Raw genomic sequence first — 72,089 nt, 5'->3', positions numbered from 1 at the left:
GACAGGTCCTGAGAGCAGCTGAAAGGAAGTATAGAAAGTCACGCCTCACTGCTGACATCGACACATATCACAACCTCTTGTTAACATTCTCCAAAACCATCACTAATGCCAAAGCTTCTTTCTTCCACCATAGGATCGAGGCCTCTGCCAAGAATCTTCGCAAACTGCATGCTACCATGTCCTCCCTCCTCACTCCCCCCCCACCCCCCCCTCCCTCATCTTTCTCTGCCGAAGACTTTGCGATCTTCTTTGAGGAAAAAGTGGAGAACATCCGCAGCTCCTTCTCCCAACCCCCACCCATTCCAAATGCTGAATCGAGAACCTCATCCTTCACTCTGTCATCTTTCTCTCCCATTACAGAAGCAGAGACCCTGACACTGGTAACGTCAAACCGTCCGACTACTTGCCAGCTGGACCAGCTACCCTCCCCACTCCTCCAGACCATAGCACCAGACATCCTCCCATTCCTAACTGCAACCATCAACTCCTCACTCAACTCGGGGGTGGTCCCCACCTCCCTAAAACAAGCCAGAGTCACGCCGCTCATAAAAAAACCAACCCTGAACCCTACCGTCATAGGCAACTACCGTCCTGTCTCTCTTCTCTCCTTCCTTTCTAAAACACTTGAACGTGCTGTATCCAACCAACTTACTACTTATCTCTTACAGAATGACCTCCTAGACCCTAATCAGTCAGGCTTCAGGACTGGTCACTCCACAGAGACAGCCCTCATTGCGGTCACAGAGGCACTTCACTTAGCAAAAGCGAAAGGCCTCTCCTCTGTCCTGATTCTCCTAGATCTATCTGCAGCCTTCGACACAGTCAACCACCAGATCCTCCTTGCGGCCCTCGCAGGAATGGGAGTGGCTGGCTCTGCGCTGACATGGCTGTCATCATACCTCAATGACCGCTCCTACCAAGTGTCATGGAGAGGGACCCTGTCGGCCACCCGCCCCCTGCGGACGGGTGTCCCCCAGGGCTCGGTTTTAGGACCCCTTCTCTTCTCCCTCTACACTAAATCACTGGGTAACATTATCACGTCTCATGGCTTCTCCTACCATTGTTATGCCGACGATACTCAACTCTTCCTCTCCTTCCCTCCCTCAGATATCCACGTCTCTGTGCGGATCTCGGCCTGTCTGTCCGACATCTCAGCCTGGATGACGTCCAACCACCTCAAACTGAACCTAAGCAAAACAGAATTGCTCCACCTGCCGGCCAAATCCTCCCCCCTAACCGACCTTTCAATCACAGTCGAGAATGCAGCTGTGACTGCGTCCCCGACCGCCAAGAACCTTGGTGTTGTCCTCGACGACCAGTTGAACTTCTCTGCTCACATCGCAGCGACGACCAGAACCTGCCGATTCCTCCTGAGCAACGTCAGAAGGATACGCCCCTTCCTGACAAAAGAAGCCACCCAACTCCTCGTCCAATCAACAGTCATCTCCCGCCTCGACTACTGCAATGCACTGCTCGCTGGCCTCCCGGCCACTGCCACTAAGCCTCTTCAACTCATTCAGAACGCAGCGGCCCGCCTGATCTCAAACCTACCGAAGTCGGCCCATGTCACCCCACTTCTTAGGGACCTGCACTGGCTCCCCATTGCTGCACGAATCCGCTTCAAGGCCCTCGACCTAGCATACCGTGCGGCAAAGGGAACCGCTCCCGCCTACCTCCGGTCAATGGTCTCTAACTACACACCCTCAAGACCCCTACGCTCTGCATCTTCTGGCCGCCTCAGACCTACTCCTATCCAAGCTCCGGGAGGGTCATCAAAGAGAAGTCGCCTATTCTCAGTCCTTGCCCCACAATGGTGGAATGAACTACCCACCCCAGTTAGGACAGCCGAATCACGTCCAATCTTTCGCCGTCGACTAAAGACGCACTTCTTCAACCATTATCTGAATTAAAAAAAAAAAAAAAAAAAAATCTAACCCTAACTAACCGTACTGTCATGCACTTGTCCTAATAAACTAACCTACACTGTAGCACTCAACACTTTGATGAACATTGTTGCTCAGCTGATAGAGTTGTGCCCTTCCTGATGGCTTGTCGTACAGAACTTGTAAGTCGCTTTGGATAAAAGCGTCAGCTAAATGACTAAATGTAAATGTAAATGTAAATACAGGTCCTGCAGTTGCCACTCTGATAATGGTTCTTGATATAGAGCAGGGCCAGTCACCTCAAGAGCTCAATCTTTGAGCTTGCATGATTACTATAGAACCCTCAGGCTAGGGTTAGATTAGGCCTAGAATATATCTGTCGTGTGGTCCAGGGTTGAGCATCTGGGGAAACAGAAAAACAATCAATACATTTTGGAACATTGTTACTACAATAGATAACGTCATATTAACAGATTGCAGAATGGGTACAGTACAGTACAGCTCAATACACCAGAGAAAGACTTTCATCGTGTTTACATCAGGGTCCCCCATTTTCAATTCATCATAACATATTACATACATGACATACAGATAGACAGTAAACAACAGCACAGGGACCATCCAATATCAAACTATTGTTAAGGGGATGCAGACCAGAGAAAGACGTTTGTCTTGTTTACATCAGGGCCCCCCATTTGTAATTCATAGTGACAACAGCATCTAAAACAATATATTTATATGTATATTTATATATTGGAAGAGTATATTTATGAGACAGTATATTTTGTACATATGTAACGGTTGTGACAACGTCACCTCAAACTTCTAACGTCACAGGCAACAACACAGACCGCTATACCATAGTGTAACACACAGCAAGAATGTGAAACAAGTTACTATTATTAGTATTGGGTTAGAGTTGTTTGATTTACACTAACGTAATGTTAGATTGCTATCTGAGAAAGTTAAAATGCTAACGTAACGTTAGTCTATGTGAGCTGGCTACAACATTTTCCAATGTGTAATCGGAAGTCAAAACGGACTGCATATAAACTGCTGATGACTCATAACTTCCTATCACGTTTGAATAATGCTGTAAAGTTAAGTAAAAATGCATTTCAATAGTAATGTATATGAATTGAGAGCTTACCGATGCAGAGCTAAATCCACTGTTGACAACAGACGAGTCGCAACATTTACTTCCTAGTTCCGGAGCTTGAGGAATGTCATTGGGAGAAATCAAGTCACCTGACGTTGTAACGCGGTTTGATTGGTTCCGCAGCAACGCCCCTTTTCACAAACGTAGGTAGTTTTTTGCTTATCAATACATTCATTTTCATAAAGATATGACCCAAAAACCATTGCCAACAAACGGAAATGTGTTATTATAGTATATTATGTAGTTCATATTACAATAACATATACTCTCTAAAACCAGATCAATCATTTCACTAACAGAAGCCTCTAGCAACCTTCGGCCCACCGTCTACTGCCTGTGACTCTCAGAGCCCCTGCTGCCCTGCACCTGACGTGACGTCAGCATTAAAGGGGAGATGAAGCAGTGAACAATGTGATCCTAGTTTGTTTGTTGTGTACCTTGTGTAAGACAGGGTCCTATAATAAAATGTGAAATCCTGCTTATTTGTCTGAAAAATCAAATATAATTTCCCTGTTTTCGCCATGGGCGGCGCCATTTTGTTGCTGACGTCACGGTGTTGGTTTGGTGTATACACTGCTGGTTAGCTGCCTATAGTGAATGGGTCAGTCAGTAAATAAAATGTTGCCTACAAAACAACGGGACGGCGGTGGTTCTTTTTGTATTGCTCCTGGCTGTTCAAACTCATTTTACCGTGTGAAAGAGAGGAAAGTTGGTTAATTTCCACAAACTACCAGTGAAAAAAACAGTGTTGTTGGCACGTTGGCTCAGGCTGGCTGCACTCAGGCGGCGCGACCAGCCTGTTGGACAGGGAAGGAGGATCTGCAGCGAACACTTCATTGCCTCGGATTATGTTGTTGGGGGTGGGAGGTTTGTCCAGAAGACCACTAATCAGCTGAAGCCAGACGCGGTTCCCTCGGTCTTCGACAGACAGACCGGCCCAGGCAGTTCAGCGTCGCGGAGCATTCAGCCTGCTGGCTACCTAGCTCCACTTCAACCAGCGTCGCGGAGCATTCAGCCTGCTGGCTACCTAGCTCCACTTCAACCAGCGTCGCGGAGCATTCAGCCTGCTGGCTACCTAGCTCCACTTCAACCAGCCGAGCGTCGGGAGCTCCAGCAGCTTGTCGATGTGCTAATAGCCTGGAGCTAGCTACCGTTAGCTTGCCGAGGCTCCAGCACACCGACAAGCTGCTGGAGCCAGCTACCGTTAGCTTGCCGAGGCTCCAGCACACCGACAAGCTGCTGGAGCCAGCTACCGTTAGCTTGCCGAGGCTATTAGGACACCGACAAGCTTCTGGAGCCAGCTACCGTTAGCTTGCCGAGGCTATTAGCACACCGACAAGCTGCTGGAGCCAGCTACCGTTAGCTTGCCGAGGCTATTAGCACACTGACAAGCTGCTGGAGCCAGCTACCGTTAGCTTGCCGAGGCTATTAGCACACCGACAAGCTGCTGGAGCCAGCTACCGTTAGCTTGCCGAGGCTATTAGCACACCGACAAGCTGCTGGAGCCAGCTACCGTTAGCTTGCCGAGGCTATTAGCACACCGACAAGCTGCTGGAGCTCCCGACGCTCGGCTGGTTGAAGTGGAGCTAGGTAGCCAGCAGGCTGAATGCTCCGCGACGCTGGTTGAAGTGGAGCTAGGTAGCCAGCAGGCTGAATGCTCCGCGACGCTGGTTGAAGTGGAGCTAGGTAGCCAGCAGGCTGAATGCTCCGCGACGCTGAACTGCCTGGGCCGGTCTGTCTGTCGAAGACTGAGGGAACCGCGTCCGGCTTCAGCTGATTAGTTGTCTTCTGGACAAACATCCCACCCCAACAACATAATCCGAGGCAATGAAGTGTTCGCTGCAGATCCTCCTTCCCTGTCCAACAGGCTGGTCGCGCCGCCTGAGTGCAGCCAGCCTGAGCCAACATGCCAACAACACTGTTTTTTTCACTGGTAGTTTGTGGAAATTAACCAACTTTCCTCTCTTTCACACGGTAAAATTAGTTTGAACAGCCAGGAGCAATACAAAAAGAACCACCGCGGTCCGGTTGTTTTGTAGGTAACATTTTATTTACTGACTGACCCATTCACTATAGGCAGCTAACCAGCAGTGTATACACCAAACCAACACTGTGACGTCAGCAACAAAATGGCGCCGCCCATGTTCATAAATGCTACATAAATGGACATTACAAATCGTTTTTTCTTAGAAACGCCTTATTTTTATAACGTGATTTTTTCTGTGGTTTATCTAAATACGAATTTGATGCTATGACTATGTGTTTATCGCTATGCTTCATCTCCACTTTAAGATGACATGCACGCTATGAAACATGCAATTAAAATATGTATGTGCGTGGAGCTTGTGGTTTGGTCAACAAAATGTTTGATAAAAATGCTAAAACTGGGTCAATTTCGATAAATTTGTTTCCCCTCTTCATGAAAGTCAGCGTTGGCCTAGTCACATTGTTTATTGAACAAAAATACAACCTGCAAGTTGGCCTTTAAAGGGAGCACGGAACACCGGGCCCAGGTATTTCCCGTTATTAGCGCTTGTTATTACGTTCCAGCATGCGGCTGTTGTATGTTTGTCCTTTTGTGTGTCCCCCCCCTTTCTCTCTCTCACTCTCTCACTCCACCTGCTACTCTGATCCAGGCTCATGTGATCTCTTAGTCAGAGATCTAAGAGACAGCTTCCATCAGGCTTTTGACCAGACTCCTTGAGCATCAGCTGATGACAAAGATCTAAGCCAGCCGGTCTATGCCATTCACCGGGCCGCTCCTTGCATCAGAGCCATGGACTGCGGGCAGGGGGAGGAGGAGAGACCGCTCCGGGATTCTTCACAGATGATAAATGAGGCAAGTTTGAACCAAACACATACAGATATTACGGTATCATCTAAAAGATTTTAGGTAATAATGTACTGAACTTTGTTCAGAATGGAGATGTTTTTTGCAAATTGTAGTTTTGTTTTGGTTTAGCTATCTCCCTGCTCTGAGTGAAAATAGCCTATTTCTTCAAGAATGATGATTAGGCAAGTTTTGAATCAAAACACATACAGATATTACAGTATTCCTCTCAGAAATATTAGGTACTGAACTTGGTTCAGAATGAAGATGTTTTTGAATGTGCTGTACATTGCAATGGTAAACTTGGGTTATGTGTGACTTCCCTGAGATTATATTTCATTCTTTGTGAAGAGTCTGCGAGTTTTGTTTTGTTTCTTGCTGTTCTCTACTGAAAGAGTTTTATGGGAATTGTTTGTTTTGAATACGTTTGTATGGGAAATGCTCTTTTTGGTGAGATACTCTCCTGTTTTTTTTTTTTTATTCTATTTTCCAGCTTGGTGGTTAGAGGAATATGGTGCAGCTACTCCGGCCTTGACAACCAAAGACTGGACACTGTACTCTTGAGTCCTTCGACCACCGTCTGGACATTTGCAAAGAGACACTAATGATGGTTGGCTGTTATGGCAACTTCTCTTCTGCATGGGACACAGGGTCAATCCAGAGGACCTTTTGTTTTTAGATAATAAAAATTGTTTTTGCTGAGTTATTATAATTTGTGTTATTTTTGGTTTAAGGATGATAATATTTTTTGTTGTCTTTATGAAGTGATAATGATTGTGATTAATTATCAGACGGGGGTGTTGTCGTGACCAGCTATATAATGTGCTCAGATATGGCAGACACTACTGTCTCTTTAAATCTTCTCCTCAGCCTAGCAAAATTGTTTAACATTCCGGTTGGGAACATCAACAAATGGCACCGCCTAGCCAAGGTTGATTCTCCTAACTGGGCCATTTTCATCATCATATCTGATATTATGTTACGTCTGACAACTGTGTATTTAACATACGTGTGAACAGCGCTCTGGGTCAGTCTATGGCCTGACGCTACTGTATTAACATGTTGTCTCTGACTATAAACTGTCCTTTCATTTGTGGCCACGGATGAAATAAACGTTCCTATTATTAATAATGACTTAGAATCATTAATGTAAACGGCTCATCGTTTGTCCCTTTAATATTTCCCATTACAAGTTCATCCTCGAGGGCTTATAAATGTGCACCGCAAATGTGAAAATATCGACGTAAAATCTATTGGAGTTATCGTGTATGTGATATGAATGTTTAGGCTGATGGTGGCCCTCGAGGAAAGGTCACGGGAGTAGGCTTCTTCCTCAGTGGGTCATGAATCATGAATTGAAAAGATTTTAATGAAAGCTATTTGAGATACACAAATTATAAATTAGAATGTTTGGCCTGATTGTGGTCTTAGAGGAAAGGTCATGGGGTCACCAAAATCAATAGTGTGCACCACAAAATGATCTGCTGCATCGCGGCGGCGGTCAGGGTGAATCTATAATATACCTGTCGTTCAGGACAGTGGTCAGGGTGAATCTATAATATACCTGTCGTTCAGGACAGTGGTCAGGGTGAATCTATAATATACCTGTCGTTCAGGACAGTGGTCAGGGTGAATCTATAATATACCTGTCGTTCAGGACAGCGGTCAGGGTGAATCTATAATATACCGGTCGTTCAGGACAGTGGTCAGGGTGAATCTATAATATACCTGTCGTTCAGGACAGTGGTCAGGGTGAATCTATAATATACCTGTCGTTCAGGACAGTGGTCAGGGTGGATCTATAATATACCTGTCGTTCAGGACAGTGGTCAGGGTGAATCTATAATATACCTGTCGTTCAGGACAGTGGTCAGGGTGAATCTATAATATACCGGTCGTTCAGGACAGTGGTCAGGGTGAATCTATAATATACCTGTCGTTCAGGACAGTGGTCAGGGTGAATCTATAATATACCTGTCGTTCAGGACAGTGGTCAGGGTGGATCTATAATATACCTGTCGTTCAGGACAGTGGTCAGGGTGAATCTATAATATACCTGTCGTTCAGGACAGTGGTCAGGGTGGATCTATAATATACCTGTCGTTCAGGACAGTGGTCAGGGTGAATCTATAATATACCTGTCGTTCAGGACAGTGGTCAGGGTGAATCTATAATATACCTGTCGTTCAGGACAGTGGTCAGGGTGAATCTATAATATACCTGTCGTTCAGGACAGTGGTCAGGGTGAATCTATAATATACCTGTCGTTCAGGACAGTGGTCAGGGTGAATCTATAATATACCTGTCGTTCAGGACAGCGGTCAGGGTGAATCTATAATATACCTGTCGTTCAGGACAGTGGTCAGGGTGAATCTATAATATACCTGTCGTTCAGGACAGTGGTCAGGGTGAATCTATAATATACCTGTCGTTCAGGACAGTGGTCAGGGTGAATCTATAATATACCTGTCGTTCAGGACAGTGGTGTAGAACTCGAGTCCGAGTCCTGGACTGATTTTTCAGGACTCGTGACTCGACGTGGACTTGAGCACTCGTGACTCGACTTGGACTTGGACTCGAGCATTGACTGCATTTGGACTCGAAAGGTGCAGACGAGGAATCTGACTTGTTAATTGATAAATACAGTTATTTATTTATTATTTTGTAATAGGCCCTAATCATTTGGCATAATACATTGATGGCTAGTGCATTTGTTTGGCTATTGGGTCACAAAGTAAATAAGCTCCCTTTGAAATGGTGATATTTATGTTTAATGTAGACCTTTTTTTTATTTGTATGTCAGCAATATGTCACAATATACAAGCAGAAATAAAAATACAATAAATATACAATATACCTTTACGCAAGACACTTTCTGTAGAAATTTACAATTTTATTTTATCTTACCTCATTTTGATATTTTATTTTATTTATCGTACTACTACTACTTATTGTTATTGGACACACACACCCTGCACTGCACCTTATCATGCACATACACTACACGCAAGACACTTTCTGTAACTAATAAACTTTTTATCTTACCTCATTTTATATATATAATTTTATTGTATGTTACTACTACTACCTATTGTTACCATTCTTGTATTCATTGGTGTTTCTGTGCACTGTGGATTGTGGAGTTTGAGCTCGAAACACAAGAATTGCATTACCTGCAATGCCCCTGCAAAATGTACCAGAAAAATGTATTTGACAAATAAAGAAGTTGAACTTGAGAGTAAGTGATAACATTGGAGGCCAACAATGGTCTTGAGCCAGATTCAAAACCACAATGTGACGACATAATATGTAGATGTTGTGATTTAGCCCACTGACTCACCAGGAGTCCCTCCAAGGCGTGTTTTTCAGTTATAAATGGCAATTGTCAGGAGATGTATTTTGAAAAATCTGCCCAATAAAAATACACAGTATTGTCTCCCTATCTTGCAAACGACATGTAATGTACAACAATTGACCTATCTCAAACCTTGCCCACTTTTTGTTATCGTCCAATCACAACTGTGCTTCCCTCAACAAAGTTTGTCAGAAGGAAGCAACAGTTGTCATTGGAGGATCAAGAAAAGAGGGAGGGTTTGTGATCAACTGTTCATAGTAAGGAAGAAACTAGTAACCTAGCTAACATGTTTTCCATCTCCCTCTTAAGCTACTTTGTTTAGATTGAAACTTCAAGTAATAATCTCTTTTTATATAAATAAATGTATATTTTTCCACTCTCTATCGCCAACTGATCTAATACAATAGTTATTGTACGTATACCCAGTTTGTGAATGCTTTTTGCATTTGCTGCTCGTAAACAGACATGTCTGGCAGGGAAAATCATGCGGCACACAGGAAGTGACACGTTTAACCCTTTCACTGACGTGCTACCAAATGGTTAACCCTTTCACTGCGACAATACACAGAAGGTTAACCCTTTCACTGCCGCGCAACAGCAGGTTAACCCTTTCACTGCCACACTACAGAAGGTTAACCCTTTACTATCACACTACCGCCGGTAACCGTGGCAGTGAAATGGTTAACATCATCAGCAGCAACGGTAGTTTATTTGAAATTAATAGAGAAGACTCCAGATGAAAAGTCAATACAGTATAGAAACACAACAGCAATGGCTGCTTATCACTAATAGATTTAGTCAAAATAAACAGAAATGAAGATTACACTTCTTACATTACACACATATATATAACCTGATAAACACTGTGATGTATGTTGAATCATCTTATGTATATATATATATATATATATATATATATATATATATATATAACTGATAAACACTGTGATGTTGAATCACATCAAGAGCAGAGTAGAGTGTTGTGTAATGAGATCATCTAGGAGCTGGAACCTCATGCAAGGATGGCATCATTCCCTTTCTCCTACTCTGTCTCTCCCTCCCTCCCTTTCTCTCCCTCCCTCCCTCCCTCCCTCCCTCCCTCCCTCCCTCCCTCCCTCCCTCTCTCTCTCCCTCCCCCCTCTCTCTCTCTCCCTCCCTCTCTCCCTCCCTCCCTACCTCTCTCTCTCTCTCTCTCTCTCTCTCTCTCTCTCTCTCTCTCTCTCTCTCTCTCTCTCTCTCTCTCTCTACTCTCTCTCTCTCCCTCCCTCTCACCCTCTCTCCCTCCCTCCCTCTCACCTCTCTCCCTCCCTCTCTTGGCCCAAACAGGGACCAAGCCTTCTCTAATTGGAGAAACAGGATTGTCAGAGTGACTGGATGTGTCTGAATCTCCCCTCAGATTCTAAATGTTTCCCAGATGATCAGTAACCTGTGAACCTGCTTTTGTGGAATTATCTCCACAGTGGAGATAATTCCCACAAAAGCAGGTTCACAGGTTATATATTATATATATATATATATATATATATTATATTATATACTATATTACTATATATTACTATTCTAGATCCTTGACCTCCGGGATTTCAGATTTTGACACGACTAATTTGGCGTTGGTTTATATGGTCAGGTTCTCTTTCTGCGATATGAAATGCATTTGTGGCTAAGGGTTCCTTCTAATTTAAGACAGCAGATATTTCTTTTTTTTTGTGCCAAATAATCATATCCACATTCCATTTGAACAACATCTAGGCAGACACTGCCCTCACCTGGTGGGAATACGTGTTGCATGCTGCATACTCTGATCACACTTTTATATCACCACCCAGGCACACATTCTCAATTAGATGCGTGTGCACCACCTACCATATGTATCAATACACTGGAAGGCCAGTTATTGAAAGTGCTCTGAACTCTGAAGGTCGTGAAGTAAGGGACTGTAGTTTTGATGATGGGGTTTGTTTAGAATACAATACAATAGAATACAATAGAAGTACTTTATTAATCCCTAGGGAAATTCAGCACCATATATCTCTCAGAACATTTAGTTAGAATAGGAATAAGAATAAGAATAGAATTTAAAATGTTAAATACACAGTCAGAGATATACATTCTAAAATATCTATATACATTATTTTTTAAATGTTTTTTTTATACTCCCTGCCCTTTTTTGAGGGCACTGGCACTCCATCCACCCCCAACCCCCCCTTTTCGGGGGACAACTTTATTATTTATTATACATTTAAATTATTTACAGTGCAAAATAAAATAAAAAAGGGTAGTAAAATAAGAAAAATTGTGACATTTCATTGCCCTCTCGGAGGGGGGTAACTCAGACTATTGACAAACAAATTACATGACAAGGGAAAGGGGGGGGGGCAGAGAGAGTAAAGTAGGGGGTGAGGGGGGGGGGGGCAGAGAGGGGAGTAAGTAAAGTAGGGGGTGAGGAGGGGGGGGGGGCAGAGAGGGGAGTAAGTAAAGTAGGGGGTGAGGAGGGGGGGGGCAGAGAGGTGAAGTAGGGGGTGAGGAGGGGGGGGGGGGGGCAGAGAGGGGAGTAAGTAAAGTAGGGGGTGAGGAGGGGGGGGGGCAGAGAGGGGAGTAAGTAAAGTAGGGGGTGAGGAGGGGGGGGGGCAGAGAGGGGAGTAAGTAAAGTAGGGGGTGAGGAGGGGGGGGGCAGAGAGGGGAGTAAGTAAAGTAGGGGGTGAGGAGGGGGGGGGCAGAGAGGGGACCTTGTGATGGGCTGTGATGGGCTTGTGATGGGCTGTTTTGATTTCTCTTCCATTTCCAAATCCACTTTCTGTTGCACTGCATGATGATGGGCTGCCTCAATATTGTGCTGCATGACACCTTCAGCACAAGTTTGATACCTTTGGCTGGTATCATTGTTTTAACATGATTTAGTGTGGAGGCCAGTAAAGACTCATCATCAAAAACAGATGATTTCTCTTTTGCCTGATCTCAACTCCCTCACAAAAAAAGAGACAGTTTGCTCTACCAAACCTTACACTGTTAACTGTACACACACACACACACACACACACACACACACACACACACACACACACACACACACACACACACACACACACACACACACACGCACGCATGCACGCACGCACGCACGCACGCACGCACACACACACACACAATAGAGAGGAAATCCCTCCCTCTTGTTTCCTGGAGACATCAAGGATAAACAGATAGGGCGGCTAAGTGGCGCAGTGGGCAAGGTGCTCGCCACTAACGCAGGAGATGCTGGGTTCGAGCCCAGCTCTCGGCGTTGCTTCCGGCTTGGCTTCTGGCTTGGCTGGTCGTTCATACTAATACAATTGGCAGTATTAGGGGGTGGGAAAGCCGGTGGGTGGCGATCGGACATTGTGGACAGCGACTCCTACAGGTCGGTTGGTGCGCCTGTACAGCAGAATCAGGAAGTATCGGGGGCAGCGTGAGCCTCCCATGCGTTACTCCTCGCCACTGAGAGATCGCGCTGTGCAGGTGAAAAGATGCGACGGCTGCCTCCTCGTGTACCGGAGGGGACACGTGATGCAAGCAGTGGCGGCTCTGCCACTAGGGGCGCACGGGCGCCGACCCACCTGCTGTTAAATCAGAGAAGAAGAAAATAAAACTTTTTAGTTATTTGTTTTATAGCCCTATAAATAATATAAACATGTTTAAAATGAATAATATTTACTCATTTTAACTATGTTTGTATTTCCAATGCACAATATAACGTTATTATCTCAAATAAAAAACACTCGTTTTCCTGAGCAGGAAGTGACATCACGTTTTTTTTTATTTTTTTTTATTTTTTCGTATTTCTCGGCCCGGGCTAGACGCGATAGCGCTCTGAGTGCGCGTCACAGTTTGATCGCTGTATCCGTCACAGCCAATCAGTGCATAACGCGTTGTGCGTTGAAATATGACTATTATGTTGGAATCCGGGCGCGATTTGAAGCGGTCTAGCCAGTAGCGTCAAGAATTTCTGTAGCCGCATTTCGCGGAGACGCTCTCTGATTGGCCGACGCCAGTATTTTTTTCCGTAGCAGAATTTCACAGAGACGATCTCTGATTGGCCGAATCCAATTTCTAATGTTCCAATTCTATGTTATTCCTAGGTTGGTCCGTTGGTGGAGATAGTTGTGTTGTTGTGAGAATGATGCAGGCAGCTGTTTGTCTTAGAGCGTGCCGTGACTGCAAGTTCTTTAGACTGTTAAGCTTAGGCACTCTTTCAAAGTTGGTTAAGGTTAGAGTTTGTCTTAGAGCATGGCGATAGAACGCCAGGTAGTTTGCAGTCTGTTCGAGCGGAAATGGACAAAGGAATGTACTTGTGTTGTGCTAACAAGCTAACACTTGGCTAACAAGCTATATGGCGGATGCAGTCTGGAGACAGTGGACAGTGGTCTGGAATACATCAACAGTGGATTATACACGTTTATCAAGCTCTCCTGCCCTGGACGTTTCAACTAAACAGTGAGTCTCTCTCTCTCTCTCTCTCTCTCTCTCTCGCTCTCTCTCTCGCTATACACAGCTGTCTCCGCGAAATGCGGCTACGGAAAAAAGTATTGACTGTGCTTGCTGAGACGATAATTAATAGGCTAGCGATTCAAAACGCGCTGCTGTGTTGTGAACTATAACATTAATTTAGCTGCTGCTGATGCATAATGAATGAATGGTGAGTTGTTTAAAATGACAACATACATGTGTTAATTATTTGATTTGATTAATCCGAGAGACAGAGAGAGATTGCTCCAGAGCATCTCAGAGCATTACATTTTCAACTCGACCTATTAACGTGAACTGCGACCCACAAGGCACCAGCGGCAGCGGCCGCCACTGGATGCAAGGCTTCGTCCACATTGCAGCCGACCAGTGGGAGGCATGGTCTAACAACGTTCGAGACAGGGGAGGGTAGAATTGGATAATACGAAATTGGGATGGGAGAAAAATAGAAAATGGAGAGAAAAAGTAGATAAAAAAAATAAAAAATAAACAGATCACGCGTCAGAGAGCCAGGCAGGCAGGCAGGTTAGAAACTCGGGGACCTGGCTGAATTTAAGACTGCACAAATCATGTTTTTAAAGCACGAAACAATTCACTCCCGGGTAACATCCAACAAATTCTGTGATAGAGAGGGGGGTTACTGTTAAACGGAGTGCGCTGTGGTGGCGATTGAATGGAACTCAATTGACTCGGATCATCTTTAGCCTCGTAGGCATATTTATTTCTCAGGCGGGGCGAGATGCGGTCGTAGTGCCGCTATATATATCAACAACAATCATTGACTAATAATAGACCGGAACAGGAATGGAAAGGAAACGTCAGTGACGTCACGTACTGGATTTACAAATTCGTGTTTCCGCGTTCGAGTTTTGCGCTCTGATTGGCCACTGACCTTGGGTAGGCGGGTTGGGGGAAACTGTACATTGGAGGGGGTTGGGTTTGGACATTTACAGGGGCCAGTTACGAATTGCAGTCTCCCGTAGGTGCTCTTTTAGAGAGGTTTTGAAGGTGGGTAGTGATTCACATTTCTTTACAGCTGTGGGTAGGGCGTTCCACATTGTTGTGGCATAATTGTGAAACGTGTTTAGTCCCTTGTTTACGCAGAATCTGGGTTTAACATGATTTGTGGAGCTCCCTCTGGTGTTGTGGGTGTGGTATTCACTGACCAGGCCCATTGCAAGTTGCTGTACTCTGTCGTCTACTCTAAGCCATCCTGATCCTAGGTAGTCAAAGTGGGCAGGGGTGAGGTGGGTTCTAGGAGTAAGGTCAAGTAGTAGTCTGACCAATTTGTTTTGTGATGTTTGTAATTTAGTTTTTAGCGCCTTTGAGGTCCTTTGGTACCATGAGGTGCAAGCATAGTCGTAGTACCCTTGAATGAGTGCTCCTGCCAGAGTCTTCAGGGTATTCTTGTTTACCAGCGAGGAGATCCGGTAAAAGAATCTAGTTCGTTTGTTGACTTTTTTTTATTACATTAGATGCCATTTTGTCACAGGAAAGATTAGCCTCTAGGATGGAACCTAGGTGTAATTTCATCTTTCCTTGTGACAATATTGTCACCCACTGTAACTGAGAAGCCGTCGGCCTTGCTGAGTTTTTTATTTCAACCGAAGAGAATGGACTCTGTTTTGTACATACTGTTGTGTACATACTGTATTTGAAATGTTTTGTATTTCTTAGTCTTTTATATTGTTTTAATATAATACAGCTTACAATACATGTGTGTATTGTATTTTGTATATATAGTATTTTTTGCGTTTCTCAGTTTTGTATTGTATTTTTAGTAATTTTCTATGTGCTATATTGTGAAGCACTTTGTTACAACTTCGGTTGGTTTTAAATCTGCTATATAAATAAAGTTGACCTTGACCGTGACCTTGTTTTACCCAGGTGTAATGATAGTTTGTTGTCAGCGAGCCAGGTGCAGATTTTGCCTAGTTCCGAGCTGAGGGTTTTTTCAACCTGTAACTTGTTCTTGTCAGAGACCAGCAGGGCTGAGTCGTCCGCGAACAGGAACAAGTTGCAGTCACAAGCTGACGACATGTCATTTGCATAAATTAGGAACAGTAGCGGTCCTAGGTTATCCCATTACCTAAGGACAAAAGAAAAACCTTCGCTGGTTCCAATAGTCGACCCATAAGTCTCCTCCCAGTGTTAAGTAAAATAATAGAAAAAATTGTATACACCCAAATTCAAAACTACTTTTTAAGTAATAGTCTGATAACGAATTACCAACATGCATATAGAGATGGTCACTCTACAAGCACAGCACTTGCCCAAATTACCGATGAATGGTTTAAGAGCATGGATGATAGGAGGCTTGTTGGAGCTGTGATGTTAGACTTTAGCGCAGCTTTCGATGTGATCGATCATAGTCTGCTGCTGAACAAACTCAAATGCTATGGCTTTGGCTCTGTTGCTATGTGTTGGATGGAGACCTACCTGACTAGGAGAAGCCAGAAAGTATTTTTCAATGGGAGCTTTTCTGAAAGTAAGGTGTTGCAGTGTGGGGTCCCACAGGGAAGTTCGCTTGGGCCTTTGCAATACTCAATATTCACAAACGACCTCCCTTATGTATTAAATAAATCTAGGGTAATCATGTATGCTGACGATTCGACAATGTACAGTACAGCATCAACATGTAGTGAGTTAAACAATATACTTGGAATAGAGCTTAAAGCCATAACAGACTGGGTCAACAATAACAAACTGGTACTCAACATTGCAAAAACAAAAGCAATGGTATTCGGATCCAGGCACATATTAAGCAGTGATCCACAATTAAGCCTGACTCTGGTCAGCCAGTGGAACAGGTAAAAGAGGCTAAGTTGCTTGGCATGGTTCTTGACTCAGGTTTAAAGTGGACAAAGCAAATTGACAGTATAATAACAAAAATAGGAAGGAGCATAGCTGTGACAAGAAAATGCACAAAGTATTTAACACCAACCACTTTGAAAGAAGTCATCCAGGCTCTGGTTTTGTCACATCTTGAGTACTGTCCCGTCATATGGTCATCAGCAGCAAAAGCACAAATACAGAAACTACAAATAGCTCAAAATAAGGCTGCAAGGCTAGCCCTCCACTGTTCAAAGCGCACTAACATTTGAGCTATGCATAGACAATTATCATGGCTTACGGTTGAGAAACGTCTGCAATCCCGTCTGGTGTAACGTGTGGGAGGCTCACACTACCCCCGCCATTTCCTGTCTCTGCTGTGCAGGCCTGCGTCCCTCAACTGACCTGTAGGAGTCGCTGTCCACAACGTCCAGATTACCACCCATCGACTTCCACCCGCTGGCTCTGCCAATTGAGCCAGTATGATGGCCGGCCCAAGCCGGAGGCAATGCTGACACCCGGATTCGAGACCGGAGTCTCTTGCATTGGTGACGAGCGCAATCTCCGCTGCGCCACCCAGCTGCATTTGCTGCCCTTTTTGTGCAGAGGAGTTACTCTCGCAATTTTGAATTATTTGGGTACGTGTTCCTGTTTTATGGAGAGGTTTATTATGTGTGTGATGACTGGGGTGATGGCGGCTGCTGAGTCTCTGAGGAATTTGGAGGGGATATTGTCATGGCCAGTGGCCTTGTTAGGTTGGAGGGCGCTCAGTTTTTTTAGTACAACAAAACAACCTAAACAATAACAATATTGAAACACCTTTCTTATATTATTGTCAGAGTAATACTGTGTGTGTGTGTGGTGTGTTTGTGTGTGTTTGTGTGTGTGTGTGTGTGTGTGTGTGTGTGTGTGTGTGTGTGTGTGTGTGTGTGTGTGTGTGTGTGTGTGTGTGTGTGTGTGTGTGTGTGTGTGTGTGTGTGTGTGTGTGTGTGTGTGTGTGTGTGTGTGTGTGTGTGTGTGTGTGTGTCGCATGGCCGCCTAGTTATAGTTGAAAGTGGGGGTGCACCTTTTTTTTAAATTTTTTTTAATTTTCTTTTTTTTAATAATTCTTTTTTTATTAAATTTTTTTTTGGGACAGGCAAGGGGTGGTTTGGAGGGGCAATTTTCTTTTGAATTTAATGAACCTGTACGTGCAATTTCCTGCAATATAGAGCCTTCAATCTTGACCAATAAAGCTGCTCTTTTCACTATAAAACTCAGTTTATATTGCAGTATGATAGCCAATTACTATAATAATAATATATATATATATATATATATATATATATATATATATATATATATATATATATATATATATATATATATATATATATATATATATATATATATATATATATATATATATATACTGTATATATATACTGTATATATACTGTATATTGATTTTTCGCTCATTTATTTTTATTAAATCAATCTCCTTTCAAATAGGCCAAGTTTTTAATAAGAAAGAGAAAAAAGATATATTTCCATTACCTGTAACTCTTGTGTCTCTTTCTCTCCTTCTCTGCCTCCTCCCTGAGTCTGCAATGCACAGTCATGACATCGATCTCCAAAAAAAAAGTAAATTTGTGTGTGTCTGTGTCTGTGTCTGTGTGTGTGTGTGTGTGTGTGTGTGTGTGTGTGTGTGTGTGTGTGTGTGTGTGTGTGTGTGTGTGTGTGTGTGTGTGTGTGTGTGTGTGTGTGTGTGTGTGTGTGTGTGTGTGTGTGTGTGTGTGTGTGAGAGATGAATGAATGAGAGAGAGAGCGAGCATCAAATCTCAGTCTCAGTTGCCTCAGTCTTTTTTTCTGTAGAGAAAGAGAAAATAAATGTATTTAGTCAAAAGGCTCCCAGGTGGAAAGCTTTCACAATCATTATGATATACAAAAAATACATAGATATATATATTGTTAGTGTTACACATTCCCGGCCAGCCATTAGATTAGAAAAAGAAAAAAGAAAACAAGAAAAACAAACCATGGTCAGAGTCTGTGGATCTGCATGGGTGAAAACAGGTAGGGGGGGGGGGGCGATATATTGCATATAACTTACAATAAAATTGTTCAACTGTGCAATACCAATAATACATGCATACATACAATAATATTCCATTTTATAGACAATAAAAGAATAAAAAGGAATAACACATATTAGAAACCCTTTGGTCACTACTCCCAGCTTCTGCTACTTATGATCCACCTCTTTATAACTGATTTAAAAGTGGAGAAGGGGCTTATGGACTTCAACTCCATTGGTAGGCTATTCCATAGTACTGCTGCTGAATATATGAATGAGTTTTGGCCTATTTTTCTATTACATCTCACTGGGACGATGTCTGTTGGACTACCCCTGGTGGCATGTCCGTGTACATCCCTTACCCTGTGAAAATATCCACTAAGATATTGAGGGACAGTATTCCAGAGTATCCTGTGTATCATGTTGAGTTTTAATTGAGAGACCCTCTCCTCAACCCTGAGCCACTTGAGGCTGTTAAAATGTGTCTATGTAAGGTGAGTCCTGGGATGGAGTTTTTTGTATTTTATTTTTTTATTATTTTTTAAACAAACACATAAACAAACATGACAACACACGATTAGATATACAAGCATTGTTAACAGTGCACATCAAATAAAATCACTGTTTAAATAAATGTCTTATACAAGATATTCCCCTAATACCTGCTATCTATTCCCCTACACACATATGCTCTAGCTCGCACCCCCCACCCTGGACCCCCCAATGGATAATCCATCCATTATCATTCGCTCCTAACCAGACACTACCATTATATGCTAGCTTTTATTCTCTCCACCCCTTCTAACCACATTGTCAATTTGGATTCATTGAGACCCAAAATTCTTGCTGTAGATATTTCTAGATAAATCACATCGAGATATGTAAGAATCCAGACCTTTCGGCACATTTTTTCCGGTTGAATCCATGGGATGGAGTTTTAAAATCATTCTAACTAATTTGTTCTGAGCTGTCTGTAGCCTACCTTTCAGTACTACTGTGATGCCAGTGTACCAGGAGGAGCACGCATAGTCATAATGACATCGGATCAGGGGCCCTGCCAGTACTTCTAAAGGCCTCTGCATGCTACAGCAAATTCAAAGCAACTTCGACACAACATCGACAAAGCAACGGTGTTGCAGACACTCTACCTTTATGCTTCTGCAAAATCAACGCGCAGCCTATGTAACATTGTACCCCGTATGTAGCTAGGTTCCCTAGATAGATGACGCTTCCCTTCTCAACCAACCCATTGATAAAAGCAGAAAAATAAGCATAATTTTTACTTCCGGGCGGGGGGTTTCAAAATAAAAGAGCGAGTCTAAAAGCACCGTAAATACGTTTATTTTTTACAATATCTAACGTTACACGAACCTAAACTAATCTAAAGTTAGTTTAGGTTCGTGTTAACTTTGGATAATGTACAAAATAAACGTATTTCCGGTGATTTTAGACGTCGCTCTTTTATTTTGAAAACCCCCGACCGGAAGTGTTATAGTGTCTGTTGCTAGCAGCTTAACTTTCTGTGCTTTTCGAGCTAACGTTACCGTAACATCATTAGTTTCCAATGGAGAGGACCTCGGCTCACATGCAGCTCAAACTACCTATTGGAATAAATTACTTGATTGATGTTTAACTTGTCCCTGTGTGTGTCCAGTCATTTCGACTAGCAAACGTTATATTTAACGTTACCTCAGGACGGATACCATTGTATTTACTTGGTTAGCTGTGTAGCTAATGTGGATAGCATTTTGAATAGACCCAATGCTAGCTGGCTACAGCTTTATTTACTAAATTATGGAGGCTTTTTAATCGTCAAGGTAAGAGAGGATTTGTCATGATCAACTGAAGGCGTATGCTATGGAACAATATGTGCTTGGGTTTTCAGAAAAAGGCGAGCTATGTGACGCTAATTATTTAGCGTCAACGCTGGCTTCAACAATGGAGGATATTATTCTCTGCGGGACTAATATTATTCTATGACAGCCCCGCCCCCATTCGCTAACCAACCAATCACTGCTACGCAATATCAACGCAACGGTTGTTCAGATTAGATTCTGGGGACATGTACGCAACGTCCAAGCAACACAGTCTACAAGACCCTCTAAAACAACCGCGCTGAAATCGCGCCGATGTTGTGTTGCAGTTGCTTTGAAGTTGCTGTAGCATGTAGAGGCCTTAAGGCTGACCTGTTAATACACTAATAAGAAATAATTGTACACGTTTGATTAGAACATCAAAATCAGAATTCTATTTGAAAGCAGTCACTGAAAATCTGAATAATCCAACAAAATTTTGGAAATTGGTTAAATCTGTAGCTGGTACAAGTGATTGCGCCAGCCTTCCAGACCACCTTAAGACAGATGGCAGTGAGATCAAAGATAAAAGTAACATTGTAAGGATTTTTTATGAACATTTTATCTCTGCTGGATCCGTTTTGAATAATTCTGATACTGTGCCCTACACCTCGGTGGGATGCCCAATGGTGCCCCCGGCTGTAAACTCTGTTGTGAATCAAGTTTCTTTATTAGTTGTCATACAGAAGTACAGAATACTTTTATACAAAATGCTTCTTTCTGTTATGCTCCAGAGACTGTGCTAGACAAAAAAGATAAGTATAAAATAAAGTAAGTATAGCAAGCAGTGGCGGCTCGTGAATTTTTCTCCAGGGGGGTCGATCGATACCAAAAATGTACATGTACTGTACCAAGGTAGCACAATGCTACACTGCACACAAACACGCGCGTGCGCACGCATCGCGAAACCACACACTACTGTGTGCGTCAGAGAGCGTCGGTGAAACCAAAAGCATACGGATATTTAAGTAGGTACAGTTACAGTACAACTATCACCATTGCCATCAATCAATATGATCACAGAGTCCATGCAGCTAGGTTTCCAAACACTCACACCCCGATCTCAACTCTCTCTCTCTCTCTCTCTCTCTCTCTCTCTCTCTCTCTCTCTCTCTCTCTCTCTCTCTCTCTCTCTCTCTCTCTCTCGAAAATTAACAACACGCTGTGAGAGAGAGAGAGAGAGAGAGCGAGAGAGAGCGAGAGAGAGAGAGAGAGAGAGAGAGAGAGAGAGAGAGAGAGAGAGAGAGAGAGAGAGACCGAATTAACTCACTGTTTACGTGGTCGAGGAGGGCTTGATAAAGTGTATAATTATGTCCACTGTTGTCCCCAGACTGTTGATGTATATCCACTCTGTCCAGACTGCATCCAGATTAGCTTGTTAGCACAACACAACAGTACTGTGATGAATGAATGAATGAATGAGTCTGTCTTTGCCCATTTCCGCGTCGAACAGCCTGCAAACTACCTGGCGTTCTATCGCCCTGCTCTAAGACAAACTCTAACCTTAACCAACTTTGAAAGAGTGCCTAAGCTTAACCGTCGAAAGAACTTGCCGTCACGCTCTAAGACAAACTCTAACGTTACCTTGTCCTTAACCTACTTCGAACGAAGAGTGGCTTTCCCAGTGTAGAAACTGGCGTCGGCCAATCAGAGAGCGTCTCCGCGAAATGCGGCTACGGAAAAAAACTGACGTCGGCCAATCAGAGAGTGTCTCCGAGAAATGCGGCTACGGAAATTATAGACGCTGCTGCGCTTAGACCGCTTCAAATCGCGCCCGGCTTCCATCATAATACATCATATTTCAACGCACAGCGTGTTACGCACTGATTGGCTGCGACGGATACAGCGATGAAACCAGTGCACGGCGTGCACGCGCACTCAAAGCGCTATTGCGTCTAGCCCGAGAGAAATGCGGCTACGGTAACGGAACGTATTCTCTATCAGACAGAGTCGTCACTTCCTGTTCAGAAAAACGATTATTTATATTTGATATATTAACGTTATATTGTGCATTGGAAACACAAACATACTTAAAATGAGTAAATATTATTCATTTTAAACATGTTTATATTATTTATAGGGCTATAAAAAAAAATAAAAAAAAATATTTCTTGTTCTTCTCTCTTTTAACCAGGGTTAACCAGGGGGGGCGGCGCCCCAGTGCCCCTAGTGGCGAGCCGCCACTGATAGCAAGTATAAAATAGAAGTCACATACGTAGACACAAGTGTTCAGTATGTACATATGTACAATGTTCAATGCAGAGTAGAAGTAACTGAGTTACCATACAATATACTAATATACAATATACTATATAGTGCAAAGCAGAAATGGGATGAGGCACAATTTAGGTACAATTTACAGTAAGGTGTACTGAGGTATGGGTTGTAGTGTAAATTCTTTGCCAATAAATATAAAGTGTGTTTAGGTGTTCTAAAGTGTGTAAAGTGGGTGCTGCAGTGAGTTGTTTGTTTAAAGTGAGTGTGTGCGTGTGGATGTGTGTGCTGTGAGTGCATTTGATGGTTGTTGCATAGTGTTATTGTTCGTTGAGCAACCTGATGGCCTGGGGATAGAAGCTTCTTCTGAGTCTTTCTGTGCTTGCCATGAGACTCCGGTATCGCTTGCCTGACCGCAGCAGTTCAAAGAGGCAGTTGTTTAGGTGGCTGGAGTCTTTAATAATTCTCTTAGCCTTACCCATGCACCGCTTGTTGTAAATGTTCTGGAGAGTGGGAAGCCCCCCTCCAATCGTGCGTTCGGCTGAACGGGCCACTCTCTGTAGTCTGCTACGGTCTTGTGCGGTGCTATTCCCAAACCAGGAGGTGATATTGCCAGTCAGGATGCTCTCTATTGTACATGAGTAGAAGTTCTTAAGGATCTTCTGACTGACTTGGAACTTCCTTAGGCGCCTGAGGAAGTAGAGGCGTTGCCGTGCCTTCTTCACAACACTGTCAATGTGTGTGGTCCATGTCAAGTCCTCGGATATGTGGACTCCGAGGTACTTAAAACTGTTCACCCTCTCAACCGGTGCCCCGTCGATGCTGAGGGGGCTGTAGTCCCTGACCCCCGACCTCCCAAAGTCCACAATCATCTCCTTTGTTTTGCTGACGTTCAGGGAGAGGCTGTTCACTTGACACCATCCCGCTAGGACCTTGACCTCTTCCAGGTAGGCCCTTTCGTCGTTTGCAGAGATCAGGCCCACCACTACTGTGTCGTCAGCAAATTTGATGATTGCGTTGTTGTTCCGCTGTGCCACACAGTCATGTGTGTACAGGGAGTAGAGGAGGGGACTCAGAACACAGCCCTGGGGGGCCCCTATGTTGAGGGTGATGGATGAGGAGGTGCAGTTGCCTGCTCTCACCACCTGGGGTCTGCCCGTCAGGAAGTCCAAGACCCACTGGCAGAGGTCATAGTTCAAGCCCAGGTCCCTGAGCTTGGCTATGAGTTTGGAATCCTTTCCACTTTAAGCCTATCACTGTCACTGAAGTCTGTAAAACCTTGAAAGACATAGACTGTAAAAAGTCAGCAGGTCCGGACAACCTACACCCAGTCCTCCTAAAGACAACTGCTGATTTTATTGCTGAGCCCATTGCCTCAATTTTTTATCTTAGTTTTGTGACTAGTACCATCCCCAAAGTGTGGAAGTCTGCTTTTGTCCTTCCATTATTAAAAAGTGGGGACCCCTCAGATGTTAATAATTATCGCCCCATTTCTAAGCTCCCTGTCCTGGCCAAAGTTTTTGAATCCTTTGTGAACATTCAACTAAAGCAATTCCTATTAGAAAATAACATCCTAAGTGAGGTTCAGTCAGGCTTCAGGTCTGGACATGGTACCATAACGTTAGGTTATGACTATAACCAAGTTCTGTTAACACTAGTGAACGCTCAGCGTTTCATGCATAATCTCGCTTCAGCGTATGCACACTGAATACATTTCAAATGTACCTTTAAATGCCAGCATTCATCTGGCCACACCCCCATCCGCTTACCTACATAAGCAGGGATGGGCCACACACTCATCTCCTTCCCAACAAATTTCATCACAATGAAAAATCAAGGGCCTGCAGCAACGTCTAGACGCTGAGCGTTCACTAGTGTTAACAGAACTTGGTTATAGTCATAACCTAACGTTCTGTCTCACACTAGCTCACGCTCAGCGTTTCATGCATAATAGGAGCTGAGCGGGAGCTAGAAGCTCGACAAATGTACCCTGCTGAGGCCCCCCACAACCATCAGACCAGGGAGGGCCGAGCCCCCCCGACCCACCCTAATGGAGGGCACCCCCCCTATTGGTGGCTTCACGGGAGGGCGACGGACCCGACCGTGCGAAGAGGCACTCAAGCAACGTAACGCACAGGGTGAGCAGAGCGTGGCTTGACCCCACGACTACACACACGCACAACCCGCATGCCACCCGGGAACGAACGGAGGAAACAACCTCGTTACTGTCCCCAGAATCACGGGGTCAAGGGCAAACCCAACCCCGTGGCAAGGCCGTAGCAGCGGAGCGCGAAGGAAGACCCATACCCACCAAAGGGACTGGACCCCCTGAAACGGGGGCCCGGAGAAGTCCATGATGCCAGCATCAAGACCCCACCAGGTGGGCACTTAGTGACCCCGCCCGCCACATCGCCAGCGTATTCGGACAAAGGCCCCTCAGCCGAGCGGGCCCTGTCCCCCCAACAGTACACCGCCTGGTACACTGACCCTGCAGAACAGGCAGTCAGCATGGCCGTAAGCACACAAAAAGGTTAACCAACGGAAGCAGGCAGCGCACCGGGGAAAAACCAGGCAACAGGCTGTTAACCCTAGCCTGGAGACTGCGGACGAGACAGGCGCCAGAGGGGACAGCTGAACACAGCCGCCCCGGCGGAAGGGGCGTATGCTGGCGTTGTTGCATGACCAAGCCTCCATTCAAAAACCCCCACCCAGAGGGGTTGAGGCAGAGAAGGCTGACATGAGTGGCAGACGTCATGAACGTGCAGGGGCACCCTCAAACGGTGAACCCGGGAGTTGACACTGCTCCAACACACCAGGGAATCAACCACCTTGGTGTTACCCAATGCGGTGGTTGTTCCATAACCCCTCAAGAAAAAACTCCAAAACACACCTGCGGGTATACACCGGCTATACCGCAGTACAAGTGTTTCAGTTTTCAAAAACGGGTTAACCCAGGCCTACGGGTCGACGAAACATTACCTCGGACCGGGCCTGGCGATACGGGAAGCACAGGGTCACCAGAGGAGGTCAAAGACCACCCCAACAGGCCCCTCTTCGCCATGCGTGAGAGAGGAGCGAAAAATAATGGAGAACCAGCCCCTAAGCACACTGTACTTGGTATTCCCAGGCGGTCTCCCAACCAAGTACTAACCAGGACCAACCCGTGTAGCGGCCGAGATCCGACGAGATCGAGCGTGTACAGGCTGGCATGGCCGTAAGCCATTACGACAGTGCTGAGTAAAAACGTACCCAACCAGGGTCTCCATAGCGCTTAACCCTGTGACACCCGGACCGACCTGGCATTTTTCCCCCTGAAAAAAGCCCAAGTCCCTCAGGGTACCAGAACAGCAGATCTGCATCCCCGGCGGACAACGGGTTCAACTGATCCGGACCAGCGTGACCAGAACCAGTCCCGTGCCCTAACCACGCCGACATGCCTACTCCAGGAGAAAGGGCAGATATGCGTGTCGATCTTAACATGAAAAAAAGGCGCCACCCAGACGTTCGGGCGAACCGCGCCTGGTGGCCCACCCCAAGGGCGTGAGACCCCTCTACATATGTTCAGATCCATTCTGTCATCATCCCCCAGACATGAACGAGAATCCGTCGATAACCAACCCAGGTCGTGGGATGTGGTCGTCGGAAGAGGAAAAACCCCCATCTCAGTCGCTTTATAAAAACGCTGTTTTAACCACAAGCAACCAAGGCGTGCCAGTCAGTCGCCTGTTTACAGCGAGCTAGCACTATACGTGCGTCGGGACACACCCCCATCAATGAACAGGCTATTTAGACCTGTCATTGAATCCCCAAGGCGCCCAGGGGAACGACAAGAGGGGTGTGACACTTCCTAACTCCAACACTTTTTGAATAGAAAAGAAGGAAGCATCAACAGTATGTATCCCAGTCTACACAGCCGGGGGTAAAAAAAATTCACATTTTTACATCCCACCATCCTCCCATAGGAAGGAGACGGGGATCCCCAGAGAGACTTCCCACACGAGCTGTACAGATTGAAAAGAATATATTGCACCTTGAGCCATGTAAAAAAATTGGTTTTAGGGCTCTCCGGTGGTTTTAGGGCTCTCCGGGGAAGAGGCACTGAACCCATACACACTCAATAATCGAATTGAATCGAATACATATACAATAGAATAGGACACCTTCTAGAGGGTCCACTCACTTTGACAATCTGAGGAGGAAGGCTCTGTACTCTGATGGAGGCTCCCTCACATGGAAGAAGGAGTCCGAACTCACAGAAGGCCCGAATAGGCGCTTGGTGAGGAGGAGCCCTGACCACCCCCCTGAAACAGATCCATCACATGGACCTGAACAGCACACGGAAGTCCTACCAACAGAGACGCGCACGGTGACGTACTCTATGGCGGGGGAATTTCTGCGGTGCACACGCCCAATATACCTGGCCGTGGGACCAGGAAACTCCCCCCCCCCCCCCCCCGTAACGTGCCGAACCGCAACGTGACGGGAACCTTGAAGGACAGGGGGTGTACCCGTGACCGACAGAAACAAGGGGGAGAGGAAAGGTTACCAGTTCACCCCTTTACGACCCCACACCCATGATACGATGTAATGACAAAAAGAGAATATGTCATAGTCAGCTCTATGAAGCGTTTGACAGCTCCACACAACGCATGAGCTAACCTGCTATCTGATTTTTACTAAGGAAAAAAACACAGAATAGAGAGGGCTCTAAGAGCCCCGGTCCAACATACACATGTGCTTCTGTGGCCAGTCCAACCCAGTTGTAGGTCACATGACACACACAACCCATCATCACCTACAAAAAATGGCAAAAACACTCTACAGAGGAACGCCGTTTTTCATAATAAAATAGTGAAATAAAATAGTATAGCATGTAAAATAGAAGTAAAAAATAGAGGTCACAGTGGTCAGTATAGACATATGTACAATGTTCGATGCAGAATAGAAGTAACTGAGTTATCATACAATATACAATATACTATGCAATGTACTAATATACAATACTATATAGTGCAAAGCAGAAATGGGATGAGGTACAATTTAGGTACAATTTACAGTAAGGTGTACGAGTTGTAGTGCAAATCCTTTACCAATAAATATAAAGTGTAAAGTGTGTTTAGGTGATCTAAAGTGTGGAGAGTGGGTGCTGCAGTGTGTTTGTTTAAGTGAGTGTGTGCGTGTGGGTGTGTGTGCTGTGTGTGTAACGGATGTTCTGTCCGTGTTCTCCTGCGTTGTGTTCTGGTTGTGATGCGAAGTGAGGAGTCAGCACACATGGACACTGTTCAGCCTTTTATTTGGTGATCTGCAATGGAGTCACCAACCTGCATGAAACGGGTGGTCAATGCCACAAAAGGAACAGCGTCACAATACATTCACTCGTCAAGTCTCTCACATGGAATGCTGGTTTCAGACTGATAAACAATTATATTTGCACAACAAATCACATATCAAGGCACATACCTGCATGAAACGGGTGGTCAATGCCACAAAAGAAACAGCGTCACAATACATTCACTCGTCAAGTCTGTTGACAAAGAACAACCAATTGACTATATTGCACGGTGAAATACACCGACTAAAACCTTCAATTGTGCATATAATATAACCACACCGTTCGTCACAACACTATTGAGTCATTATTATCTAATTACATTCAATTCTCATACAAAATATATACACAACAGTGTGAAACACAATAATACTGCGCGCTACAGTAATCAACACATACCTCTCACATGGAATGCTGGTTTCAGACTGAACCCAAACCGGAAGGCTGCTCCTAACACGCGCGAATACCTGACCCGGAAGTGCTACACTCTTGAACGTGAACTTTCCAAGTTACGTTCAAATAAAAGTGCCTTTGGTATAAAGAAATAATAAATAATAATAACCACTTGTAAACATTTGTAAACAGGATTTGATAACATTTCAATCCTTAATAAAATAATAAACAATAGTAACCCTTGGAGACATTTATAACAGGATTTGGTGACATTTCAAACCCCAATAATAATAATAAACAATGTCCAATTGACCTGGTTACATTCACCCCTCCTGAAATTTCACCAACATCCTGTGTCAGCAGAGCAAGGGGGACATACAAAGAGAAAAAAATATATAGGTAGTCTACCACTAACCTAGACCTGGCACCAGAGAAAAAGGACCTAGTCCCCCATTCGACTCAAAAGTCACCCCCAAAAGAGGTTCAGAGAATAAAAAAATTGATCAGATCTCAAAATTCCCTTAGATCAATATGACGCCTGATACGCCACACAACTCATGGCCCTCAAAGCTGTCTGATAGACACCTACTCAACCCAGCAATACAAAAAAAAATGGCTTTGGTGAACCCTAACCTCCACCTCAACTCAACCAGTCACCCCTCTCAGAAATGGCATCTGAACCATAGATTCTATCAACCTGTTCACTGATCTCACTACTCTCCCTGTACGTGTCCTAACCCGACCATCATTCCCTACGTGAGGGTGTAAATCAGTGGGAACCGCAACACCCATGTCAGGTGAGTGCGAAACCCCTGCACCTGAATCAGTGTGAGCTGTGACAACTATGTCAGGTGAGTGAGAAGCATCTGCCTCTGAATCGGTGTGAGCTATAGCAACTATGTCAGGTGAGTGAGAAACCTCTGTGTGCTGTGCCTGTGTGTCAGGTGTACATTGAGCAATGGCCCCTGCAGGATTGGCCACTGGGCTAACCTGATCTATCCCATCTGTCACAGCCAACACAGAATCAAAAGAGTCTGTAAGTGACGAGACTACAGGCCCCTCTACCTCCACAGAGTCGGTCAGGTCATGTGCAACACCGCCCTCAGACCAAACTCCAGATACAGGATCCATACCGTCACTACTATCACAGTCCCCCTCATCGGACTCTCCGTCATCAAACGCCTGACCAATCTCACTGGCGTCCTCCCTCTGCTCTAGCTCAGGAAATGGCAAGAAGTTGACCTCCAGCAAACGGTTCCTGTGCACTACCCTTGTGCGCCCCCCTACATCCTGAATCCTATAGACATGGATACTGGGATTGACACCAACAACTGTATACGCTCCATCCTCCCATTTGTCAGCCAACTTCCGTTTTCCCCGCTCTCCCTGATTTGCTACCAGAACCCGATCCCCCACAGACAGGTGTGTACCCTTGACACGCTTGTTGTACTGTCGGGTTTGGTGCTGTTGCTCAACAGTGGAGTGCTTCTGAGCGATCTCCATGGCACTCTTCAGACACGAAAGCAGGGAGCCAGCATAGGAATCGTAATCTACAACTCCAGGGTCATTCAGGACCTGCCTGAACATGACATCCACTGGTAGTCTAGGGACGCGGCCAAACATCAAAAAGAAAGGCGCGTAACCCGTAGTCTCATGAACAGTGGCATTGTACGCAAACGTGAGTGTCTGGACCTGCTGCGGCCACTGGTGCTTCTTCCGAAGCGGGAGAGAGCGGAGCATGTTACCCAGAGTGCGGTTAAAGCGCTCTGTCCCACCGTTACCCATGGGGTGATAGGCCGTTGTGTGGGATTTGGCCACTCCCGCCAACCTGAGGAGCTCAGCAATCAATTTGCTCTCAAAATTGGCACCTTGATCTGCGTGTATTCTCTCAGGGAACCCGTACACACAAAACACGTTGTCCCAGAGCTTCCTGGCAACTTGTTTCGCCGTCTGATTAGCGCATGGGAACGCGTGCGCCAACTTGGTGAAATGGTCAGTCACCACCAACACGTCCACTGACCACTGATTGCTGTCCTCAGCGGACCAGAAATCCATACACACTAACTGCATCGGCGCGGAGCTCTTGATACTTTCAAGGGGCGCACGAGCAGCAGGCTCCGGGGACTTCCCATACACACATCTTTGACAACACTTGACATATGCTCTGACATCCCTCTCCATATCTGGCCAATAAAAACGTTGCCTGGCAAGAGAAAGAGTGCGATCCTGGCCCTGATGACCCGCCAGATCATGGATGCCAGACAATGCCTTGTCCTTCAGACTCAGCGGCAACACATACTGAGTTCTCCTCTGCTTGGACACTTGGTCCCTCGTCACACGGTATAGGACACCATCACGGACCTCCAGCTTGTCCCACTGTTTCAACAGTCTGAGAACCTTCTGGTCAGCGCCGTGCCTCTCCCGTCTAGATGGTCGCTTTCGAACAGCGACAAAGGGCAGCACCCTAGAGATGCATGTGTCCCGTTCCTGACTCAACCGGAGCTCCTCAACTGAAAACATCGGTAAAACATCCTGACCCTCGGACAGATGTTGGATGTTCTGAACCAACCCCAGCGCTCTGGACTCAGCAGCACCAATCCAATCACATTTAGACTGACAGAGGGCTCTGATCTCCTCTGTCCCACAATCCATCCCGAGTAGTGAGCTACTCACCGTCTGGGACAGACAACTGGTCCTAAAAACATCTTGCACAGAGTCCCCCTCAACTGCCCCCGCTTCCTGCACAAGAGCCGGGTACGACTCCCTCAATAACCTCTGACTAACATGCTTAGCGAACGGGTCACGACTCAAAGCGTCCGCCACCACATTCTTCTTCCCTGGCAGGTGTCTGAGATCAAAGTCAAAAGCCGCAAGTTTAGACACCCAGCGAATCTCACATGCGTCGAGCTTTGGCTTCGTAAGCAGATAAGTCAACGGGTTATTGTCCGTCCAAACTGTGAATCTCTGACCCTTCAGCCAATGGCTGAATTTCTCGCATATGCTCCATTTCAAGGCCATGAACTCCAGTCTATACGCTGGATACTTACGCTGTGAAGCACTGAGGGTCTTGCTTGCAAAAGCGACAGGCCTAGCCTTAGACTCACCTCGAGGTACCTGCGACAGCACAGCGCCAAGTCCGTCCAATGACGCATCAACTGAGAGGACAAAAGGCTCCTCAAAATCTGGATGGGCGAGCACGACACACTCCAGTAACATTGTTTTCAGCCTATCGAAAGCTTCCCCACAGACCGATGTCCAGTCGGCCGGGGTGAGCCTACGAAAGCTGCCAGGTGGTTTCTTGTCCTTAGGGGACCTCCCCTTCCTCTTTTGTCCAGCCGTAAGGGCGAACAATGGCTTCGCAACAGCAGAGCAGTTTGGGAGGAAATGCTGGTAATAGAATACCATCCCAAGAAACGACCTGATCCTACGGACAGAGGGTGTGCACCCATCAACTTCCATGAGATCTTGTACTGTCATGTTGGAGATAACCTCCACCTTGGAGGGATCAACAGACACGCCCCCACCACCGACCACATGGCCCAAGAACCTAACCTCCTGCTGCAGAAGGTGACACTTCTTGGGAGCCAGTTTCAAGTTGTTCTCCCTCAACCTCTGAAACACGGTGTGGAGCCTAGACAGGGCCTCATCTTCTGACGGCGCGAAGACCAGGAGATCATCAAGGTAACACAACAGTTTTGTGAAGTTCATGTCCCCAAAGATTCCAGTCATCATTCTCATAAAGGCTGCAGGGCTATTACATAGACCCTGTGGCATGCGATTGTACTCATGCAACCCGAGGGGGGTTGTGAAAGCCGTGTACTTCTTGTCATCCTCATGCATTGGGATGTTAAAGAAGCCAGAGGTGAGATCCATCGTACTAAAGAGGCAATTGCCCCCAAGCGCGGCAAGACAATCAGACTGGTGTGGCAGGGGGTGAGCGTCCTTCAAGGTGCGCGCATTCAGCCATCTGAAATCAGTGCAGATACGAACCCCCCCGTCCTTTTTCCAGACCATTACAAGAGGTGAAGCGTACTCACTCGAGGACTTCCTGATAATCCCCTTTTCCTCCATATCAGTAAGAACCTGTCTCAGCGTCTGATAGTGAGCCGGGGGGACCCTCCTGTAGGGCAATCGAAAGGGGCGCTCATCCACAAGACGGATGCGATGAGTGTATCCCTTGACCTCACCACAGTCTAACGAGTCCTTGGAAAAGATGTCGCTATATTCAATTATCAACTGCTCAAGCTGAGACTTGCAGGCTTCACTGACCTGGCAAGAACTGATGTCAATGTCACCGAGCCCGAGCTCTGACAAACTCCTAACCGGCGAGGCCGAAGGACCGGCACAACCCGGGGCGTCAGGCTCTCGCCTTTCCGAAACTGCCTGCAGTCCCTGAAAAGCATCTAAGTCCTCAATCGCCAAACACACTTGTTGTGAAGGGCCAGATTAAACCGAATATATATATTTATTTATATATATATATTTAATTGTATTTGTATATTCTCTAATATTCCCTGATATCCCTTGTATATTCCTTGTACAATATGCATTGAATATCCATTCTAGCCTACTGAACATCCCATAATAGTCTCCATTCTACTATTGGTCGAGACCTTGGTGCCAGGCTGCCATACCCCTCAGACCCAGTTCAAACGTACCGCTCGACATGTACGAACAAGTCCTAGTTCCGCGTAGGAATTTGGCTACCGCACCACTAATGGGACTATTTGTTCATAGTGCGTATATATACTGCGCTACTAAAGTAGGACTTGCTTTTCAGTCCAGTTTCTTACCCTCCAATAGAGTCACAGACGTAAAGCCTCCCCGCGACGCCACGTGTGGGAGTAAGGCCAAGTTCGCCTACCATCGGTATTGAGACATCGTGTATATTAATATTTGAATAGTCATATTTGGCACTATATCGTCGAGTTGGACGTAGTCTATTAAGCTAATAATAGTCTGTTAATATATAGTGCTTCGTGCGGTGAGAATACTACCGTAGTCAGTACCCCATCGTTTCGGGCAGAGAACTGGCTGCTTACCCAGGGTGGTTGACCCTATGTGAAGCTGCACCCGAGGAGCCCCAGAGCCGACGAGCGAGTGGACCTGTATACCGGATTATTCTACCGACGACAGCCCGCCTTCCCAGGCACGGATTATGCTTTGGATACTTTGATTATTCCATGGATAAAGACCCCCGACACTGCCGTGTGTTGGAACCCCCCCCCTGGAGAGGACGCAAGGTGAGGAGACGCTCTGCAAGACGAGGTCGCTTCACGTCTCTCCCCCGTGGACCGGAGAGAGCCGGCCCACAAAGAGTCCACCTGCTTTCATCTGTGGTCCAAGGATCGCCGGCGCATTGAACGGCACTACAGTGGGTTCACCTGGGATACCCTTGGCCGGACGAGGCAGCCGGATTCTACCCCCCCCCCCCTCCTACTCCTGTCGGCTTACAAGCGACCGGATTAACCCCCTCTAGTGTATCTAGTATAATCATTAAAGTATCATTGCTGTTATTCCTTAACTATTCCAGGTCGTATATTTACCACCTGCGCCTTCAGAGATTGGACATTCTCTATTGATATACCGACGAATACTCCTTGCCATAAAAGTGCATACTATTTCAATTCATAAATGTAATTAAGTGATTAAGTGCTTATTCTACACACCATCGCTGTGTAGAAATAAAGACCTGTTTCTAATTCGTACATTTGTGTTGGATCCGTTTCATCTACGTGAGAGTGTTCATGATAATATATTTATGCCGTGTACTGGGTGGCCGAATATTAAGTACAAAGGTAGTGGTAGTAAGTATCATATCTAGTAATACAGTCAGGGAATTGTACCCCTCAGTTACAATTGGTCCTTCGAGCCGGAGGGTAATTAGTGTAATATTAATATAGTATTATTAATATTGAAATGGCCTATGATGAACACTCCACGAAACGATCCTCCTAACCAACGCCCGCAGCGCGAACGACGGCTCCCTCAGTACTTAGAGGCTTACGCTGTCAGTCAACAACCTAGTCTTCTACTAACAGTAAACGCGGTAAAACTAGAAAGTAAAAGTATGTCTAACCCCAACGCCCAGACTACCCCGACCATAGAGGCCCCTACGGGCTCTAATGTAACTGACCAAGTTCACGGTGGGGACCAGTGGGAACCAGACATGACTTCACATCCCGCCAGTACTGAAGAAGTAGTCCCCGATGAGTCCCGGGAGGAATACAACGCTACCGAGAGAGAACTCGGCACGGAAGAAGACAGGGAGAGCACCGTGGAGATAGAGCTCCAAGGCTCCGCAAGGAGTACCCCGAGGGAAGGCTCCCCTATACAACCGCCTTCTCCAGAGGCAGAGAGGACCCTACAGCAGGCCTTCCTCATCAGCCTGAACGCCGCTGCTGAACGCGACCGACTGCAGATCCAGCAGCGAAGCGAACACGAGCAGATACGTCTAGAAATAAGACGCATTCAGATGGAAGAGAATGTGGCCCGAGAACGAGCCGGTGCTCAACGGGACGCAGCGCGCGACAGACAGCAGTCGCAACTAATAGAACAGCTGATCAGACGGACAACACCCTCTCCCTCCGCCAGAGGCTCCAGGAACTCGTCTAGACACACCTCCAGGGCGGCATCCCCTAGCCGAGTAAACAACCCTGAACTTGACCAACAGACGAGGTCTATACCCCCCACAGACCACCTCCCCCCACCGGTCCAAGCGAGACCTAGCAACCAGGAAGGAGCAGCATATCCTGTGGAGAGGCTAAACCAGAGACTACAAGCACTGGATGACCTAACGGAAGACGAAGAGGAAGAGGAGGAGAACCACGCCCGAAGACAGCACAGTACTCTACCGGACCAGGAGGCCCGGTACAGCCCAGGCTATACTCCCGCGGAGCTGCGCTACAGACCCCCGACTCTATACCCGGGTGAGCACGACGCACGACCCGCACCGAGGAACAGCACCTGGACAAGCGGGCCATGGTACACTGCCGGTACCAGCCCATACCAAGGAGCGGGAGGAGACTCGCCTAGGAGGCCTCTCCCCCAACGCTCGCCGATGTATCCACAGTCAGCGTCATACATTGGCACGCCTATGGTACCCGACTTCACCCAAGAGAACCGGGCCCAGTATACAGAACTCCGCATGTGTCTGGAGACCATGTTGGTGGATGTATTGGATGAACGCCACAAATACGCCATCCTACTGAAGCACTTAAAGGTACCCCGCGCACATAATATAGCGCTCGCCTACGCGACTTCCACCACCCCATACACAGCAGCGCTGGTAGCACTGGACCAGAGGTATGGGCGCATATGGGATTACGTGATCCAGGAGATCCGACACATCGACCGCTTACCCCCAGCAATAGACAATCGAGCACTGGACGACCTGTCCATCAGAGTGCAGTCCCTGGTAGGGATGTTGGGAGCGCAAAGAGAGAAGGGGAGGCATGAACTTTACGCCAACTCAAATGTGGAAAGGATCCTGGAGAAGCTGCCGTCCGCTCGTCAGGAGCGCTTTAGGCGGCAGAGGGACCACAGAGACCCGAATGGCCCCGAACCGAACCTCCTCGATCTAGCAGACTTCCTGGCGAGAGAAGTCAGCAGCCTACGGCTAGATACATTCGGACGGAGCACCCCTGGCTCCAGAGAAGGAACCAGACGACTAAATGATGGAAGAAGATCGGTGACTGTGATGCACCAATCGGAGTCAGTACCGAGCAGCAGGAGCCACAGTACCCCCTCCAGAACGGAGAAGTGGAAGATAGTGTGCCCCTACTGTGAGAAAGAACACTGGCTAGCGCAATGTGACTCCTTCCCCAAGCTGAACGCGGAGGAAGCAGGTCAATGGATAAAGTCCAACAAGCGCTGTTTTCGCTGTGCGCGCTCACACATGGCAGCCGAATGCCGCTTAAAGAAAAGGTGCACCAAGTGCGATGGAGCCCATCTGGACATACTTCACGACAGTAACAGACGGCGCCCTTCACCTGCACCATCCAGCCGCAAAGCAAGCGTCATGTACATCGATCCCGCCAGCAGCAGTGGAGCCCGAGTACTCCTAAAAGTAGTGCGTGTGACACTAAGCTACCAGAATAAAGTCCTGGACACTTACGCCGTCCTCGATGACGGGTCAGAGAAGACCCTGCTGCTCGCCTCCGCTGCGGCCCAGCTAGGGCTGCGGGGAAGCGAAACCCAAATGACAATTCGGACAATAAGACGAGATTTGAAGACGATAAAGGGCGAGAATGTCTCATTCTCTATCGCAGCAAGCGGCCAGCCTGAGCAACGGTACCAGATTGCAGACGCTTTCACCAGCCAAGAAATAGGACTGTCGCGGTACACATACCCCGTCGCCAAGCTGATGGAGAAATATGCACATCTGCGCAAGTTACCGATCCCGCTCATAGACAATGCTATGCCGACCCTGTTGATAGGCTCCGACCATGCAGACCTCATTGTCCCGATAGACCGGGTTCATACCGGACCCCGAGGCTGCCCTGCAGCAGTCGAGACCCGTTTGGGATGGACTCTCCAAGGCCCGCTCGCCAAATCTCTCAACCGAAGTACAGCCACTAGATGTCTCCACTCCCGAGTCACAGAGGGAGAAACCGCACTCCTGCAACACGTAGAGCGGCTATGGACCTTGGAACAAATGCCCTTTAAGAACGGAAAAAAAGACATTCGCTCTAAAGATGACATTTACGCCATTCACCTCCTCGAGACAGGGACCAAGAGAGTCCCGGTCAACGGCGTGTTGAGATACGCCACGCCACTCCTGCGGCGAGAAGGAATGCCTACTTTCCACGCCAAGACAGACGCCACAGAACGGTACCTGCTGAACACGGAGCGGCGCTTAGCCAAGAACCCCGCCCAAGAGAGTGTATACCGCGCTGAGATTGAGAAGCTCATCACAGCGGGACACGTCACAAAGATGGACATTAAAGAGGCTGACCAGACCACTGAATCGTGGTACGTGCCCCACCACAAGGTCCATCACAACGGTAAAGACCGCATAGTATTTAACTGCAGCTACCAGATCGGATCCCAAAATCTGAATAAAGAGTTACTGCCCGGTCCCACACTCGGCCCCTCCCTACTCGGCGTTCTACTCCGCTTCCGCCAGGAAAAGGTGGCCATCAGCGGGGACATTAAAGGAATGTTCCTGCAGGTGAGATTAGTAGAGGCGGACAAGCCCCTGTTACGGTTCCTATGGAGAGAGAAGCCAGGAGATGAGCACCCAGCCATCTACCAATGGGAAGTCCTCCCCTTCGGAACGACGTGCAGCCCCTGCTGTGCGACATTTGCACTACAGAAACATGTAGCAGAGGACCCAGCAGCGGACGAAGAGGTCCGACACAGCGTAAAGAACAGCTTCTACATAGACAACTGTCTACAAAGCCTTTCAACCCAGGAAGAAGCCGAGGCTCTCCTGATTAAACTCCGCGCCTCATTGATCAAAGGCGGCTTTGATCTCAGGCAGTGGGCCAGCAGCGATCCGCAAGTACTGCGCAGCCTCTCCTCCGAGGACAAGGCAGCCAGCAGCGAGACCTGGATGGCTACAATACCGGGAGAAGCCCAGGAGATGACCCTGGGATTGGTGTGGCGATTCAAAACAGATTCGCTTCACTACAGACACAAGCCCCTGACTACGGAGCAGGGAAGGCCGGCGGCGGCGCCGACCACCAGACGGAGTGTGTACACAACACTCGCCCGACAATATGACCCGCTAGGATGTATTCTACCGTACACCACCAGGGCAAAAATGATTGTACGAGCATTGTGGGACAAGGACCAGGGCTGGGACGACCCCATTCCCGCACACCTTGCATCCACCTGGAGAGAGTGGGAGATGGAGCTCCACTCACTCCCAGGCGTTAATATGCGCCGAAGCTACTTCCCACCCACGGTGAGGCCAGAGACATGTAAAATGGACTTACACGTCTTCAGTGACGCCTCAGAGGTCGCATACGGATCAGTAGCCTACTTGCGGGCCCAAGACCAGGGGGGAGAGATCTACACAGCATTTGTCCTCGCCCGCTCGAGAATAGCCCCACGCAAGCAACAATCTATCCCACGTCTAGAGCTCTGCGCAGCCCTAGCCGGAGCGCACCTAGCCACGCTCATCCAACGTGAGCTCACCATACCGGCGTCTAGAACAATCCTGTGGTCAGATTCCACGACGGTACTCGCCTGGATCAAATCGGACTCATGCAAGTACAAAGTCTTCGTGGGAGTCAGAGTCACCGAGATTCAAGACTTAACCGAAGAGTTAACCGGAGAAACAGAGCGGCGCTACGTTGATACAAAACAGAACCCAGCTGACGTCATCACCCGGGGGATGCCCCTGGATGACCTCACCCGTCGCAATGTCTACAGTGACGGCCCCGCATTCCTAAGACTCCCGGAAGGACAGTGGCCCATGCCTATCCCGAGGGAAGCAAGTCCAGAGGAGGTGGAAAATAAGAAGTCTGTGTTCTGTGGATTGAGCACCGTAGCCTCCACCGACGATTGCACGTCCATAGAGAGTGCACAACAAAGAACATTCCTGCGGTACCACCCGGAGTGCAAGTCCCCAGCTGATATGTCAGCAGCTAACTACGAGGAAGCAGAATTGCTTCTACTGCAGCGAGCCCAGAGAGACTCATTCCTTATGGCCTTCCGTAGATTCACATCACGGAAAGGAAGACCGTCTACCCTATTGTCCGATCATGGGACAAACTTCAAAGGCGGCGAAAGAGAGCTGAGAGAGAGCTTCCAAGCTATGGGCCCAGAACTTAAGACCCACCTCGCTCCAGCACAGGTTGATTTCCAATTCAACCCCCCAAACGCACCCCACTTCGGTGGCACTTGGGAACGAGAAGTGCGCTCCATAAAGACAGCCCTGTACGCAGTACTTGGGGCCCAGACTGTGGCGGAAGAAGTCCTAATGACAGTCCTCACGGAGATTGAGGGAGTACTTAACTCGAAGCCCCTCGGATATGTCTCCAGTGATGTGGCGGATATCGACCCAGTTACCCCCAACACACTCCTGATGGGGCGGCTAGATCCTGCATTACCCCAGACAATGTACCGGCCTGAAGAAGCGAACGGCCGACGAATGTGGAGGTACAGCCAAGTATTAGCCGACAAGTTTTGGAACAGTTTCCTACTGCACTACCTACCGTCTCTACAGACCCGCCAGAAGTGGGTAAAGGAGAGAGACAATTTGACAGAAGGAACAGTCGTCATGATTATTGATCAATCACTGCCCAGAGCTATGTGGCCGGCCGGCCGCGTAAGCAAAGTGATCACCGGTGCCGACGGCAAGGTCCGAGCAGCTGAAGTGCTCGTCCAGGGTCGCACTTACACCCGTCCCGTGGCGAGGCTCATAGAACTGCCTCGACTCCCAGACACAATCGATGATGACCATGACCCTACAACCCTATGACTTTGTGAAGTTGACTGACCCCTACAGCAAACCCTTATGTGTAAATAGACAACGCGATTAATCTGTCTCTGTTTAACTGATTAGGTCTGGGACCTATTCAGGGGGTGGCTGTTGTGAAGGGCCAGATTAAACCGAATATATATATATATTTATTTATATATATATATTTAATTGTATTTGTATATTCTCTAATATTCCCTGATATCCCTTGTATATTCCTTGTACAATATGCATTGAATATCCATTCTAGCCTACTGAACATCCCATAATAGTCTCCATTCTACTATTGGTCGAGACCTTGGTGCCAGGCTGCCATACCCCTCAGACCCAGTTCAAACGTACCGCTCGACATGTACGAACAAGTCCTAGTTCCGCGTAGGAATTTGGCTACCGCACCACTAATGGGACTATTTGTTCATAGTGCGTATATATACTGCGCTACTAAAGTAGGACTTGCTTTTCAGTCCAGTTTCTTACCCTCCAATAGAGTCACAGACGTAAAGCCTCCCCGCGACGCCACGTGTGGGAGTAAGGCCAAGTTCGCCTACCATCGGTATTGAGACATCGTGTATATTAATATTTGAATAGTCATATTTGGCACTATATCGTCGAGTTGGACGTAGTCTATTAAGCTAATAATAGTCTGTTAATATATAGTGCTTTGTGCGGTGAGAATACTACCGTAGTCAGTACCCCATCGTTTCGGGCAGAGAACTGGCTGCTTACCCAGGGTGGTTGACCCTATGTGAAGCTGCACCCGAGGAGCCCCAGAGCCGACGAGCGAGTGGACCTGTATACCGGATTATTCTACCGACGACAGCCCGCCTTCCCAGGCACGGATTATGCTTTGGATACTTTGATTATTCCATGGATAAAGACCCCCGACACTGCCGTGTGTTGGAACCCCCCCCCCTGGAGAGGACGCAAGGTGAGGAGACGCTCTGCAAGACGAGGTCGCTTCACGTCTCTCCCCCGTGGACCGGAGAGAGCCGGCCCACAAAGAGTCCACCTGCTTTCATCTGTGGTCCAAGGATCGCCGGCGCATTGAACGGCACTACAGTGGGTTCACCTGGGATACCCTTGGCCGGACGAGGCAGCCGGATTCTACCCCCCCCCCCCCTCCTACTCCTGTCGGCTTACAAGCGACCGGATTAACCCCCTCTAGTGTATCTAGTATAATCATTAAAGTATCATTGCTGTTATTCCTTAACTATTCCAGGTCGTATATTTACCACCTGCGCCTTCAGAGATTGGACATTCTCTATTGATATACCGACGAATACTCCTTGCCATAAAAGTGCATACTATTTCAATTCATAAATGTAATTAAGTGATTAAGTGCTTATTCTACACACCATCGCTGTGTAGAAATAAAGACCTGTTTCTAATTCGTACATTTGTGTTGGATCCGTTTCATCTACGTGAGAGTGTTCATGATAATATATTTATGCCGTGTACTGGGTGGCCGAATATTAAGTACAAAGGTAGTGGTAGTAAGTATCATATCTAGTAATACAGTCAGGGAATTGTACCCCTCAGTTACAACACTGAAACATCAGCCAACTTGCAATTCCTTTTTAGTGTGATAGGTTTGTCAGACGGATTGACAACAGTCATGGGCACCCACCTATCTCCCCAGAGTGGTGTAACGAGCCGACCCACAAGAACACCTCGTGGCATAGCCTTGGAGTCTGTTGGCTCCACGATTACAGTGCTCCCAGGTGACATAGGCACCTTAGCGGGGAGTCTGCCCTAGACTAAGTGCTCGTGTCTCGGTAGGAGCGTCACGGCCTGGGTGAGCTTCACAGTACCAATTTTCTCTGGAACCGTACCGCCCCTCCAGCGCTCCACGTTAGTAAACATGGACAGAAACTGCTCCACTTCCGGACTTGACTGAGGCTCTGGTCTCGATGCGAGATCCCAGTACTCACTACCACCCTTCAGGACGTGGGTAACATGTTTAAGGACATTCGTGCCAACTATCAGGTCATCATGTTGACCGGGCACGACCAAAGTGGGTACAGTAAAGGAGACCCCATAAAGCTGCATGTCTAAATCATAAAACCCATCAGGCCTCGTCTCCAGACCACCACAGCCAATCAAAACAATATTTTCTTCAGGCTGCTGCTTCCCAGGTAAAACACCACCAGAGCGGAGCTTCTCCACTGCATATTCACTGATACTGCACGACATAGAGCCAGTATCCAACATGCCTCTAAGCTGAACACTCTGGTTGACAAGGACTGAAGCATAAAACAGGTCACTGAAAGCTTGAATCTTTTGAGTTGCTTGAATGATCGTACGAGAACCCTTAGGTGCTTTGGCACACTTGTCTTCATACAAGTGAGCAAGATCAGAGACATCAGTGAGGGATTCATCCATACCACCCACACCACCCCTCTCTAGGTGTGAGTTTAGTCGTTTAAAGGACGAGACTGACCACCAGTGCTGTCACCGGGCGGAGTCTGCCGCTGGTTGTGCTGCTGAGGACAATCCCTCTTCCAATGACCGGGAGACAAACATGCTAGACACCTGTTCTCCCCTCTGCAGTGGGAAAGAGTGGAATGGTCAGGAGAGTTACAAACTCTGCACAACCGGCCCTGTATGTCAGGCACCCGAGCTGTGGCGCTGGCTGGCACCTGAGTCTGCACTGTAACTAGGCGGTCTAACAAACCCACTAGACTCCTCATGTAGTCATGGCCACCTCCGGAACCATCTGTGGGTGCTGGGGACGGTGCCGGAAACACCGAGGCTGTTGCACTCAATACTGGTGCGTCACTGACTATAGGCACATGACACTGGGAACGAACCCTGCGCTCTACCGTACCTAATTCAAACTGTCCACCTGCAGCAGTTCGAGACTTCCTGTCCTGCATGTGCTCATCGAGTCTCTCCTGGATCTCGCAAGCAGACCATTGCCCAGCAGACTTGAACTTAAAAACATTAGCCAATGACTGATCAGGGCAGTGTTTGATAAACATCATGCTGACCTCGTGACTCGGGTCCTCGATACTACGGCCTTGCCTTCTCAAACACTCATCAGCTACTTCTACTGTCCTATTTAACCTGATCCAAAACTCCATAGCATCTTCACCAGGTTTTGGTAGTGTACTATAAAAGTCCGCCAGGGGCATGCTCGAGTATGAGAGTTCACTAAAATGTTGTTTTAGTATGTCAAAAATCATGTGAGGGTTCCTTGTGTGGTCAATAGACTTGTTGTTACGCAACTTTATCCTTACCACATCCCCTGCTTTACCCATGAGCTTAGATAGAATCTCCTGTGATTGCTCACCAACTGGAGTGGCTCGTTTCCTCATGTATGAGGTAACCAAATTCTCCCACTCATAAACAGTGAATTTGTCTGAATTATCACCCCTGAATATAGGGGGCTCTCTGGCGTCTGAGTGCACGACTATTCTGTGTGGCACTGTCACCTCTGAGGGACGCTCAATAGACCTAATGGTGTCTGTGCTCCTGCTAAACTGCAACTTAGCTGTGATGGACTCGCCAATCTTTTCTGCCAGCTGTGTGATGAGCGCACTTAACTCTGGCTGTTCACCCGTTAGTCGCTCACTAACTGGTGATTGACTTGGCCCGGCACGGTCCACATACTCTAACCCTGGCTGTTCACCTGTTAGTCGCTCACTAACTGGTGATTGACTTGGCCTGGCACGGTCCACATACTCTAACCCTGGCCTTTCACCTGTTAGCCGCCCATCAACTGGGGGTAGACTTGGCCTGGCACGATTCACGTACCTCGTGGAGGTAAACTGTGGAGTGTCAAATGTCTCTGAGAGCCGGTTGTAAAATCCCCCCTCCCCAATCAATTCAATATCAACTACTACATCTGTATTCCCCCCTTCTGCCATTGTCCTACTCTCACCCTTAGGTGTTCTGACTCAACGGAAGAAGAAAAAAAAATTAAATAACCTGTTCAGGTATTTTAAATATGGAAAAAAAATTGAATAGGAATGACTTTACATAAGGGGTTAACCAATCAAATAAATAAACCCTTATATATTATATATACAATTAATATCTAAATGTCTTCTGCACATCCACTGACATGCATCCTCATCTTCATGTCTTTCTCTTCTTCAGTTCATTCATTGTCTGTTCACAATTTACAAAACAGTGGCCTGTCCACCTCTCCAGTCACTGTCTGCTGTGACATGTAGGATGAAAAGTTCTTTTCACCGGCCACTAGATGGCAGCGTTTCACCACTGTCTATTGTGACATACCTTCACCTTTGATGAGGCTGTGACTGTGGAGTCACTGTGGCTGTGGCCTGCAGTCTACAGTCTGCAGTTCCCCCGGCGAACGATCTGATGTCGATCTCCTTGATTAATCCGGGTCATCGGCTCCAATGTAACAGATGTTCTGTCCGTGTTCTCCTGCGTTGTGTTCTGGTTGTGATGCGAAGTGAGGAGTCAGCACACATGGACACTGTTCAGCCTTTTATTTGGTGATCTGCAATGGAGTCACCAACCTGCATGAAACGGGTGGTCAATGCCACAAAAGGAACAGCGTCACAATACATTCACTCGTCAAGTCTCTCACATGGAATGCTGGTTTCAGACTGATAAACAATTATATTTGCACAACAAATCACATATCAAGGCACATACCTGCATGAAACGGGTGGTCAATGCCACAAAAGAAACAGCGTCACAATACATTCACTCGTCAAGTCTGTTGACAAAGAACAACCAATTGACTATATTGCACGGTGAAATACACCGACTAAAACCTTCAATTGTGCATATAATATAACCACACCGTTCGTCACAACACTATCGAGTCATTATTATCTAATTACATTCAATTCTCATACAAAATATATACACAACAGTGTGAAACACAATAATACTGCGCGCTACAGTAATCAACACATACCTCTCACATGGAATGCTGGTTTCAGACTGAACCCAAACCGGAAGGCTGCTCCTAACACGCGCGAATACCTGACCCGGAAGTGCTACACTCTTGAACGTGAACTTTCCAAGTTACGTTCAAATAAAAGTGCCTTTGGTATAAAGAAATAATAAATAATAATAACCACTTGTAAACATTTGTAAACAGGATTTGATAACATTTCAATCCTTAATAAAATAATAAACAATAGTAACCCTTGGAGACATTTATAACAGGATTTGGTGACATTTCAAACCCCAATAATAATAATAAACAATGTCCAATTGACCTGGTTACATGTGCATTTGATGGTTGTTGCATAGTGTTTATTGTTCGTTGAGCAGCCTGATGGCCTGGGGATAGAAGCTTCTTCTGAGTCTTTCTGTGCTCGCCTTAAGACTCCGGTATCGCTTGCCTGACCGCAGCAGTGCCGCTGTGCTGCCGCCGATTCCTCGCTGCGCTGCCAGGGCGAATGTTTCCGTATCCGACAATGCTGGTGTTACTATGCCGCCTGGGGGAGCCGTAAACGTCTGGGTCCAGGGTCCCGATCCTGGGTTCATGCCGACATCCACACCGGACCAGGTAGTAGTATCTCTAGACCAGGGGTGGCCAACCAGTCAGAGACTAAGAGCCACAAAAAAATGACTGTGGTACCACAAAGAGCCACACCATATACCAGCGTTTCTCAACCTTTTTTTTCAGTCACGGCACCCTTCATGTGTTTATAGGTCTCACCCTCTGGCCTCTGAAGTTGCTAATGTCTTTTTTATTTGGGCCTCACAGGGTTAAAAGTACCCTGTGAGACCCACGGTTGCAAAATTACAAAATCACTTTTAGCCATTTAAAAAAATAATGTTTATTTAAAAAAATTTAAAGGGGAACTATTTTACTATTTATTTCACTATTTGGGCACTTTTACACAATTCCTGTGAGTCTATGGAACACCTAGGTTTTTTTTTTTTTTAAATGCATTGTTTTGTATTTCTAATCAAGTACTAAAAACCGCATTTTTCTACCTCAAGATCTTAAGCCGTTTTGAGGCTGGGCTCCAACCACTGTGTGGCCTGGTGCCAACTGCCACATCAACTGCCACATTATTATGCAGCTGAGAAATCTCTGACATCACAGATATGCACATTTTCAGATGACTCAGTTCAGTGAGGGTGAATATTGTGAGAGGAGAATTGGAAGAATTCGCCAATATGAGAATTAGAGACATATATCCTATTATTATCCTATCCTGCTCTTCATCTGCTACATTCTCCCCCTTGGTCACATCATTCGCAAATACCACCTCAACTTCCACTGTTACGCTGACGACACCCAAATATACATCAGTACACAATCCCCCCACAGCCCACCCCTCAGTCACATCGAATCATGCATCACCGAACTCCAAACTTGGATGACCCACAACTTCCTCAAACTCAACAGTGACAAGACTGAACTCCTCATCATTGGCACCAAAACCACCCTCACCAGATCCGGACCCATCACACTCACCATCAACGACTCCACCATCACCCCCTCCCCCCTAGTCCGCAACCTTGGTGTCCTCCTTGACCCCACCCTCTCATTTGACCCCCACGTCCGCTCCATCGTGAAAACATCCTACTTTCACCTCCGCAACATCGCAAAAATCCGTCACTGCCTCTCCCCCCCCGCTGCTGAATCCCTCATTCACGCCTTCATCTCCTCCCGCCTGGACTACTGCAACTCCCTCCTCACTGGTATCACCTCCCGCTCCCTCCATAAACTGCAAATGGTCCAAAATTCAGCCTCCCGCCTCCTCACTAACACCCGGTCCCGCGAACACATCACTCCTGTCCTCCACTCCCTCCACTGGCTCCCGATCAAACACCGCATTAACTTTAAAACACTACTCCTCACCTTCAAAGCCCTCCACAGCCTGGCCCCCCCCTACCTGACTGATCTCCTTCTCCCCTACCGCCCAACCCGTTCCCTCCGGTCCTCCTCCACTGCCTCCCTCACTGTCCCGACATCCAAGCTTAAAAACTTCGGTGATCGGGCCTTCTCTCGCACTGCACCCCGACTCTGGAACTCCCTCCCCCAGTCCATCAGAGACTCCCCTACACTCTCCACCTTCAAAGCTCGCCTCAAAACCCACCTGTTCTCCCTTGCCTTCAACCCCCCCCACCCCTAAACCCCCCCCTCCCCTCCAACCTGATCGATATGTCTCTAGTCTTTTTTTTGTGCCTTCAGGCTGTCTCCCCCGTTCCCCCCATGGTCTCATGTTCCTTTGTTTTTGTTTCTTTGTTGTTTTGTTTTGTTTCTTTGCTTTCGTCTCTTTGTTTGTACCCCTGCTCCCGACTACTGTCAGCGACTTCGGGTTATTGAGAAGCGCTATATAAATTAAATTAATTATTATTATTATTATTATTATTATAAGTCCACATAGCTAGGAAACAATGGTAAACACTGAAAAAAGCCATTTATAAGATAGTTCCCCTTTAAGCACATGTATAGTCAATTGGTCCTGTTGTTCAGCCTCACAATGCTATTTGATAGTAAATGTGTTTATATGTCCCACCCTCTGGCCTCTGAAGTTGCTAATTTCTTTTTAATTTGGGCCTCACAGGGTTAACCTCTTAAGCCCGAGATATACAGTAAAAGTGTATATTTTCAGCATTATGTTTGTTTACCAATTATTTTAACTGTTATTAGTGAAATATAAGATTATAGAAATCTCAGGGCATTGAGTCGGAAACCGGCGCATATTGACAGGAGGAAGTGGCACAGCCAAAAGTGAGTGTAGTCTTTTGAAGGAAGAGACTCAGGGCTTTCAAATTTCGAAAAACTACCCTACCCAGCTCACACCAGCCCCTGTCAATCATCTGACTTCTGGATTTACTTTTTAATTTCTCTTATTTTTTGGGATTATCTCCCACAAACCTGAACGTTATTGCCATAAAACAGAATGCAGTTAGTTTCTCTACCTTTCTGTGAACGTCTTGCAAAAAACGGTGTTGCAATATGATGAAAAATGGTGGAGAAATTTACATTATAAAAAAGATGGCAGAATTCAGTACTGTATCTACAAAACCTTCTGTTTAATCATCTTCCCTTTATTCATTTGCTTAGATTTTTCAGGTCTGGTCAATTTTAGCATGGTGTTATTTACAGTCAAAGATAAAAAAAAAAATTTAAATAGAATTGATATTCTCCTTTGGCTCATTACAATTTACTCAAGCCTAGTAACAGACACACTATTTCTGACACTGATCCATATATGTCCCTAGATTCAGATACCAAGAACATGCAAATGGACCATTTAAAAAAAAAATTGTAAATGTTTATTCTACGTCCTTATGGAATGAGTGACATAAAAAAAAAAAAAAAGGTAAAAAAAAGTTAAAAAAAAAATAATTTTTTTTTTTTTTTTTTTTTATTTATTTTTTTTTTATGGATGGAAGAGCCGCACATTGACGGGCAAAGAGCCGCATGCGGCTCGCGAGCCGCGGGTTGGCCACCCCTGCTCTAGACTAATGTCCGATGCCTGCCTGGTAGCTCTGATGTTGCTTAGGGGCTCTGGGTTGCGGGAGAACGCTGTCCTCTCTGCTATGCTGACTGGACCGGGACATTGATGAATGTCTGCAATAGGCTGAGACTTATGAATAGTTTGCAGGCATTTACAGTTCTGGAAAAGATGATCCTTTTGCGTCTCTCTCGCCTGGAGATGTTGTTTTGTGGTGGTGCTAAGATAGTAAATAGCACCACTCTGCCAAGTCCAAAATGTTTTTACGGTTTTCCATTTGTGCTTGTGTTGTGAGATGACAGATTTATAAACAGTACGATGGTGAGCAAGGCTAAAGATGCCCCGATGCCTCCTCCCATTTCTACTATTAGCACTGTTGCTTGTTGTTGTTGTTGTCTTGTTGCACGAACAGCTGTTAGCTAGCCGTCCGGTCAGCTGTTAGCTGCAGCTGTCAGTTGTCACGCTTCTCCGCGTCGGTTTACCAATCCAACTTTTTTAACAAACTGTCCAACTACCTCAAACTGCACATCTTTGAGCACGATACATCCATATTTCGTTTCGGCAAATGTTCAATAAAAAAATACCCAGTTTTCGACAAGCATGTTTTTCTAGAATGTAACAGGTATTAGGAGTTTCTTCTTTCTCTCTAAAATCTTTCTTTGGCCTGAATAATGAGAACCACCAGCTGATCACAGAGGCAGTGCTGACATTTCTGCCTGAGTCAGAGTTGTACCAGAGGATATAATGTTATTATTATTTTTTTTTTATGCATATTTAAGTTTTTCTTAATTGTGGGCGTAGTTTAATTATAGAACTGAGGAGGGCATTAATACGCCATGACATGTACATGGGTACCTTGGTCGTAGTGTATCTTGGACCAGGCCCATTGCAAGTAGCTGTACTCTGTTGTCTACTCTAAGCCATCCTAGGTTGTCAAAGTGGGCAGGGGTGAGGTGGGTTCTAGGAGTCAGGTCAAGCAGTAGTCTGACTAGTTTGTTTTGAGATGTTTGTAATTTGGTTTTTAGTGCCTTTGAGGTGCTTTGGTATACCATGAGGTGCAAGCATAGTCGTAGTACCCTTGAATGAGTGCTCCTGCCAGAGTCTTCAGGGTATTCTTGTTTACCAGAGAGGAGATCCGGTACAAGAATCGAGTTCGTTGGTTGACTTTATTTTATTACCTTGGATGCCATTTTGTGACAGGAAAGATTAGCCTCTAGGATGGAACCCAGGTAGGTAATTTCATCTTTCCTTGTGACAGTTTTGTCACCCACTGTAACTGAGAAGCCGTCGGTCTTGCTGAGTTTGTTATTTGAAACGAAGAGAATGGACTCTGTTTTGCCCATGTGTAATGATAGTTTGTTATCGGCGAGCCATATGCAGTAACATATTGTCAGTACTAAGCAGTCAGACTGTTAAATGCTCATTGACTGTCCCCTCACGTGCACCATGCACTTACTTGGACCTGATAATCACTGATTACCACCCATCATGCACTTTATTATTTAAAATATTCTGTTATGTACAGTGTTATGTGTTCATGTATGTATATATTGTATATTGTACTACGGTCTGTGGGAGCTCCCCTGCAATTTCGTTGTATACTGTGCAATGACAATTAAAAGTCTATTCTATTCTATTCTATTCTACTAACAGTACGGCTACTGTCTATCTGTATGTCATGTTATGATGAATTGAAAATGGGGGACCCTGATGTAAACAAGACGAAAGTCTTTCTCTGGTCTGCATCCCCTTAACAATTGTGTGTATTGAGCTGTACTGTATTGTACCCATTCTACAATCTGTTAATAACGTTTTCAATCAATCACAAATGTAACACAAGACGATGTTGTGTATGTCGTAAACAAGGAGAGAGAGAGAGAGAGAGAGAGAGAGAGAGAGAGAGAGAGAGAGAGAGAGAGAGAGAGAGAGAGAGAGAGAGAGAGAGAGAGAGAGAGAGAGAGAGAGAGAGAGAGCACGGCGCGGGACCCGACCCCCCCCTCCCCCCTTCCCACCCACAACAACACAGAGGAACAGATCACAAACGGACAATACTTCGAACCTGCCAACATCAATGAAATAACCAACGCCAATGGACTGAACATTTTTCACATTAACATTAACAGCTTAAAAAACAAATTGGATGAAATCAAACAAATATTCATAAATGGTAAGGCAAACATACTGTGCTTCTCAGAAACTAAGCTCGACGATTCTGTAAAAGATCCAGAGATAGAGATTGAGAACTACTCAATAATCAGGAATGATAGGAACAAACATGGAGGTGGTGTCTGTATGTACATACACAAGAACACCAAATTCATCAACAGAAATGACCTGAATCATAAATCAATTGAAACTGTATGGGTGGAAATCCTATTCGAAAGGGCGAAATCCCTACTGGTTGGCACAGTCTACAGGCCGCCAGATCATAGTGGCTTTTATGATACAATGGATGGGTGTTTAGCTGGAGTTGAGGATGTAGACAAAATTCTTATTGGAGACTGGAACACGGATATGCAACGAAAAGATGCACCCGTCTTCAAGGCCTTCAGTAGGTTTTGTGATCTGCATGGCCTCAGCCAGCTAATCACCCAACCCACACGTGTATGTGAATCAACTCAGACTACCATTGACCTCATTCTGACCTCCGACAAGTCCAAGATCTCAAATAAAGGGGTTATAGCATGTGGGTTAAGTGATCATTATATGATATTCTGTACCCGAAAAAAACTAAAACAAAAGGCTGGCTGCCACAAAACAGTCACATCTAGAGACCTCAAAACCTACTCTAGCGAGGCCTTCAACCTTGAACTGGAGAGTCTGGACTGGTCAGATGAACTCAATGGTACACTGGTTGACGAAACATGGCTTGGTTTCAAAACCAAATTCTCAGCAATACTAAACGACATGGCCCCCCTAAGAACCACCAGGGTAAAAAATCGCGCTGAGCCGTGGATGCACTCCGAAATACTGGCCGCTATGAAAACCAGAGACAAAAAATGCTCTGAGTTTCGTAAAAGTCAGTCAAAGCTTACTAAAAGCACGAGCAGTGAACTCCAAGCCCACGTGACTGAACTCAAACTAGAAAGAAACAGACTAAGAAACGACGTAAACTCCATGATCAAAACTGCAAAAAAGAATTTCATCAATGACAAAACTGAGGAAAACAAAAACAAACCAAATTCCTCAGAGACTCAGCAGCCGCCATCACACCAATCATCACACACATAATAAACCTCTCCATAAAACAGGGACACGTCCCCAAGGACTTCAAAATTGCGAGGGTGACCCCTCTGCACAAAAAGGGCAGCAAATTAGACCCAGGCAACTACCGCCCTGTTTCCATTCTCACCTCCATCTCGAAAGTCATGGAAAAAATAGTCTACGAACAGGTCGAAAAGTACCTAGCGGAAAAAAATCTAATCTACGAATTCCAATCTGGCTTCAGAACATCCCACTCCACTGACACATGCCTTCTCTATTTGAATGACCACATCAAACAAGAGGTGGACGCAGGCAAATACTGCGGCATGGTCATGCTGGACCTACAAAAGGCCTTTGACACGGTCAATCACTCCATTCTGATTGACAAGCTAAAAGCAATTGGTTTTGATAGTCTATCAGTGAGCTGGATGCAATCCTACCTTGAGGGGAGGGAACAGATGGTGGAGGTAAACGGTACCCTATCCCCCCCCCCTCACAGTGAGCTGTGGTGTTCCACAAGGAAGCATACTAGGACCGCTACTGTTCCTAATTTATGCAAATGACATGTCGTCAGCTTGTGACTGCAACTTGTTCCTGTTTGCGGACGACTCAGCCCTGCTGGTCTCTGACAAGAACAAGTTACAGGTTGAAAAAACCCTCAGCTCGGAACTAGGCAGAATCTGCATATGGCTCGCTGATAACAAACTATCATTACACATGGGCAAAACAGAGTCCATTCTCTTCGGTTCAAATAACAAACTCAGCAAGACCGACGGCTTCTCAGTTACAGTGGGTGACAATATTGTCACAAGGAAAGATGAAATTACCTACCTGGGTTCCATCCTAGAGGCTAATCTCTCCTGTGACAAAATGGCATCCAATGTAATAAAAAAAGTCAACCAACGAACTCGATTCTTGTACCGGATCTCCTCTCTGGTAAACAAGAACACCCTGAAGACTCTGGCAGGAGCACTCATTCAGGGGTACTACGACTATGCTTGCACCTCATGGTACCAAAGCACCTCAAAGGCGCTAAAAACAAAATTACAAACATCTCAAAACAAACTGGTCAGACTACTGCTTGACCTTACTCCTAGAACCCACCTCACCCCTGCCCACTTTGACAACCTAGGATGGCTTAGAGTAGACGACAGAGTACAACAACTTGCAATGGGCCTGGTCTACAAGATACACTACACGACCAAGGTACCCATGTACATGTCAAAATACTTCCCAAAGGTCAGTGAATACCACGATCACAACACCAGAGGGAGCTCCACAAATCATGTTAAACCCAGATTCGGCTCAAATAAGGGACTAAACACGTTTCGCAATTATGCCACATCAATGTGGAACGCCCTACCCAAAGCTGTAAAGGAATGTGGATCACTACCCACTTTCAAAACCTCTCTCAAGGGACACCTACGGGAGCCTACGGGAGACTGCAATTCAACACTGGCCCCTGTAAATATCCTAACCCAACCCCCTCCAATGTACAGTCATTTACCTAGTATGGTTTTGTCAATAGTTCAATGTACAATTGTGTTTGTTTGTACAGTGTCTCCTCCCCCCCCCCCCCCTCAATGTACAGTGTTACTTGTTTATACAGTGTGCCCCCCGCCCCCCCCCCCCCCCCCAACCACCTCCAATGTAAATTACCCAGTATGGTTGTCAATATCCCAATGTACCCAACCCCCCCCACCCAACCTCCTCCAATGTACAGTTTCTACGTCAAATGTATATACTCCCTTTTCTTAACTCCTTCTGTATCACAAACAGTACTGTATTTGCAAATCTGGTATGTCATAAATGTATAGATGTAGCAGTACTGACTATCTGTATGTCATGTATGTCATATATGTCTATATGAATTGAAAATGGGGGACCCTGATGGAAACAAGACAAACGTCTTTCTCAGGTCTGCATCCCCTTAACAATTGTATGTATTGAGCCGTACTGTATTGTACCCATTCTGCAATCTGTTAAATAAAGTTTTCATTCATTCATTCATTCAGGCAAAACAAGGTACCGCCCACGCACAGTCCAACCTAGTCCAAGCCACGAAGCCCCGCCCAGACGTTGGGCGCTGCTGCTCTGCAGACAGATATGCTATTGGAGTACGTCGGAGGAGTCTCTGAACTAGGAACAGATTGGTCACCACCGTAAACTACTGAATGTCCAGATGCCTAAAAGTGAGATGAAGAAACACAAAGCAGGTTTGTTAAATTAAACTTAAAGGCTCCTTTGGACATGAGTCTTAAAGCACTGATCAGTAGGATATTAGGCCGCCTGCTTTATCAGTGTTGTTTGGGTTAGCTAGCAGTTAGCTTTGAGCTCTCAGTGCTGCTGTTAGCTCTGTGTGCAATGTCCCGGTTAGCCTCTGAGCTAACACTAGCAACGTTAGCTTCTCTGTGTGCTAATAAGCTATGACTAGCCTCTGTGCTTATTTTAGCATCTATTTTCTGGAGAGGTCTGGTGGGTTAGGGTTATGGTCCGGGCCCTTCATGCTCGGTGTCAATACTCCGGTGTCTTGTTGCTTGTTGGGAGTTTTGATTGATTGAAAACTTTATTTAACAGATTGCAGAATGGGTACAATACAGTACGGATCAATACACACAATTGTTAAGGGGATGCAGACCAGAGAAAGACTTTCGTCTTGTTTACATCAGGGTCCCCCATTTTTTATTAATCACAACATACATGACCAGATATACAGATATAACAATCTAATCTAATCATCTAATCTAATCATGACATTTATGACATGCATGACATCCAGATATACAGATATAACAATCTAATCTAATCATCTAATCTAATCATGACATTTATGACATACATGACATCCAGATACAGATATAATAATCTAATCTAATCATCTAATCTAATCATGACATTTATGACACACAGATATACAGTACTGTTACATTTGTGACATACAAGATATGCAAATATACAGTACTGTTAAACAGATCCTAACAGTATTATGTATACGAGGGGGAGGGAACTGTACATTAGGAGGGGGTGGGACATTTACGGGGGTCAGTTTCGAATTGCAGCCTCCCGCAGGTGCTCTTTGAGAGCGGTTTTGAAGGTGGGTACTGGGTAGTGATTCAAATTTGTTTATGGCTGTGGGTAGGGCGTTCCACATTGATGTGGCATAATTGCGGAACGTGTTTAGTCCCTTGTTTTAGCCGAATCTGGGTTGGACATGATTTGTGGAACTCCCTCGGGTGTCGTGGTATTCACTGACCTTTGGGAAGTATTTCGACATGTACATGGGTACCTTTTAGTGGTGTAGTGTATCTTGTAGACCAGCCCCATTGCAAGTTGCTGTACTCTGTCATCTACTGTAAGGCATCCTAGGTTGTCAAAATGGGCAGGGGTGAGGTGGGTTCTAGGAGTAAGGTCAAGCAGTAGTGTGACCAGTTTGTTTTGTGATGTTTGTAATCCTGTTTTTAGTGCCTTTTGAGGTGCTTTTGTACCATGAATGAGGTGCAAGCATAGTCGTAGTACCCTTGAATGAGTGCTCCTGTTAGTCTTCAGGGTAGGGCGCTGGGCGATATGGCCTAAAAATAAAATCAGATAATTTAAAAAAAAATCCGATTTACGATTTTAATCGATTTTCTCTCTTGAAAACTAGAAATCATTCAAATAACCTTTGTTTTTATTTGACACAAAAAAAAATCAAACCAAGATGAATGTCCCTATATGGATTGAAGTGCAAACCTAACTTTCACCAATATTCACTTAAAAAATTAAAAAAATTATAATATCTATAAAAGGTTACTCTTGATCAAACAAAGATGAATGTCCCTATTGGGATTAATAGTGCAATAACTTGCTTTTTCACCAAACGTCACTTAAAACAAATAAAAGGTGCCTCTTGATCATCAAACAAGAATGAATTTCCCTATTGGGATTAATAAAGTGCAAATCTAACTTTCACCAAACATCACTCTTTGTAAAATAAAAGGTGACTCTAAAAATAAATTATTATTATTATTTTTTGAAAATCGATTAAAAATTTTCAAAAAATATGGGTTTTATTTTACCCATTTCAAAAACAGCCAAAGAATAAGGGTTTTATTTACCCATGCAAATACATAATTTACTAAATATAACAAATGGTCAAAATAATACAGCAGGACAAAAACAGACCTGAACAGAACGGAAGACAAAGACAAATGAGAACTCAAAACTATATATAGGCCCTGGCCAGATACATTAACCTAAGCGGGCTAATTGATCATTCATATTTTACTAAATAATATCTTACAATTCTGATTAATCTAATAACAATAAACACACAACATAACTACCAAACTGAACAACCAATAATCTTAATTAATAAGGAAATACATATAACAAATAGGGGTGGGACGATACATCGATCCAGATCGATACATCGATGTAATTATCAACAATCGAATCGGATCGATGCGATGTAATAAAATCGATTCATATCGATACTCTTATTTTGAAAATCCTGTGGCGAGTCTCATATCCGCCCAAGAACAACAGCAGTAGCTCCGTGTGTAGACGTTACAGCATAGCATTCTCCCTTTCTGTGTGTGTGTGTGCGCGCGTCTTTGGAAAGACCAGATGAGGTCAGAGGAGTTTGATGTTTAAATGTTATTTAAACATAAACAATATAATACATAATAAATGTAGGCCTATACATGATCATGCAACATCAACAAATTGTTGTAGGAACGGTTTGGGAGAGGGAGGTTGTGAGTTTTGAGTTCCAAAAAATGTAGCTTAAAGTTTAAAGCTCAATATATAAAAACGTGGCACTTTACAGTGAACAGGAGGTCTATTTGTATTTAAAACAATAGATTGATTTTCCTTTAAATGTCTGGAAGAGCTCAAAAATACAAATGTCAAATGATATTTTCATTACCTTTTTTTTGTTGATCTAAATGTTACTGATTGTGTTAAATGGGCATATGATATCATCTCATATCGATCGCAGGCACCTGAATCTAATCGTATCGTATTGTATCGTGAGAGACTTTGTGATATCGGCAAATATCGTATCGTTGTCCAAAGAATCGATATCGTATCGTATCATGATGAAACTGGTGATTCCCACCCCTAATAACAAAACTAAATTATAATACAATTAACCCCCCCTGACATCTCCCCTGACATGGTTCGGTCCACCACCCCCATCCGGCTATTTAGAGTGGACCAGTCGCAGCTGCTCTGTTTGCTCAGAGCGAGGACGGCTGGCTGCAGAGTTGGAGAAACAAACAATGAACGACATGCATGCACTCAAACTTAAACCATGTAAGTCAAATAATAAAGAATGGATATGACATATCAGTACGCAAGTCTATGTGTCTTGTGTCATTATGTGAAATAGAAATTGTGTATGTGCATCATGAATGTAAACGTGTACAAACATTAACTAAATAAACAAACAAAAGGGTGAGGGAATAAGTTAATATGTGCGGGTGTGGCGCACAGATGCATCCGTCACAGACATAAAAGAAATAAAAGTGGTCCTAAAATACTCCCTTGCGGCACCACGCATGTCTGTTGAAAATATGAAATATGCTCCCATTAATTTCCACTACTTGTTTCCTGCCTCTCAGATAAGACTCCATCCACCTTAAGGATATACTGTTAAAACCCATAGCCTTCAGTTTATATAAAAGTATGTCGTGGTTAAAGGTGTCAAAGGCTTTTTGTAAGTCTATTAAAACCATCCCACAGAATTGACCTTTGTCCACCTCTGTTCTAATTTGGTCTGTCAGATATAATAAACATGTGTCTGTGGAATGTGATGTTCTAAATCCAGACTGGAGCTCGTACAACAGGTTGTTTGTAGAGAGGTATTAGATTATATGATCATTAATGATCCTTTTTTATGACTTTGGATTAGGGATGGGCGTGAGTAATCGATTACTCGTAGCTATGAGAAAAATCAAAAGAAATAAATTATCGAAATTATACATTTTTATGAATTTTCTTTTAATTTGTTTTACATATCTTTTCACATGTATGTGTAAGATTATAACTGTTTGTTGGTTTCCTTAAACATATATACGTGAATGAACAAAAATAAGTAAAAAAAAATAAAAAAATCTAATGTTTATTTTATTTTATTTTTTTAGATGTTTTTTTTCCCTTTTCGAGTAATACACAATCAATCGAGTATAGCATGCGATCAATCGATCTGGATTTTTCTTTAAAATGCCCATCCCTACTTTGGATACCGCACTAAGAATCGACACAGGCCTATAGTTCCCTGGGTCTAGTTTATTGCCTTTTTTGTAAAGCGGAATGACTCTGGCTTGTTTGGGATCATAGGGAAACTGTCCTTGACCGATAGATAGATTTACAATGTGTGTTAAGCCGGAGGTGATGGACTCGGCTGCGTCCCTAAGAAATCTAGCAGGTATCTTGTCCTGTCCTGTTGCCTTGATAGGTTTGAGCGCCCTCAGTTTTTTCAAAACTTTGTCCTCAGTCACACTCGCAAAGGAGAAGGAATCTGTCTGGATACCTTTCTGTTTGTAGTACTCCCCTACATGTTTTTCCCCATACATGTCAGTTGTACTTCGCAGTCACTTAACTAGGGTATTCGCTATGGTGTTAAAAAACTTATTTAGACAATTAGCTATGTTCTTATTGCCTGTAATCACTGTGCCTCATATGTCTAGAATCATGTTTTTAGCTTTTGTCCTGAGCTTGTTTCCATACCCTGTTTGCTTTAAGCACTTCCATCATTTTTGTGGATTTGATTTATTCTCGATAATTTTGTCATTAAAATATTCAGCCTTGGCTTTCTTGATCATTCCTGTAACCTCATTTATTTTCTTCTTGAACTCCTCATAAACCTGTTCAACCCTATTTTTACTAAATTTCGAAAATGTGTCATTTCTGGACTTTATAGCTGCCAGGATCTCTGGGTTCATCCAGGGCTCTTGTCCGATCTTCGTTCTCATTGTTTTTTCTGGTGCACTTTCATTAATTGCCGTCAGAAACAAAGATTTAAAATGACCCCAGGCTTTATCTACGTTCATACTGTGATATACTGGTGTCCAATCCATGGAATTTAGTCTGCTTTTTAGAGCTTTTCATTGACCTTATCTTGACAGTGTTGTGGTGGCCAATAGCTGCCTTCACCACCTTTCGTGTACAGAATGTAATTGAGTGGTCACTGATACCACAATGTATTACCCCACTGTTGGCTATCTTAGGTTTATCAGTCACTAATATCAGGTCAATGGTGGTACTGGAAGAGTTTGTTATTCGTGTGGGTCTATCAATTAATTGTTTAAAATTGTGGTTGGAGCAAAGGTCCTGAAAGGCTTTGTTCAAGGGGTGGCCACGTCTTGATACATCAATATTAAAATCCCCAGTAATTATAGCCTCACCAGACACAAAGTCGTTGTGTTTGGAGCACAGATCTTCCAGTTTGGTTACAAAGTCGTTCTGCTCTGGTGGTTGATAGCATACTCCTACCAATATTGGCTTGCTTTTGGGAAATAAAATATCTGCCCACACTGCTTCAAGATCATCCTCGTTGAGATCAGCTCTTAAATTAAAAACAATATCTGACCTAATAAACATACACACACCCCCTCCCCTCCTGTTTCTATCCTTTCTAATTACTGAATAGTTCTCTATTTCTATCTCCACGTCTGATATGGAAGAGTCCAGCCAGGTATTCCTGCCTTGCTGCTAGGGCTGGGCGATATGATGATATTATATAAATATCGGGTACAGTTCATTAACGATACACTTTTTTAACGTATCGTGGATATCGTGATGTTTTGACCAAGAGGATTGTGTCGCGTCAATCTGGTCCACACGTTCAAACTTTTGAACAACGCCGCCCCCACACACACACTACTGCATCAAAGTTACTACTTATGATAAAAGCATTTGTTTTGTGGCATTAACGTTATATAGTTACACGTTCAATAACATCAGCGTATTTACCCAAACATATCAACGTCCGAGGACTAGGGCTGTCTTAAATACTTCGAAGCTTCGAAGCTTCGTTCGATGGCACAAGCTTCGAACATTAAAAAAAAAATCGAAGTAAAAAAAAAAAGAAAATCAAAAAAAAAATTCACTTTCTTTTTTACTTCGATTTGTGTGTGTTTGTGTGTGTGTGTGTGAGAACTACCCATCCCAGTTAGGACAGCCGAATCCCGTCCAATCTTTCGCCGTCGACTAAAGACTCACTTCTTCAACCATTATCTGAAATGATTAAAAAAAAAAAGAAAAAAAGAAATCTAACCGTGACTAACCTTACTGTCATGCACTTTTCCTAATAAACTAACCTACACTGTAACACGCAACACTTTGATAAACATTGTTACTCAGCTGATAGAGTTGTACCCTTCTTGCTGTCTTGTCGTACAGAACTTGTAAGTCGCTTTGGATAAAAGCTGTGTGTGTGTGTGTGTGTGTGTGTGTGTGTGTGTGTGTGTGTGTGTGTGTGTGTGTGTGTGTGTGTGTGTGTGTGTGTGTGTGTGTGTGTGTGTGTGTGTGTGTGTGTGTGTGTGTGTGTGTGTGTGTGTGTGTGTGTGTGTGTGTGTGTGTGTGTGTGTGTGTGTGTGTGTGTGTGTGTGTGTGTGTGTGTGTGTGTGTGTGTGTGTGTGTGTGTGTGTGTGTGTGTGTGTGTGTGTGTGTGTGTGTGTGTGTGTGTGTGTGTGTGTGTGTGTGTGTGTGTGTGCGCGCGAGAAACCTTGGCTCAGTCACGAAAGGGGCTACTTAATTAATTAATCCAACCCACTTTATTTATTGAGCACATTTAAAAACAACAAAGTTTATGAAAGTGCTGTACAAGTCCCACAACACAAGATACAAAAAAAAATAATATATATATATTTTCCTTTTAATTTTTTTTCGAAGCTTCGAATTAAAATCGAAGCTCGGCCCCGAAGTTTCGATTGCCAAAAAAAGCTTCGAAGGTCAGCCCTACCGAGGACGACATAGATAGCAAGCATTACTCGAGTTGTGCCCATTCTGCGGTCTGTTAATAAAGTTTTCAATCAGACAGATGTATGGAAAGGCTTTTATTATAACATTCGTTGCAGTAAAATCATTATGCCTCGTTTAGTCATGCTGCGGTGCGCTGGTAATCTTATCGTCGGCCGCGGGGAGCTACCGTTGTTGTTGTTGTGTTGAGCTCTCATCAAAATCAATGGAGGACATTCTGGAATGTAAAACATGAATAGCGCTTGCCGATTGGTGCTAAGAACAGCAGGGCGGGTGCAAGCGGTGTGACATAATTGGCAGACTCGACTGTCAATCAAAATTATTCCATTGCCGGCTGAATGATTGAATTAATGAAAACTTTTATTAACAGATTGCAGAATGGGTACAATACAGTACAGCTCAATACAACAACAGTGGACTGGAGGATGAAGACCAGAAAAAGACTTTCGGCTTTTTTACATAAGGGTCCTCCATTTTCAATTCATCAAAACATTTAGAGACATACAAATATACAGTAGTTTCATAAAAATGCTAAAATGCTATTGATTGATTGATTGATTGATTGATTTATTGATTAAAAACTTTATTAACATATTGCAGAATGGGTACAGTACAGCTCAATACATACAATTGTTAAGGGGATGCAGACCAGAGAAAGACTTTCGTCTTGTTTACATCAGGGTCCCCCATTTTCACTTAATCATATTTCATATCTAAATCATATAATATCTCATTGCTAAATATATGCAATATATAATCTAATAATCCAATAATCTAAATCTAATATATAATATAAAAATGCTAAATGCATGGGTATTTTATTTTGTCTTTAATGTTAGCTTGCAAACTCAAATACTGTCTTGGTAAGCCTCATAATGAATTGTTTGGGGAAAAAAAGAAAAACATCGTGATGTGTATCGTGTATCGCCGAAAGGTCAGAAAATATCGTGATATCATATTTAGGCCATATCGCCCAGCCCTACTTGCTGCCCAGTACCAGCTGCCTGACTTGATGGATTTTGTTGATTAGACTTCTCACATTTATATGAATGACATGTAGTCCCTTTGATTTACAAATGTCTAAAATGTCTGCTTTAGTGTTCTGTATTGCCTATTCCTCTGTTGTTGTTGGGCCTGATGTTGTTACTGGTGTTGTTATCCGTCTCCCATCTGCTAATCCCCCCTGCCATCCGTTCCGATGATCTGTTGCGCTGTCTGGTCTGTATTGCTGGGCTCCGCTGTGCTGCCGCCGATTCCTCGCTGCGCTGCCAGGGCGAATGTTTCCGTATCCGACAACGCTGGTGTTACTATGCCGCCTGGGGGAGCCATAGTCGTCTTGGTCCAGGGTCCCGATCCTGGGTTCATGCCGACATCCACATCGGACCAGGTAGTAGTATCTAGACTAATGTCCGATGCCTGCCTGGTAGCTCTGATGTTGGTTAGGGGCTCTGGGGTGTGGGAGAACGCCATCCTCTCTGCTATGCTGACTAGACCGGGACATTGATGAATGTCTCCGGATAGCAATAGGCTGAGAATTATGAATAGTTTGCAGGTATTTACAGTTTTGGAAGAGAGAATCTTTTTGCGTCTCTCTCGCCTGGAGATGTTGTTTTGTGGTGGTGCTAAGATAGTAAATAGCACCGCTCTGCCAAGTCCAAAATGTTTTTCCGGTTTTCCATTTGTGCTTGTGTTGTGAGATGACAGATTTATAAACAGTACGATGGTGAGCAAGGCTAAAGATGCCCCGATGCCTCCTGCCATTTCTACTATTAGCACTGTTGCTTGTTGTTGTTGTTGTCTTGTTGCACGAACAGCTGTTAGCTAGCCGTCCGTTCAGCTGTTAGCTGCAGCTGTCAGTTGTCACGCTTCTCCGCATCGGTTTACCAATCCAACTTTTTTAACAAACTGTCCAACTACCTCAAACTGCACATCTTTGAGCACGATACATCCATATTTGGTTTCGGCAAATGTTCAATAAAAAAAATCCAGTTTTCGACAAGCATGTTTTTCTAGAATGTAACAGGTATAGGAAGGCTTGAACTATGACCTCTGCCAGTGGGTCTTGGACTTCCTGACGGGCAGACCCCAGGTGGTAAGAGCAGGCAACTGCACCTCCTCATCCATCACGCTCAACATAGGGGCCCCCCAGGGCTGTGTTCTGAGCCCCCTCCTCTACTCCCTGTACACACATGACTGCGTAGCACAGCGGAACAACAACACCATCATCAAATTTGCTGATGACACAGTAGTGGTGGGCCTGATCTCTGCCAACGACGAAAGGGCCTACCTGGAAGAGGTAGAGAACCTGTCACAGTGGTGTCAGGAGAACTGCCTCTCCCTGAACGTCAGCAAAACAAAAGAGATGATTGTGGACTTCAGGAGGTCGGGGGTCAAGGACTACAGCCCCCTCAGCATCGACGGGGCACCGGTTGAGAGAGTGAACAGTTTCAAGTACCTCGGAGCCCACATATCCGAGGACTTGACATGGACCACACACATTGACAGTGTTGTGAAGAAGGCACGACAACGCCTCTACTTCCTCAGGCGCCTAAGGAAGTTCCAAGTCAGTCAGAAGATCCTTAGGAACTTCTACTCATGTACAATAGAGAGCATCCTGACCGGCAACATCACCTCCTGGTTTGGGAATAGCACTGCACAAGACCGTAGCAGACTACAAAGAGTGACACGTTCAGCCGAACGCACAATTGGAGGGGGGCTTCCCACCCTCCAGAACATTTACAACAAGCGGTGCAAGGGGAAGGCTAAGAGAATTATTAAGGACTCGAGCCACCCGAACAACTGCCTCTTTGAACTGCTGCGGTCAGGCAAGCGATACCGGAGTCTTAAGGCGAGCACGGAAAGACTCAGAAGAAGCTTCTATCCCCAGGCCATCAGGCTGCTAAACGAACAATAAACACTATGCAACAACCATCAAATGCACACAGCACACACACCCACACGCACACACTCACTCAAACAAACAACACACTGCAGCACCCACTCTCCACACTTTAGATCACACAAACACACTTTACACTTTATATTTATTGATAAAGGATTTGCACTACAACTCGTACACCTACTGTGAATTGTACCTAAATTGCACCTCGTCCCATTTCTGCCTTGCACTATATAGTATTGTATATTAGTACACTGCACAGTATTGTATATTGTATGGTAACTACGGCTATTCTGCATCGAACATTGTACATATGTCTAAACTGAACACTGTGACCTCATTTTTTTTACTTCTAATTTTACTATGTTATTTTATTTCATACTTATCTTGTCTTGCACAGTCTCTGGAGCGTAACAGTAAGAAGCATTTTGTATAAAAGTATTCTGTACTTCTGTATGACAAATATTAAAGAAACTTGAACTTGAAACTAGACATAAGGAGAGAGAGAGATGATTACAATTAACAGGTACATTCAGGTCCAGAATGGTTGGAATTCCCTTACAAAGATGTGCAAAAAGCTGTACAATTTAAACAATACCATATTGGTAATGAGCAAATAGTTGTTTATTCAATTAATGCATGGAGCTGTTCCATCTTATTTCATTTGATACTAACTACTCAGTTCATACAGATTTCAAGAATTCAAATATCAATGATGAATATTGCATAAGGTTTACACAGTTAATAGATCACATTTTGTTTTATATTCATGTCCAGAGAGGAGTAATAGTTAGATCTTTGTATGTGATTTATATGGCAATTAAATCGAATCAATGGTGTGCTTGTTTGTTTGGGGAGTCTGACCTACAGTTAACCCTTTATCTGCCAGGGATTATTCTGATTTTATACCGTCCTCTGCCAGCTCTATTTGTCTATGGAGATGTTCCCCTTCTTTGCAGGGCTATAACTTTTTAAATTGTATTGCTAAATTGACATTACTTAACTATGGCCCATTCAACATCAAGTATCTATCGTTTAGGATGTAGCAACGTTCTACTTTTTCATTCACACATTCATACCAAAATATGGTCTAAAGTAGGGCTGACCTTCGAAGCTTTTTTTGGCAATCGAAGCTTCGGGGCCGAGCTTCGATTTTAATTCGAAGCTTTATTTCTTTTAATTTTTTATCTTATGTTGTGGGACTTGTACAGCACTTTCATAAACGTTGTTGTTTTTAAATGTGCTCTATAAATAAAGTGGGTTGGATTAATTAATTAAGTAGCCCCTTTCGTGACTGAGCCAACAAGGTTTCACTCGGTTGTGTGATTTAATTCAAGGTGGATCGCTGTTGTCGTTTGAACAACTTCAGATTTCATGGGAACTACCAATCCCCCAAATCAAGAATGTTTAAGATGAATGAAGTAAGATTTTGATTATTTAAAATATGGCCTGTGTAGACTAAACTATGCACAGAATTATGTCAGTCTACAAGGTCCGGATTCTACATGGTCCGGCAATGTAGACCTTGTAGACTCCACTACAGACCAATTATCAGTGAATGTTCATGCATTTTTAAGAAGGGCAACTTCCACAAAAAAACAAAGAACTCACCAAAACATCTCAGTAGCACCTTATCTGAATGTTCTATTTGGAGATTCATATTTATTTATGTATTGCATGCATTTCTACATTTTATTTCCTATTTTGTTTATTCATCCCAGTATCTTTCTTTCTTATGTGTGGAATTCTACAAGGCATGTAGGTGTATATGTATTTGAGGATGATATCCTTCAAACAGGCAATAGTGATGATATAATTTGGGCAGTGCTGAGCTGGGTTACTTTCCTCCAGTGTATTTGTCCCCCGGCCCCACCCAATGGCCCCATGCGCACGCACGCACGCACGCACGCACGCACACACACACACACACACACACACACACACACACACACACACACACACACACACACACACACACACACACACACACACACACACACACACACACACACACATTTACATTTAGTCATTTAGCTGACGCTTTTATCCAAAGCGACTTACAAGTTCTGTACGACAAGACAGCAAGAAGGGTACAACTCTATCAGCTGAGTAACAATGTTTATCAAAGTGTTGCGTGTTACAGTGTAGGTTAGTTTATTAGGAAAAGTGCATGACAGTAAGGTTAGTCACGGTTAGATTTTTTTTTTTTTTTTTTTTTTAATCATTTCAGATAATGGTTGAAGAAGTGAGTCTTTAGTCGACGGCGAAAGATTGGATGGGATTCGGCTGTCCTAACTGGGATGGGTAGTTCACACACACACGCACACACACACAAATCGAAAAAAAAAAATTGAGAATTTGTTTTTGAATTTTTTTTTTTTTTTTTTTTTTATACTTCCATTTTCTTTTTAATGTTCGAAGCTTGTGCCATCGAACGAAGCTTCGAAGTATTTAAGACAGCCCTAGTCTAAAGTATAAATATGTTTTTATCGTTTTCTGCAGCATTCCATAGAATGTGAGTTATAGCCACAAATGCATATATTAGATCATCAAATGTAGTTTGATACCGATTGACGTCAGATAAAAAATTTCAATTGTACAAGGTCCTAAACGTCATGCCTCATCATCTGCTGGTGACCGGGGGGGGGGGGGGGGGGCGGATTATAAGTCCGTGGCCGACGTTAAATGATTCATGTAGTATGGGCGATATATATATCAGAGCAGATTATACGGTTAATAATAATCAAACGCGCTGAAACTCACCGCGGCTTCCTCTGACCGTTGGGTGATCAGCGTGGAGCAGAAAGATCGCTATTATGGGATGTTCATATATGCGATCCATTTCCAGGTTGTATAATACTATATCTGTCCAAATCATGTTGTTTATCGAGTTATTTGCAACCGATCGATGTCCAGTGTATCAAGATGGAGTCCCGCTAGCGATAGCGAGTGCCCGGATGAAATATGGGCGAGCACCACTTCCGGCGCGTCACTTCCCCGCATTTCATTGTATACTTGTATGCCGTGACAAATAAAACTCTTGAACTCTTGACTTCCAGTTTTGGCGATTCGCCGATCGGCCACCAGATGGCGGTCTTGAACCGTTGGAGAGTTGAGAGGAGATCTACAGGAGATCTCAAGTCTCCGTGGGTGAAATATGATTGCCATGACAGATTTTTGAAATATTGATCTCAAAGACGCTGTACGACGTCATTGGCAGATTACGCATGGCGGAGAATGACGTGTTAAGTCGTCCTTGGCGATTAAAGGGTTAATGTGCCTACCATGTGAAGGTGCATGCTCAATGGACAGCACAAAAACTATTTGTGTAGGTGGAGACTAGAGCTACCACAGATGGTAATAGGTTATAAGAGTAAGTAATCCATACCATATATATCCTAATTGTTACAAAGGGTCAGATTAAACCGAATATATATATTTATTACTTGAGATATATTGTATAGTATTTGTATATCGTCTGATATCCCTTGTATATTCTTTGTACATATACACGGAATATCCCTTTACCTAGTACAGGCCAGACCATAATATTCATTCTCCTATTGGACAGCGACCCCCCTAGGCGCCACGGCCATACCCCCAATGTCTAGTTCAAAGTCACCGCTAAGACATGTCTGTACATGCCCGGTTTTGCGCAGTAATATGAGACAGAAATAAGGTTGGTATTAGATTATTCACCTTACGTATAAATACGTTGCAGGTGGATACAGCAGTGTGTTAACCAATAAGTTGAAGCCTCACACCACGATACAACGTGCTGTGAAGGGGGCCCGTTTTGCCCCGAAATAGAGCCTTGAGACCGCGTGCGAATTGATAGCTGAAGTGTCAGAGTTTAACGCTGTATCGTCGAGTTCGACCTATTCTATTATTAAGTAATAGTCTATTATGTATAGTGTATCGTGCGGCTACCGTTCTACAGTGACCAGCATTACCAACGTTTAGGCCTGCCACGATAACACATTTTGCTGGGCGATTAATTGCCCCCGAAAATATCGCGATAAGCGATATTATTGCGACCGGTTAGAGATTTTTTTTTTGAAATTTATTTCCCCAAACTTTTATTTTGAAGCCCACCGCTCCGTCTTTTCCGGTGTTTAGACTTTTATTTTGAAGCCCACCGACCGGACCAGAAGTATTTTGTGATTATCCTAAGCAGAAACTATGAGCCGACAACTTGGGCTAATGATATGATGTTTTTGAGCTAATGATAAAACAAATTGTTGGTGAACAACTAACTTTAGGTTAGTTTTAACGTTAGCTACTAACGTTAGATGCAGCTACTACAGGCAATCAACGATGAGGAGGAAGCGTCAAAGCAGTATATAATATAATAGCTGTGGTGCGTAAGCACTGCAGCACGACTCGAAACTACCGGAGTGTTATAATAAATTAATTCATGTTTAACTTGTCCCCGTGTCCAGTCCTTTGACTAGCCCCACCCGTTAATTGTAAACAATGATGCATGTAATTGTATTAACGTTATTCTGTGTTGTACTTGTAGCTATGCTATATGTTCGTTTGTAGCTAATGTTGTTAGCATTGAATGAGCATCAACGAACGCTAGATCTTTAATCTTTATTTAGCAGTCCAGTTTCTTTGGGCAGTAGCGAGTAACTACTTGGGTCTAAAAATAGCTAACATTACACTACAAATAATGCTACTTGGTTAAAAGGAGCAACACTATTGAGAAATGTCTATGTGGCGTTGCCCCACGGAGCTCCCGTGCTGTACTCTAGTAACGTCAGCGGCCCGCCTCCCAACACGGACAGTGCTGAGGGGCACTGGTTCCGCCTCATTAAAACAAACGCGCAAATAGCAATTAATCGCGCCCGTCAAAATCATTGCATTCATTTTAATTATCGCAGCAATTAATCGATTTATTGCTTATCGCGGCAGGCCTACCAACGTTTCATCGTACCGAGCTAGTGTGCTTATCCAGGCTGGGCGGCCTAACCTTGTGCCGTCATCCGAGGAGCCCTAGACGAGAACCGTGTGGATATGTACACTGGATAACCTACACCGACGACTACAGAGCCCTTTTCGGCTGGATTATATTGCTTTGGTCCTGTGGCTGTTGGAGCAGAGAATCGTCTACCCCCACTACCGTGTGGGATTTACCCTGTGAGGAGCACCGTCGAGCCCGCCTCTAGGACTCTGAGGCTGGCTAGCTTTCACCCATGCGGCACTGCACACCGGAGAATAGCTGTTGCTTTGTCTACGGATCAAGGGATTATTGCACTGTCTCCTGTACCTGGAGTCTCCTTATTCCTCGTTGATCCAGACTTTTGCTACCGACAAATCCTCTCCCCTACTGGCTTACAACCGGAGGGAACCCCCCTAGTATCTCCAGCTGACCTACTAGTGTACCATATATAATTCTTATGCTACAGGTGGTATTAATTATCCCCTTCATAATATGCTCATGGACTTACGCTCTTGACCTATTCATGCACATTCTTCGCCTTACAAGCGCAACTCTCAATCTTAATAAATGTAAGATAATCTTGGTGCTCTTCTAATAAATATTATAAACAGTACTTTCTTGTTAAGCCGTGTTATTGTGTGGGTGTTCATCTCATACATGTGTACTGTATGGCCAGTAGTAATGTACATAACTCAGTAGTGGTTTAATGATACCATACTTATTCAATACAGTCAGGGAATTGTACCCCTCAGTTACACTAATAGTTACCTTATTACCATACTTGGCTGAAAATAAACTTTGCTGCCTGTTGTGAATGTGTTTTTCCCTGTAGGCTAATACATAAGTAGCCATACATGTTTGCAGTTGAGCAAAAATGTGCAGTTGAGTAGGCTATATGTGCTGTGTTTTTAATGTTTTTATGTCTTCCATCGAGAACCACCTTGGAAATAAGTGTTTTAATTAATGCTTTTAGGTGATATCCTCAGGAATACAAATTGGTCAAGATAATTCGTTTTTATGATGAGTCTTTAATTTCCAAATACAAATGTAATCAAAAAAAATAAAACCGCTGTTCCAGCCTAGTGGGGGGGGCGGGGGGGGGGGGGTGCTTAGTAAAAGATATGATTGGGCCAGCCCAGTGTCAGTCAGTACCATGGGCCGCTGTCCCAGCCTAGTAGTGGGCCGGTCGTTGACCAAACTCTTTTATAAAAAATAAATAAAAAATGTATTCTTTTTATAAAATGTTTTAAATAAAAATCTCATAACGGCCCAAAGATGCGTCAGCCAACCGGGAAAATGCCCGGTAAGCCAGATGGCCAGTGCAGGCCTGGCGGTAGTTGCCTGGGTCTAATTTGCTACCTTTTTTCTGCAGGGGGGTCACTCTCGCAATTCTGAAGTCTTTGGGGACGTGTCCCTGTTTTATGGATAGGTTTATTATGTGTGTGATGACTGGGGTGATGGTGGCTGCTGAGTCTCTGAGGAATTTGGACGGGATGTTGTCATGGCCAGTGGCCTTGTTAGGTTGGAGGGCGCTCAGTTTTTTGAGTACCTCATCTGTTGTTACCAATTCAAGTTTGAAGTTGTCTTTGCGGACCCCTAGGTTTTTGTAGTATGCTAGGATGTGGTGTTCTACCCCAAAATGCCCTGAGTGGGAGGGTAGTTTATTAACCAGTGTTGTGGCTATGTTTGTGAAGAATATGTTTGTATAATAAGTATTTGGCCACATCCAGCTTGTCTGTGATGAGAGTGTTTTCTGTCTTTATGTTTATGTTTGTAAACCTGGTTTTTATTTTTTTGCTGCAGCCTAGTTGGTTGTTGAGTAATTTCCAAAGTTCACAGGGTTTGTTTTTGTTTTCCTCAGTTTTGTCATTGACGAAATCTTTTTTTGCGGATTTGATCATGGTGTTTACATCATTTCTTAGGCTGTTTCTTTGTATTTTGAGTTCTTCCACGTCGGCTTGGATTTTGGCCTGTGCTACAAAACTATCAACCTCTTTAGCACCAGTGCTATTTGCAAAAAAAGTGTACAGGGCTGTACGCTAAGCTTTTTCACTAGGGGCACACTTGCCCCTAAATGAGAAATTTAGGGGCAAAAAATATTTTTTAGGGGCAAATTTTTTAATAACAATTTTACCATTATTAAAAAAAATATGTTCCTCCTGCCTCATTACTGTGGTCCTTTTATTTAACATTTAAGTGCGTTTGTTTTCAGGTTTGTATCTTTTATAATGAACCAACTGAGAGTGTGTAAATCACTAATAGAACAAAAACAACAAACTGTGTGTGTGTGTGTGCGCACGCTTGTGTAGTGCTCCTTGAATGAGATCATCCGCAGCTCCTTCTCCCAACCCCCACCCATTCCAAATGCTGAATCGAGAACCTCATCCTTCACTCTGTCATCTTTCTCTCCCATTACAGAAGCCGAGACCCTGACACTGGTAACGTCGAACCGTCCGACTACATGCCAGCTGGACCGGCTACCTTCCCCACTCCTCCAGTCCATAGCACCAGACATCCTCCCATTCCTAACTGCAACCATCAACTCCTCACTCAACTCGGGGGTGGTCCCCACCTCCCTAAAACAAGCCAGAGTCACGCCCCTCATAAAAAAACCATCCCTGAACCCTACCGTCATAGGCAACTACCGTCCTGTCTCTCTTCTCTCCTTCCTTTCTAAAACACTTGAACGTGCTGTATCCAACCAACTTACTGCTTATCTCTTACAGAATGACCTCCTAGACCCTAATCAGTCAGGCTTCAGGACTGGTCACTCCACAGAGACAGCCCTCATTGCGGTCACAGAGGCACTTCACTTAGCAAAAGCGAAAGGCCTCTCCTCTGTCCTGATTCTCCTAGATCTATCTGCAGCCTTCGACACAGTCAACCACCAGATCCTCCTCGCGGCCCTCGCAGGAATGGGAGTGGCTGGCTCTGCGCTGACATGGTTGTCATCATACCTCAATGACCGCTCCTACCAAGTGTCATGGAGAGGGACCCTGTCGGCCACCCGCCCCCTGCGGACGGGTGTCCCCCAGGGCTCGGTTTTAGGACCCCTTCTCTTCTCCCTCTACACTAAATCACTGGGTAACATTATCACGTCTCATGGCTTCTCCTACCACTGTTATGCCGACGATACTCAACTCTTCCTCTCCTTCCCTCCCTCAGATATCCACGTCTCTGAGCGGATCTCGGCCTGTCTGTCCGACATCTCCGCCTGGATGACGACCAACCACCTCAAACTGAACCTAAGCAAAACAGAATTGCTCCACCTGCCGGCCAAATCCTCCCCCCTGACCGACCTTTCCATCACAGTCGAGAATGCAGCTGTGACCGCGTCCCCGACCGCCAAGAACCTTGGTGTTGTCCTCGACGACCAGTTGAACTTCTCTGCTCACATCGCAGCGACAACCAGAACCTGCCGATTCCTCCTGAGCAACGTCAGAAGGATACGCCCCTTCCTGACAAAAGAAGCCACCCAACTCCTCGTCCAATCAACAGTCATCTCCCGCCTCGACTACTGCAACGCACTGCTCGCTGGCCTCCCGACCACTGCCACTAAGCCTCTTCAACTCATTCAGAACGCAGCGGCCCGCCTGATCTCAAACCTACCGAAGTCGGCCCATGTCACCCCACTTCTTAGGGACCTGCACTGGCTCCCCATTGCTGCACGAATCCGCTTCAAGGCCCTTGACCTAGCATACCGTGCGGCAAAGGGAACTGCTCCCGCCTACCTCCGGTCAATGGTCTCTAACTACACACCCTCAAGACCCCTACGCTCTGCATCTTCTGGCCGCCTCAGACCTACTCCTATCCAAGCTCCGGGAGGGTCATCAA

This window comes from Notolepis coatsorum (genome assembly GCF_963971535.1).
Source record: "Notolepis coatsorum genome assembly, chromosome: 7".
Classification (NCBI taxonomy): Eukaryota; Metazoa; Chordata; class Actinopteri; order Aulopiformes; family Paralepididae; genus Notolepis; species Notolepis coatsorum.
The sequence above is the reverse complement of the archived record's forward strand: the minus strand, read 5'-3'. Positions refer to the sequence as shown.